The 60948-nt window shown below is 46.7% G+C and overlaps 1 protein-coding gene and 1 long non-coding RNA gene across 3 annotated transcripts; one reads left to right on the forward strand and one right to left on the reverse strand.

Annotated features, from left to right (window-relative positions):
- The first annotated feature begins 21024 nt into the window (after positions 1 to 21024).
- Positions 21025 to 27197, forward strand: LOC116972302. The gene is made up of 3 exons (XR_004411770.1): positions 21025 to 21054; positions 25212 to 25221; positions 27086 to 27197. It is a non-coding gene; the product is annotated as an uncharacterized LOC116972302 (long non-coding RNA).
- On the reverse strand, positions 23925 to 54966 carry tlr2 (toll like receptor 2). Of its 2 annotated transcripts, none has more exons than XM_033019779.1 (2): positions 54895 to 54966; positions 23925 to 26927 (listed from the first exon to the last, which is right to left on the reverse strand). In XM_033019779.1, exon 2 carries the CDS (start codon positions 26905 to 26907, stop codon positions 24532 to 24534), a length of 2376 nt encoding a protein of 791 aa, XP_032875670.1. In that variant the 5' UTR covers positions 26908 to 26927; positions 54895 to 54966; the 3' UTR covers positions 23925 to 24531. The 2 variants fall into 2 exon arrangements, with proteins under 2 accessions (XP_032875670.1, XP_032875679.1); XM_033019788.1 differs by lacking the exon at positions 54895 to 54966 and adding an exon at positions 34843 to 34944.
- Positions 54967 to 60948: the final 5982 nt, after the last annotated feature.

Here is a 60948-nt window from a genome sequence, read left to right on the forward strand (position 1 = left end):
TAATTTTATTTGTGTCCCTCTCTCCCGCCACATTAGTTTAAACTTACACCTGCACCAGCAACACATTCCCTCCCAGCCCACGAGGATGATGGCCATCTTCTAGTTCAAGAGCAATCTGGTCCTCTCACTGAACATCCCCACTGATCTAGCCCATGGTATCTCTTATTTGAGGGGAAAGGAACATCAGCCAAGTGGAATGTTTTAAAAAGCATGCTGACAAAAGCTCAGGATATGCACATCCCTGTTAGAGTGAAGGGCAAGGTAGACAAAAGTGCTGGAGAAACTCAGCGGGTGAGGCAGCATCTATGGAGCGAAGATAATAGGCAACGTTTCGGGCCAAAACCCTTCTTCAGATTCTTCAGCCCGAAACGTTGCCTATTTCCTTCGCTCCATAGATGCTGCCGCACCTGCTGAGTTTCTCCAGCACTTTTGTCTGCCTTTGATTTTCCAGCGTCTGCAGTTCCTTCTTAAACAGAGTGAAGGGCAAGGCAGGCGATCGTAAGGAAGCTTGGCTGATGAGGGAAATTGAGGCATTGGTCAAGAATCGCAAGGATGCATGGGACAGGTATAGGCAGCTGGGATCAAGTGCATCCCTGGAGGAGTTTCATGAATATACTAAAAAAGGAAATCAGAAAGGCAAAAAGGGGCCAGGAGATAGCTCTCGCCGGCAGCATTAAGGACAATCCCAAGAAATTTTATAAATACACTAGACCAAGTGCAGAGGGGCTGCGGCATCAAACTCACATTAACCACCCCCCAAACACACAGGTGGGGGGAGGGGGGGTGAGAAGAGGAGGGAGGGGAGAGGAGGAGGAGGAAACGGGACAGATTTGGGAGGGAAAGGAGAGCGGGGTAGGGGGTGAGAGAGGGGGATGGGGAGAGAGATGTGGGGGAGGTAGGGGAGGAGGGAGGGGGAGAGGGGTGGGGGGAGAGAGGGGAAAGAGTGGGGACGGAGAGTGGAGGGGGAAGGGGGAGAGGTGGAAGAGTGGGGAGGGAGGAGGAGAGGGGTAGGGGGAGTGATGGAAGAGGGAGATAGGGGTAGGAGGAAGGGGGCGGGAGAGAGGGAAGGGGGTTGCGTAGAGAGGGAAGGGGGGTGGGGGAGAGAGGGATGGGTGGGAGAGGGAGAGGGGTGTGGAGAGGGAAACATAGAACCATAGAAATTAAGTGCAGGAGTAGGCCATTCGGCCCTTTGAGCCTGCACCACCATTCAATATGATCGTGGCTGATCATCCAACTCAGTATCCTGTACCTGCCTTCTCTCCATACCCCCTGATCCCTTTAGCCACAAGGGCCACATCTAACTCCCTCTTAAATATAGCCAATGAACTGGCCTCAACTACCTTCTGTGGCAGAGAATTCCAGAGATTCACCACTCTCTGTGTGAAAAATGTTTTTATCATCTCTGTCCTAAAGGATTTCCTCCTTATCTTTGAACTGTGACTCCTTGTTCTGGACTTCCCCAACATCTGGAACAATCTTCCTGCATTTAGCCTGTCCAACCCCTTAAGAATTTTGTACGTTTCTATAAGATCCGCCCTCAATCTTCTAAATTCTAGCGTGTACAAGCCGAGTCTATCCAGTCTTTCTTCATATGAAAGTCCTGACATTCCAGGAATCAGTCTGGTGAACCTTCTCTGTACTCCCTCTATGGCAACAATGTCTTTGAGCATTGGGCATTGTAACATCAAATGATGGAACGTTCATCAGGGGCTGGGTCTCCTGCAAAGGCATATGTAAATGGAACCATTCCGATTGGACAAATGTGAACATTGGGCATTGTGACATCATACGATGGAACGTTCACCATGGGCTGGGGCTGGTTCTATGGGTGAGAAGCCAGTTTATTTTTGAAATATTGGGGGGGGGGGGGAGGAGAAGTATTTGATTAAAAATGTGTACTTAAACACGACGAAATGTAATGAGGAGCAGATATTTAGAAAAAAAAGTGAAATCACTACCGAAATGGAAAAGATGTCGGCGATTCTGCGTCTGGTTTCGGAGTTGCAGGGAATCAAAGGAAGAAAGGCGGCTGGCAGCCGTCCATGTAAATGGATCCATTCTGTGAGATTCAAAATCACAAACGCTTTTGAGACAAATTCAGGCAAAGAAGTGTTTTTATTAAGTTCATATTCTGCAGAATAGGTGCCTCTCCACTGATGTCCCCTAGATGCACACCGAGGATCGGGATGTCTTCTATCTTTATACATTTCTTTTCACTATTTTCACACACATTGAGCTTCTTCCAATCATAACATAAAACCCAGATTCCCACGAGAACGTCGTGGAACGTCCACCCAAACTTCTACTGAAGTATTTCTGTTGCTACTTTTTATCTAGAATTTCTCTCTGTTCTTTATATCGTTACTTTCTATTCTACTAGCAGTCTGGCTTCTGCTGACATCTTATTTCTTTCTAAGTTATATTTTTCTATCCCTAGTCTAAATCAACCATGTCTATTAACTCTTTCCTCACAATCCATCCTTTTCTTTTTGCTACGTACCCTTGATTTACACTATCTCCTCCTTTTCTAATGCTAGCAGCAGATTCTTCACCTCCCTATCCTCCTCTCGTTGGTCATACTGTGTTCTGAAGGCCATCATGGTGGCAGCACTGTTCTTTGTCAGGGCTGTTTCTATCAATCGCTGAGCCAATCCCCGTACGCAGGGAATGATACAACATCCGAACAAACACAGTAACCCCACCATGACTATCACTGATGTTATGGCTGATGTAAAGATGTGCTTCCATTTCCCAAATCAGGAGTCTAGAAACCCGGTCCAGGAGGTGTCTACTCCAGAGTTCTCAGCCAATTCAATAGACAGAGAGGTGAGACCTGCTAGGGCTCTTGACACTGACCCATCCGGAGCAGTGTTGTTGGGGATGAATGTGCAACATTGTTCGCCAAACATTACACACACACACCTCCCTTCTCAACCAGTAGCATGTCCAAGGCCATGCGATTTTGCCACGCCATTTGGCTGGTAGTTGTCAGTTGTTCCGCTAATCCTTCAACTGCATCTCGAGTGTAATTTATAAAGCGTTGTTGATTGTAGTATAAGTAGTTGATCCAGTCCACATTTTTATTAATTGTGGACCACCAGAAGAGTATGGACTCAAAGCCCGCAGCTATCTGATTTCTGGCTTTAAATTCATCGGGTACCCCTCTTGGCACCCCTATCGCATCTATATAGATGTGTGTGTCGAATGATCCTTTCACCTTTCTCTTTTGTCGTCGGCTTCCTTTATTGAGTTCTACAGCATGTTCTACTGCTATGGTGAAGGGCATCATCAGTTGTATGAGGGTGCAGGTTCCCGTTAACCGGGGCCACAGGGTATTCTCCCCGCACCACCACCAGACATCGGCTCTACTGACTATCTGCTTTTTCAGCCAGGAGCTATTGAACAGTGGCCCCTGTTCCTCAGCCGTTATGTTATACGTCTGATTGCAGTTGAGCACCTCCCCCATGTCCTGTCCCTCTGGGTTATTTCTTGTATAGCACTCAAACCCCTCCTCCCCAAAAGGAATGGTAAATGGAGGAGGTCGAGGGTCTTCCCTTCGGCCCTTCGTATTGTTGTTGCTGGTCGGAAATAGGTAATGATAACTCTGGCATATCGCATTTTTTTGATAAGATCGGATTTGTGAATAGCTGTAGTATACATGTCATAGCCCTAGGTGTTCTATCCCAATTCAGGGGAAATGGTACTGGGACCAGCTGAGGCCTAGTTCCGGCGCAGGCGTAACAATTGGTTTGTTGCATACTTCTGGCTGTGTACATCATCCAGGCAAGCCAGGTGTTGGCTCCTTTTCCCCCTGTTGGTATTCCCTTCTCATACAATTGCCTTAATCCTGTTTCTCCTGCTACTATTATTATCTTCAGATCCTTAGACTAATTTTCCCTGATGACATTGCTGACTACTGGTGGTGCTGGTGTTGCCCCGGGATCCCTATTCTGACTGTCATCTATCTTGAACACCTCTCCCCTATCCTCGTATCTTCCCATCTTCCCATCTCACTTTACTTCTATCGCAAACTTCAGACATGCGTCCTTCCCTGTTTTATCTGCACATATCCAATACCTACCACTTTCCTGTATTTGGACACTCTGTATGCTCACATATACGCGTCCTGGCAATTTCTCGTTCGGGTTTTGATATACTCTCCACCTATCAGTTTGATAGGTGGTCCGATGCCACCCATATTTTGATGAAGTAAACACCGCGTGCCAATCTTTACAGGGATGGGTGCATACATACATTCTATAGCCGCACCACCATTTTCCTTTACATACATCAAATGGGATGGTGGTGGACCTTCTATTCTGTGGTATTGTGATTTTTATGCATGTTACATTACTTACAAGTTGGGTAACCACCCAACACACGACCCACCAACACGAAATCTTCATTTTTCCTGCGGGTTTTGGTAAATATTAAAGTCAATGGTTCCTCTCCTTTGCGCACAGTCCACGGGCTGATATCGTCTGGTGGGGCCTCCACAGGACCCTTAACTCGACTTGCGTGTGTCCACACTTTCTCTTTTGTTCGTACTGCTGTCTCCGTGATTAGTAATACCAAGTAGGGTCCAGTCCACTTAGGTTGCAGCTTTTCTTCTTTCCACGTTTTTATTAATACCCAGTCTCCAGCCTTGACTGAGTGAATCGGGAAGTCCAGTGGTGGGCTCTGGGCCAGCAATCCTTTAATTTTTAGTTCTGCAAGAGATTGGGACACTGCCAGTAAATAGTTCCTCAGGAACACATCGTTCCCTTGTATTGTTGGGACTCCTTCTATCTTCCCTAAGTATGGGAGCCCGAATAACATTTCATATGGTGATATTCCTATGTCTTTTCGAGGTGCCGTTCGGATTCTCAACAGGGCTATCGGGAGGCACTTAGTCCAGGGGAGTCTCGTTTCCTCTATCAACTTGGTGATTTGGGTCTTTAAGGTGCCATTCATTCTTTCCACCTTTCCTGAGCTCTGGGGATGCCATGGTGTATGCAATTTCCATTCTATTCCCAGTGCTTCACATATCATTTCATGTGTTTTGGAGGCAAAATGGGTCCCTCTATCTGAGTTATTGTTTCCACAATCCCATATCTGGGTATAATTTGTTCTAATAATATCTTGGCTACCGCCTGTGAGGTGGCAGTTGCCGTGGGGAATGCCTCTACCCATCTGGTGAAATGGTCCACTACCACTAACAGGTACTTCCATGTTTGTACCCGGGGCAGCTCGGTAAAATCTATCTGTATTCTTTGGAAGGGCCTAACTGCTAATGGTTGTCCTCCTCCTGGGACTGCTCTCATGATTTTCTTATTAATTCGCTGACATATTACACAGCCCCTTATGACTTGTTTGGCCATGGTAAACATCCCACAGCAAGCGTAGGTTCTGAGGAGGGTGTCACAGAGGGCTTGTGTTCCCCAATGGCTTTGTCCATGTAATCTCCCTAATAACTCCCTCATTATTTCTTTGTTCAATAGCTGCTTTCCATTTGGTGTCCACCATTTTCCCATTTGAAGTACACTGAGCCCCCATTTCTTTCATGTTTTCCTGTTCTTTCTCACTAAAGATAGGTATCTTTTCCTCTGGTTCCCTTAAAGGTATTAGTGACTTCATTTCTACCATCTGTTCTGTGGCTGCTCTTTTTGCAACCTCATCCACTGCCCTATTTCCTCTGGCCTCCAGGGTGTTACCCTTCTGATGCCCTGCCACATGTGCTATGGCTATTCGTTCTGGTTTTTGCAAGGCTTCCAGTGTCTGTCCTACCAATTGCTCATGTGCTAATTCTTTACCTCGAGTTGTTTTCATTCCTCGCTCTTTCCAGATCTTCCCAAAGGTGTGTACTACTCCAAAAGCGTATTTTGAATCGGTATATACTGTTCCTTCCTTCCCTTCCAATAATTCTAAAGCTCTCATTAATGCATATAATTCACAAGATTGAGCTGACCAACTACCAGGCAGCCTGCCGCGTTCAATTTCCTCCATCGTTTCCCCGTTCACTATACCGTACCCACTATGTCTTTTTCCATCTATGCACCTGGAGGATCCATCTATAAACCACCGGCTGCCCTCAGCCAGAGGTTGCTCTTCTAAGTCTTCTCTACTTTTTGTCTGTAAATCTATTATTTCACTACAGCAGTGTACTGGGCCCTCTTCCTTGTCACCCTGTTTCTCTGCTGGATACAGGAATTGGGACGGGTTAAGGTTCTTATCCGTAATTATCATCAAATCGACTTTTTCCATCAGGATGGCCTCATACTTTAAAAGTCTAGTCTGTTAACCATCTGTTGGATTTCTGAGTGAGTATGGTTCTTACTGTGTGTGTGGTGTAGAAACAACCAGAGTGCCTCCAAAGGTTAATTTCCTACTCTCTTCCACCAATATTGCGGTAGCTGCTACCGCTTGTATGCATCCCGGCCATCCCCTGGAGACTGGATCTAATATTTTCGAGAGGAAGGCCACTGGCTGTCGATTTCCCCCTCTTTTCTGGGTGAGTACCCCTAGTACCACCCCCTTGTCTGAATTTACAAACAGGTGGAAAGGTTGTTCTACTGAGGGCAGAGCCAACACGGGAGCAGTAATCAAACTGTTCTTTAATTTCCCAAATTCCAACTCCTGTTCTGGGGTCCACTGAACTTTGTCTTTTTCTTCTCCCAATTTATCATACAGGAATTTTACTTGTCTGGAGTAATCATCTATCCACAGTCGACAGTATCCTATCAATCCCAGGAATTTTTGGATCTCTTTCTTATTCTTTGGTAGTGGTACTCCCGTGATCCCAGCTATCCTTTCGGGGTTTATTCGTCTCTTTCCTCCACTTATCAGATGTCCCAGATATTTTACTTCTTGTTTCACAAATTGAAGCTTGTTACGAGACACTCTTAACCCCTTCCTTCCCAAGAAGTTTAACAGGCTTATTGTGGCGTCCCTTACTTCCTCTTCTCTCTCTCCTGACAAAAGGAGGTCATCCACATACTGTAATAGTTACGTTTCCCCGTGACCTGGGAAATCCTCCAATACCTGCTCTAAAATTTGGCCGAATAAATTTGGTGATTCTGTAAAACCTTGAGGGAGCACCGCCCACTGGAATTGTTGCTTTCGCCCGGTTTTTAGGTTTTCCCACTCAAAGGCGAATAAGTCTCTACTCTCTGTTGCCAGCGGACAGCTCCAGAAGGCATCCTTTAAATCTACCACACTAAACCATTTGTGGCTTGGGGGTATCCATCCCATGATGGTGTAAGGGTTAGGCACTACCGGGTGTCGGGCTTGGACCACCTTGTTCAGTTCCCTCAAGTCCTGTACGAGTCTAAACGTCCCGTCGGTCTTTCTGACTGGTAGGATCGGAGTATTGTAGAGGGACATACATGGTTCCAATAACCCGTCCTCTAATAAATTCTCAATGATTGGTTGTAAGCCTTTTCGTCCCTCAGTCGAAATGGGGTACTGTCTTACTCGTACTATGTCTGCACCATCTTTTAATGCTATTTGAAGAGGGGGTATTTGCAAACCTCCTCTGTTTCCTTCCTTGGCCCATACTTGATCATTAATTCTTTGCTCATCCACCTCTCTTAGAGCATCCAGCTGAACCACTATTCTTCCTTCTATCGGTGCTGTACCTATTCCCAATTGTATTTGTCCTTCTCCCTCTATTCTGCCATATCCTCTTCTACCTCTACCTCGGGGGTAATTCCCTCTCCATCCTGTACCTACCTGTTCCTTAACATCTACCACTCGCTTTACAGCCTGCATCATAATCAGTGCCTTCCCCTTCTGTTTTATCTCATCTCTCCGCACGTACACTTTCTGGGCCTCTGTAAGCAACTGAGGTAGTGGTTTCTCATTCCAGTCATCCATCTTTTCTAATTTCTTCCTCACATCAGACCAGGATTTGGTCACGAAATTGGCCCTAAGCAATTGTTGTCCTGCCCCTGAGTCCGGGTCTATTCCGGAATACTGTTGCATGTTCTTCCTGAGTCTCTGAAGGAACACTGTCGGGGCCTCATCTTTCTGCTGTCCATTCTCAAATGCTCGTTCGAAATTCTGTCCTTTGGGTACTGCCTCTCTTATCCCTTTTATAATTATATCCCGCAGTTCCTTCATATTCCCTCGTCCTGCTGCTGTTCCCTTGTCCCAATCTGGCTCTTGTACTGGGAATGTATCTGCTGCCGCCGCATTCTGCTGCCCTGGAGGGTTCTCCTGTTCCCACTTTTTCATTGCTGCTGCCCTAATCATTTGCCTCTCCTCTGATGTGAAGGGATTCCCCATAATGGCCATCAACTCCTCCCATGTATAAGTGTTTGGCCCAAGGAATTGATCTAACTGCTCTGCCAGACCTAAAGGATCCCCTAGGAGGCTTTTCATTTCTTTCTTGAAATTCCTCACTTCAGTACTAGTTAAGGGGACATTAACAAACCCCATTCCCCCTTGGGGTCCTCCCATGGGCACCTCTCTTAGGGGTCTAATTTTTACCGATCTTCTTTTGACTCTGTCTGACCTTCTGACTCCCTCTCCTGGTGACGGGAGATTGAATTCATCTACCCCGACGGCCTCCTGTCTCTTTATTCCATTTTCTTTCTCACTCCTGTGGTCCGGTAGGTCACTGTCGGTGTCATCACTGTCAGTAACATCATCATTAAATTCTTGTTTTACCCTGACCTTTCTCTTTACCACCAGAGCGGACCCGGGTGTCACCTCTTCCACTCCCGTCGCCACGAGTGGGGGCGGGGGTTGAATTGACGGCGCTACTTCGGGTAATTGATGTACATAGGGAGGAGCTAGGTTCTCCAGTAAATTCCATGAGGGTGCAGAGGAATTTGACTGTTCAACCTCTTCTTTTAATTTCAACAGATTACATCCCGTTTCCCATACATGGTTTCTTCTATCATTGGATTGGGTTTATTTTTCACATATACATTCAATGCCTGCTGTACCCAATCCTCATCTGACCCATCCTCTGGCCACCAGACCGAAGCTCCTTTTATCGGGTGTTTTGGCCATTCAAAATAACAATACCTTATCATTGTTGTCTTCTCCAACCCTTGGGTATTTCCTGCCCCCCAGCGGTTCAGCATTCGCCCCAATGGACTATTGGGCAGAATGCAGGGATTTGGCTTACGGTCTTTCCCCTCCCTTTCAGGTTTTTCATTTACATTTCCCATTCTCTTGATCGGAATTCCTCTCCGATCTCTTATCAAATTGCCCAGGTAATACTATAATAGTCAAAGTTTCTTACCGGGTGTCGGGCTTGGACCACCTTGTTCAGTCTATGCACAGAATCACTCGATTTTCGCGATCTCCTATCACTCTCACTTCTTTGCCGAGTCTCTATTTGGTCCGGATACTACTGCTCAAACAGCTGACGGCAAGCAAGGAGTCTGAGACCGCTGAACTCAGCAGGGTGCACCTTCCCTTTGTCCGTCTACTCCCGTCAGCTGTCCAGAGTGTTTGATCTCGGAAACCGAGCCCCCAAGTTGTGAGATACAAAATCACAAACGCTTTTGAGACAAATTCAGGCAAAGAAGTGTTTTTATTAAGTTCATATTCTGCAGAATAGGTGCCTCTCCTCTGATGTCCCCTAGAGGCACACCGAGGATCGGGATGTCTTCTATCTTTATACATTTCTTTTCACTATTTTCACACCCATTGAGCTTCTTCCAATCATAACATAAAACCCAGATTCCCACAAGAACGTCGTGGAACGTCCACCCAAACTTCTACTGAAGTATTTCTGTTGCTACTTTTTATCTAGAATTTCTCTCTGTTCTTTATATCGTTACTTTCTATTCTACTAGCAATCTGGCTTCTGCTGACATCTTATTTCTTTCTAAGTTATATTTTTCTATCCCTAGTCTAAATCAAAGATCTTATAGCACCTCTATAATCTTTGGTCTAAATCAACCATGTCTATTAACTCTTTCCTCACAATTCCGATTGGACATCTGAGAGTATTAGGCATTGTGACATCACACGATGGAACGAATCAAAAGGCAGAAAGCCAGCCGGACGGCAGGCGGCAGGCACACAGTTTTAATATATAACTAGACCAGGTGCAGACCCGTTGGGTCTGTTTCCCCAACTGCGTTTGCGGGGGGGGGTGCTGTGGCATCACACTCACATTAACCTCCCCCCAAACACACAGGTGGGGGGAGGGGGGGTGAGAAGAGGGGAGGGACGGGAGAGGAGGAGGAGGAAACGGGACAGATTTTGGAGGGAAAGGAGAGTGGGGTAGGGGGTGAGAGGGGGATTGGGGAGAGAGATGTGGGGGAGGGGGGATGGGGAGGGAGGGGAGGAGGGAGGGAGGGAGAGAGGGGTGGGGGGAGAGAGGGGAAAGAGTGGGGAGGGAGAGTGGAGGGGGAAGGGGGAGAGGTGGAAGAGTGGGGAGGGAGGAGGAGAGGGGTAGGGGGAGTGATGGAAGAGGGACAGAGGGGTAGCAGGAAGGGGGCGGGTGGAGAGAGGGAAGGGGGTGGGGTAGAGAGGGAAGTGGGTGGGGTAGAGAGGGAAGGGGGGTGGGGGAGAGAGGGATGGGTGGGAGAGGGAGAGGGGTGAAGAGAGGGAAACATAGAAACATAGAAATTAAGTGTAGGAGTAGGCCATTCGGCCCTTCGAGCCTGCACCACCATGCAATATGATCGAGGCTGATCATCCAACTCAGTATCCTGTATCTGCCTTCTCTCCATACCCCCTGATCCCTTTAGCCACAAGGGCCACATCTAACTCCATCTTAAATATAGCCAATGAACTGGCCTCAACTAACTTCTGTGCCAGAGAATTCCAGAGATTCACCACTCTCTGTGTGAAAAATGTTTTTCTCATCTCTGTAATAAATGATTTCCCCCTTATCTTTAAACTGTGACCCCTTGTTCTGGACTTCCCCAACATCTGGAACAATCTTCCTGCATTTAGCCTGTCCAACCTCTTAAGAATTTTGTACGTTTCTATAAGATCCGCCCTCAATCTTCTAAATTCTAGCGTGTACAAGCCGAGTCTATCCAGTGTTTCTTCATATGAAAGTCCTGACATACCAGGAATCAGTCTGGTGAACCTTCTCTGTACTCCCTCTATGGCAACAATGTCTTTGAGCATTGGGCATTGTGACATAACACAATGGAACGTTCACCAGGGGCTGGGGCTGTGGCTGCTTCTATGGGTGAGAAGCCAGTTTTTTTTAAATATTGGGGGGGGGGGGGGGGGGGAGAAGGATTTGATTAAAAATGTCTACATAAACACGACGAAATGTAATCAGGAGTTTCTATAAGATCCTCCCTCAATCTTCTAAAATCTAGCGAGTACAAGCCGAGTCTATCCAGTCTTTCTTCATATGAAAGTCCTGACATCCCAGAAATCAGTCTGGTGAACCTTCTCTGTACTCCCTCTATGGCAACAATGTATTTGAGCATTGGGCATTGTGACATCACACGATGGAACGTTCACCAGGGGCTGGTGCTCCTGCAAAGGCATATGTAAATGAATCCATTCCAATTGGACAAATGTGAACATTGGGCATTGTGACATCACACGATGGAACGAATCAAAACGAAGAAAGGCAGCCGGTAGCCGGCCGGACGGAAGGCAGGCGACAGGCACACAGTTTTATATATTAACTAGACCAAGTGCAGGCCCGTTGGGTCTGTTTCCCCAACGGCGTTTGCGGGGGGGGGGGGGGTGGCTGAGGCATCACACTCACATTAACCACCCCCCAAACACACAGGTGGGGGGAGGGGGGGGGGGGAGAAGAGGAGAGGGAGGGGAGAGGAGGAGGAGGAAACGGGACAGATTTGGGAGGGAAAGGAGAGCGGCGTAGGGGGTGAGAGAGGGGGATGGGGAGAGAGATGTGGGTGAGGGGGGGATGGGGAGGGAGGGGAGGAGGGAGGGAAGGGGAGAGGGGTGGGTGGAGAGAGGGGAAAGAGTGGGGAGGGAGAGTGGAGGGGGAAGGGGGGAGAGAAGTGAAGTGGAAGAGAGGGAGGAGAGAGGGATGGGGAGGGGAGAGAGATGTGGGGGGGAGGGATGGGGACGGAGAGGAGGAGGGAGTGGTAAGAGTGTGGAGGGAGGGGGAAGAGTGTGGAGGGAGGGGGAGAGAGGTGGGAGGAGAGGGGGAAAGAGTGGGGAGGGATAGTGGGAGGGGGGAGAGGTGGAAGAGTGGGGAGGGTCAGAGGGGTAGGGGGAAGGGGTGGGGGTGGAGAGGGGAGGGAGGGGGAAGGGAGGGGGAGAGAGAGGGGTGTGGGAAGGAAAGTGGTGATGTGAGGGAGAGAAGTGGAAGAGTGAGGAGGGTGGGGTAGGGGAAGTGGTGGAAGAGGGACAGAGGGGTAGGGGGAAGGGGGCGGGGGGAGAGAGGGAAGGGGATAGGGTAGAGAGTGAAGGGGGGTGGGGGAGAGAGGGATGGGTGGGAGAGGGAGAGGGGTGTGAAGAGGGAAACTTAGAAACATAGAAATCAGGTGCAGGAGTAGGCCATTCGGCCCTTCGAGCCTGCACCTCCAGTCAATATGTTCATGGCTGATCATCCAACTCAGTATCCTGTACCTGCCTTCTCTCCACACCCCGTGATCCCTTTAGCCACAAGGCCCACATCTAACTCCCTCTTAAATATAGCCAATGAACAGGCCTCAACTACCTTCTGTGGCAGTGAATTCCAGAGATTCACCACTCTCTGTGTGTAAAATGTTTTTCTCATCTCGGTCCTAGAAGATTTCCCCCTTATCCTTAAACTGTGACCCCTTGTTCTGGACTTCCCCAACATCGGTTTCTATAAGATCCCCCCTCAATCTTCTAAAATCTAGCGAGTACAAGCCGAGTCTATCCAGTCTTTCTTCATATGAAAATCCTGACATCTCAGGAATCAGTCTGGTGAACCTTCTCTGTACTCCCTCTATGGCAAGAATGTCTTTGAGCATTGGGCATTGTGACATCACACAATGGAACGTTCACCATGGGCTGGGGCTCCTGCAAAGGCATATGTAAATTGATCCATTCCGATTGGACATATATGAACATTGGGCATTGTGACATCACATGATGGAACGAATCAAAACGAAGAAAGGCAGCCGGCAGCCGGACGGACGAATGGCAGGCGACAGGCACACAGTTTTATATATTAACTAGAGGCATCACACTCACATTAACCACCCCCCAAACACACAGGTGGGGTGAGAAGAGGGGAGGGAGGGGAGGGGAGGAGGAGGAAACGGGACAGATTTGGGAGGGAAAGGAGAGCGGGGTAGGGGGTGAGAGAGGGGAATGGGGAGAGAGATGTGGTTGAGGGGGGGGGGGGTGGGGAGGGACGGGAGGAGGGCGGGAAGGGAGAGGGGTGGGTGGAGAGAGGGGAAAGAGTGGGGAGGGAGAGTGGAGGGGAAGGGGGGAGAGAAGTGAAGTGGAAGAGAGAGGGATGGGAGGGGGAGAGAGATGTGGGGGGGAGGGATGGGGACGGAGAGGAGGAGGGAGGGGTAAGAGTGTGGAGGGAGGGGGAAGAGTGTCGAGGGAGGGGGAGAGAGGTGGGGGGAGAGGGGGGAAAGAGTGGGGAGGGATAGTGGGAGGGGGAGAGGTGGAAGAGTGGGGAGGGTCAGAGGGGTAGGGGGAAGGGGTGGGGGTGGAGAGGGGAGGGAGGGGGAAGGGAGGGGGAGAGAGAGGGGTGGTGGAGGGAGAGGGGTGATGTGAGGGAGAGAAGTGGAAGAGTGGGGAGGGAGGGGTAGGGGGAGTGGTGGAAGAGGGACAGAGGGGTAGGGGGAAGGGGGCGGGGGAGAGAGGGAAGGGGATAGGGTAGAGAGTGAAGGGGGGTGGGTGAGAGAGGGATGGGTGGGAGAGGGAGAGGGGTGTGAAGAGTGAAACTTAGAAACATAGAAATCAGGTGCAGGAGTAGGCCATTCGGCCCTTCGAGCCTGCACCTCCAGTCCATATGTTCATGGCTGATCATCCAACTCAGTATCCTGTACCTGCCTTCTCTCCACACCCCCTGATCCCTTTAGCCACAAGGCCCACATCTAACTCCCTCTTAAATATCGCCAATGAACAGGCCTCAACTACCTTCTGTGGCAGTGAATTCCCGAGATTCACCACTCTCTGTGTGTAAAATGTTTTTCTCATCTCGGTCCTAGAAGATTTCCCCTTTATCCTTAAACTGTGACCCCTTGTTCTGGACTTCCCCAACATCGGTTTCTATAAGATCCCCCCTCAATCTTCTAAAATCTAGCGAGTACAAGCCGAGTCTATCCAGTCTTTCTTCATATGAAAGTCCTGACATCTCAGGAATCAGTCTGGTGAACCTTCTCTGTACTCCCTCTATGGCAAGAATGTCTTTGAGCATTGGGCATTGTGACATCACACAATGGAACGTTCACCATAGGCTGGGGCTCCTGCAAAGGCATATGTAAATGGATCCATTCCGATTGGACATATGTGAACATTAGGCATTGTGACATCACACGATGGAACGAATCAAAACGAAGAAAGGCAGCCGCAGCCGGACGGACGAATGGCAGGCGACCGGCACACAGTTTTATATATTAACTAGACCAAGTGCAGACCCGTTGGGTCTGTTTCCCCAAAGGCATCACACTCACATTAACCACCCCCCAAACACACAGGTGGGGGGAGGGGGGGTGAGAAGAGGGGAGGGAGGGGAGAGGAGGAGGAGGAAACAGGACAGATTTGGGAGGGAAAGGAGAGCGGGGTAGGGGGTGAGAAAGGGGGATGGGGAGAGAGATGTGGGTGAGGGGGGGTGGGGATGGGGATGGGGAGGGAGGGGAGGAGGGAGGGAAGGGGAGAGGGGTGGGTGGAGAGAGGGGAAAGAGTGGGGAGGGAGAGTGGAGGGGGAAGGGGGGAGAGAAGTGAAGTGGAAGAGAGGGAGGAGAGAGGGATGGGGAGGGGAGAGAGATGTGGGGGGGAGGGATGGGAACGGAGAGGAGGAGGGAGTGGTAAGAGTGTGGAGGGAGGGTGAAGAGTGTGGAGGGTGGGGGAGAGCGGTGGGGGAGAGGGGGGAAAGAGTGGGGAGGGATAGTGTGAGGGGGGAGAGGTGGAAGAGTGGGGAGGATCAGAGGGGTAGGGGGAATGGGTGGGGGTGGAGAGGGGAGGGAGGGGGAAGGGAGGGGGAGAGAGAGGGGTGGGGGAGGGAAAGGGGTGGGTTGAGGGAGAGAAGTGGTAAAGTGGGGAGGGAGGGGTAGGGGGAGTGGTGGAAGAGGGACAGAAGGGTAGGGGGAAGGGGGCGGGGGAGAGAGGGAAGGGGATAGGTTAGAGAGTGAAGGGGGGTGGGGGAGAGAGGGATGGGTGGGAGAGGGAGAGGGGTGTGAAGAGGGAAACTTAGAAACATAGAAATCAGGTGCAGGAGTAGGCCATTCGGCCCTTCGAGCCTGCACCTCCAGTCAATATGATCATGGCTGATCATCCAACTCAGTATCCTGTACCTGCCTTCTCTCCACACCCCCTGATCCCTTTAGCCACAAGGGCCACATCTAACTCCCTCTTAAATATAGCCAATGAACAGGCCTCAACTACCTTCTGTGGCAGTGAATTCCAGAGATTCACCACTCTCTGTGTGTAAAATGTTTTTCTCATCTCGGTCCCAGAAGATTTCCCCCTTATCCTTAAACTGTGACCCCTTGTTCTGGACTTCCCCAACATCGGTTTCTATAAGATCCCCCCTCAATCTTCTAAAATCTAGCGAGTACAAGCCGAGTCTATCCAGTCTTTCTTCATATGAAAGTCCTGACATCTCAGGAATCAGTCTGGTGAACCTTCTCTGTACTCCCTCTATGGCAAGAATGTCTTTGAGCATTGGGCATTGTGACATCACACAATGGAACGTTCATCAGGTGCTGGGGCTCCTGCAAAGGCATATGTAAATGGATCCATTCCGATTGGACATATGTGAACATTGGGCATTGTGACATCACACAATGGATCGTTCATCAGGGGCTGGGGCTGCTTCTATGGGTGAGAAGCCAGTATTTTTTGAAATATTGGTGGGGGAGGGGGGGGGGGGGGGGGGGGCTGCGGCATAACACTCACATTAACCACCCCCCAAACACACAGGTGGGGGGAGGGGGGGTGAGAAGAGGGGAAGGAGGGGAGAGGAGGTGGAGGAAACGGGACAGATTTGGGAGGGAAAGGAGAGCGGGGTAGGGGGTGAGAGAGGGGAATGGGGAGAGAGATGTGGGGGAGGGGGGGATGGGGAGGGAGGGGAAGAGGGAGGAAGGGGGAGAGGGGTGGGGGGAGAGAGGGGAAAGAGTGGGGAGGGAGAGTGGACGGGGTGGGGGGAGAGAAGTGGAAGAGGGGAGGGAGGAGGAGAGGGGTAGGGGGAGTGATGGAAGACGGACAGAGGGATAGGGGAAGGGGGCGGGGGAGAGAGGGTAGGAGGTGGGGGAGAGAGGGATGGGAGAGGGAGATGGGTGAGGAGAGGGAGGGGGGAGGAGAGAAGGGGGAGAGAAGTGGAAGAGTGGGGAGGGAGGGAGGGAGGGGTAGAGGGGTAGCGGGAGTGGTGGAAGTGGGACGGGGGAGTGGTGGAAGAGGAACAGAGGGGTAGGAGGAAGGGGTGGGGGAGAGAGGGAAAGGGAGGGGAAGAGAGAGGGGTGGAGGAGGGAGAGGGGTGGGATGGGGTAAGGGGAGAGAAGTGGAAGAGTGGGGAGGGAGGGGTAGGGGGAGTGGTGGAAGAGGGACAGAGGGGTAGGGCGAAGGGGGCGGGCGAGAGAGGGAAGGGGGGTGGGGGAGAGAGGGATGGGTGGGAGAGGGAGAGGGGTGAAGAGAGGGAAACATAGAAACATAGAAATTAAGTGCAGGAGTAGGCCATTCGGCCCTTTGAGCCTGCACCACCATTCAATATGATCATGGCTGATCATCCAACTCAGTATCCTGTACCTGCCTTCTCTCCATACCCCCTGATCCCTTTAGCCACAAGGGCCACATCTAACTCCCTCTTAAGTTCCGATTGGACATATGTGAACATTGGGCATTGTGACATCACACAATGGAACGTTCACCATTGGCTGGGGCTCCTGCAAAGGCATATGTAAATGGATCCATTCCGATTGGACATCTGTGAGCATCTGGCATTGTGACATCACACGATGGAACGTTCATCAGGGGCTGGGGCTGGTGCTGCTTTATGGGTGAGAAGCCAGTTTATTTTTGAAATATTGGGGGGGGGGGGGGGAGGATTTGATTAAAAACGTGTACTTAAACACGACGAAATGTAATGAGGAGCGGATACTTAGAAAGAAAAGTGAAATCACTACCGAAATGGAAAATATGTCGGCGATTCTGCGTCTGGTTTCGGAGTTGCAGTGAATCAAATGAAGAAAGGCGGCCAGCAGCCGTCCATGTAAATGGATCCATTCCGATTGGACATCTGCGAGTATTGGGCATTGTGACATCACACGATGGAACGAATCAAAAGGAAGAAAGGCAGGCGGCAGCCGGACGGATGGCAGGCGACAGGCACACAGTTTGATAGATAGATAGATAGATAGATAGATAGATAGATAGATAGATAGATAGATAGATAGATAGATAGATAGATAGATAGATAGATAGATAGATAGATAGATAGATAGATAGATAGATAGATAGATAGATGGGGGAAAGGGTAACTTAGATAGATAGAAGATAGATAGATAGATAGATAGATAGATAGATAGATAGATAGATAGATAGATAGATAGATAGATAGATAGATAGATAGATAGATAGATAGATAGATAGATAGATAGATAGATAGATAAGGGGGGAAAGGGTAACTAGAGAGAAAGTGGAATTCCTCTCAGGAATCAAAGCGGTCACCTCTGTGTGGAGCCACAGGAGATGGGCAAGGTCCTCAATGAGTATTTCTCATCTGTATTTACCGAGGAGAAAGACAGTAGGATAGAGGAACTTGGAGCAGTCACTGGAAGTGTCTTGAGAGCAGTCAGGGTTACCGTTGAGGACGTACTGAAGGTACCATCGTGTATGAAGGTAGACAAATCTCCAGGGCCTGATCAGATATATCCGAGGACTATGCTGGAAACTAGAGAGGAAAATGCGTGAGCCTTGGTTGAAATTTATGAGTCGTCCTTAAATACAGGAGAGGTGTCGGAAGACAGGAGGGTGGCAAATGTTCTGCCTCTTTTCAAGAAGGGCTGCAGGGAAAATGTTGGGAACAATAGGCCAGTGATCTTAGCATCTGTGGTCGGAAAGTTACTAGAGAGTATTCTGAGGGATAGCATATACAGGAATTTAGATGGACAAGAGCTGATTACGGATAGTCAGCATGGTTTTGTATATGGGAGGTCGTGTCTCACAAATCTGATTGAGATTTTTGAAGACGAGACCAAAAAGGACAATGAGGGCAGAGCTGTAGATGTTGTATACATGGACATCAGCAAAGCATTCAACATGGTAGTCTGCTCTGGAAGGTTAGATCGCATGGGATTCAAGGAGAGATAGCTGAATGGACAGAAAATTGGTTTCATGGAAGGAAGCAGAGGGTGATGGTTGAAGGTTGCTTCTCGGACTGGAGGCCTGTGACTAGTGGTGTACCTCAGGGTTTGGTGCTGGGCCCGTTACTGTTTGTCATCTTCATTAATGATTAGCAAGTTTGCCGATGATACAAAAGTGGGTGGTTTTGCAGATAGTGAAGATGGTTGCGTAAAATTGCAGCAGGATCTGGATCGATTGGCCAAGTGGGCTGAGGAATGGCTGATGGAATTTAATACAGAGAAATGTGAGGTGTTGCATTTGGGATGTCTAACATAGGCAGGACCTACACAGTGAATGGTAGGCCTCTGGGTAGTGTTGTAGAGCAGAGGGATCTAGGAGTACAGGTGCATGGTTCCTTGAAGGTCAAGTTGCAGGTGGATAGAGTGGTCAAAATGGCTTTTGGCACTTTGGCCTTCATCGGTCAGATTATTGACTAAAAGGAGGTCATGTTGCAGTTGTATAAAGCATTGGTGAGGCCACATTTATTGTTCAGTTCTGGGCACCATGTTATAGGAAAGATGTTGTCAAACTGGAAAGGGTTCAGAGAAAATTTACGAGGATGTTGCCAGGACTCGAGGGACTGAGCTATAGGGAGAGGTTGAGTAGGCTGGGACACTATTCCTGAGCGCAGGAGGATGAAGGGTGATCTTATAGAGGTGTATAAAATCATGAGAGGTATATGCAAGGGGAAAATATTTAATTGGAATCTGAGAGGTAACTTTTTCACACAAAGGGTGGTGGGTGTATGGTATAAGCTACCAGGGGAGGTAGTTAAGACTGGGACTACCCCAACATTTATGAAACAGTTAGACAGGTACATGAATAGGACAGGTTTGGAAGGATATGGACCAAATGCTGGTAGGTGGGACTATTGTCGCTGGGACATGTTGGCCGATGTGGGCAGGTTGGGCCGAAGGGTCTGTTTCCACATTGTATCACTCTATGACTAACTTTTCCAATTTTACTCACATCTTTTTCTCACCTTCCCCAACCCATCCACCAACATTCCTTCCTCTAGTTTCCCAATTCGCAACGCTTCAATCCTTTTGTCTCACATCTGTTTTTTCATCTCTGGCCATTGTCTAACCATCTGCCTATTTAAAACTCCCCTCATCTGTGTCCTCCTACTCACTTCAGAGCTTTGTCCTTCTCCTCCTCTCTTCCAACTTTCTTTTACCCCTCCACAATCAGTCTGAAGAAGGGTCCCCACCCCAAACGTCACCTGTCCGTGTTCTCCAGGGATGCTATCTGACCCAGATTCTTCCCTACAGCTATTAGTGCTGTCTGACCCAGCTCATTGCGTCTATTTTACCCCTAACATTAGACCCCCTATGTACCTCACCCCCAATTGCAACCTCAAATTTCTGCAGCTGGCCCATGTGATCTTGGCTCTGTTAACACACCCCAGAGGAACATTCACATTGTCCCATTCAAACGTGGATAAATGGTTCGGAACGAGGTGCAAGCTATGGCTTACCCTTGTGATTGAGGCAGTGCAGCATAGGTTCACAAGATTGACCCCTGGGATGGCGAGACTGTCATATGAGGAAAGATTGAAAAGACTAGGCTTGTATTCACTGGAGTTTAGAAGGATGAGGTGTTATTTTATTGAAACATATAAAATTATAAAAGGACTGGTCAAGGTAGATGCAGGAAAAATGTTCCCAATGTTGGGCGAGTCCAGAACCAGGGGCCACAGTCTTAGAATAAGTCTTAGAATAGAATAGTTTAGTTTGGAGCGAGCATGGAGAAGATTAACCCTTTGACCATGCAACGTGTAATGGAGATACGAGGAGTTTTCTAATGTTTAAGTTAATAAGCTGGAGTTCGATGAAGATTGTAATAATGAGTCGGGAGAAGTTTGGATGTATCTGAATGTTTTTCATCAACAATAAAGAACTTGTTCATCAAAATGTGTTTTGGAAGACTTATCTGTGAAGAAGCTCTGAAAGTCTCTGATGTTGAGCTCGCATGCGTACGAAGACATTCCCTTTAACCATGCTGTCCACTTAGCGGCTAGAAGGTTAATTCCTCGAAAGATATAAAAATTGGCCGCTACAGTTGCTGCGGCGAAATCCGCGCTGCACGAGGAGAAGAAGGACGTCTTCGGGCAACCGCCCCAAGGTAGGCCCGCCCTATCGGGTGGCTAGGCCTTAAGCAGCGGTCGGCGGGGTAATGGACGAGCCCGCTCTCTCTCCCCACTCACGAGGCCGTCAGGCGGGAATCGGTGATGATGGGGGTGGAGAGCGGTGACACATGCTGGTGGGGGAGCGATAGCAGACACGGCCTCTCAGCCCCGGTGGGCATCTCCGAGCAGGTCCTGCGGAAGAGGAAGCGAGGGCTGAGGTGCTGCGCCACTGGCTGCTGCAGTGGGCCAGGGATGCAGGTGAGCGACCCTGGCAGCCAACGATCAGCTAGCCCAAGATGGCGTCCGGTTGCCGCGCAGAGTTGATGGCTGTATACATAGCGTTAATTACCGTAGAGCTGGGCTGGGCTGTCGGCTGCAGACATCAGGTCACTACCAATTTGAAGACCAAAATATCCGTTTTGGAACGTCGGGTCACCAATGTAGAGGCACAAACGTCATGAATAAATGGATTCTTTATTCAGCCATTGTAGGTTAGATATACATGCACGTTTATCTAATAGTCATTGTTGTTGCTGAGAGGCTGTTGCCTCGTGGGCTCGGTTGAGCTCCTGCCGAGGTGGCAGGATGCTCTCATGAAGTGAGAGGAAGAGGAGGAGGAAGAGCGAGGGAAGGTCAGTTCTTATATACTAGGGCACACCCCTATATCCCGTGACTTCTTCCCATGACTGCCGAGGATTCGCATAGCAAGAGTGGCCTAACCACTAGGTGCCGCTACAAGGAAAATATACAATTAATGACCCTTAACCACATTCATATACAAAGGGATCTTGGAATCTAAGTCCATAGTTCTCTGAAACTACTTGCAACACAAGTAGATACAATGGCAAAAGCGTTTTATGGCTTGCTTGCCTTCATCAGTCCTTAATCTTGTTGCTGTTTTTTAAAACTGAGGTTAGAAGCATTGGGTATATCGTGTGCAGTTCTGGTTGCCCTATTACAGGAAGAATGTGGAGGCTTCGGAGAGAATGTAAAAGCATTTTACCATAATGACACCTGGATTACAGGGTATTCGCAATAAGCAGAGGTTGAACACACTTGGATTGCCAGACGTTTCAGGGGAGACCTGCGAAAAGTATTCAAAATTATGAGAGGCATCGTTAGGGTAGTCAGTCAGAACTTTATTCCCTGGGTGGAAATGTCAAAGAGCAGAGGGCATAACTTTAAGGTTTAGCTTAGAGATACAGTGCAGAAACAGGCCCTTCGGACCACCGAGTCCGCACCGACCAGCGATCCCCACACATTAACACTGCTCTACACACACTAGGGACATTTATACAAAGCCAATTAACTTACAAAACTGTACGTCTTTGGAGTGTGGGAGGAAACCGAAGATCTCGGAGAAAACCCACGCAGGTCACAGGGGAGAACGTACAAACTCCATACAGACAAAACCTGTAGTCGGGATCGAACCCGGACCTCCGGCGCTGTAAGGCAGCAAATCTACCGCTGCGCCACTGTACCGTCCAAAGTGAGCTAAGAGAAAGTTTAAGGAAGATAGTTGTTTTACTTTATGATATTACTTTATAGTCTTTACTAGACTAAGTAAGACCCGTCGGGTCCCAGCTTCACACAGGAGGGCTGGTCCCCCAAAGCAATATTCCACCTCTCCACCAATTCCAATATTGGTGGCTAGTGGGGGGGGGGGCTATCTGGAGTGATAGTATGGGTGTTGTGGGCTGAAGGGACAAACAGGAAGTGGTCAAGATTAAACTTTTAATTATATAGAAGGCGGCAACTTTAATTGGGCAAGGCAACTTTAATTTGGCACGGCAACTTTAATTAGGCAAGGCAACTTTAATTAGGCAACACAGCTTTAGCATTTCCAAACCAAAGGCAACACAGCTTTAGCATTTCCAAACCATATTTTCAAACCACATTAAGGGCACTGACAGGTCAGTAAAACCACTCACAGTTTAGTATATATGTGTTCAGTGTTATTCACAGCTCAGACTGAGAGACGTGACCCTCTTGCTCCCCCATCTTGCAGAGACATAGAAACATAGAAACATAGAAATAGGTGCAGGAGTAGGCCATTCGGCCCTTCGAGCCTGCACCGCCATTCAATATGATCATGGCTGATCATCCAACTCAGTATCCCGTACCTGCCTTCTCTCCATACTCTCTGATCCCCTTAGCCACAAGGGCCACATCTAACTCCCTCTTAAATATAGCCAATGAACTGGCCTCAACTACCCTCTGTGGCAGAGAGTTCCAGAGATTCACCACTCTCTGTGTGAAAAAAGTTTTTCTCATCTCGGTTTTAAAGGATTTCCCCCTTATCCTTAAGCTGTGACCCCTTGTCCTGGACTTCCCCAACATCGGGAACAATCTTCCTGCATCTAGCCTGTCCAACCCCTTAAGAATTTTGTAAGTTTCTATAAGATCCCCTCTCAATCTCCTAAATTCTAGAGAGTATAAACCAAGTCTATCCAGTCTTTCTTCATAAGACAGTCCTGACATCCCAGGAATCAGTCTGGTGAACCTTCTCTGCACTCCCTCTATGGCTATAATGTCCTTCCTCAGATTTGGAGACCAAAACTGTACGCAATACTCCAGGTGTGGTCTCACCAAGACCCTGTACAACTGCAGTAGAACCTCCCTGCTCCTATACTCAAATCCTTTTGCTATGAAAGCTAACATACCATTCGCTTTCTTCACTGCCTGCTGCACCTGCATGCCTACTTTCAATGACTGGTGTACCATGACACCCAGGTCTCGCTGCATCTCCCCTTTTCCTAATCGGCCACCATTTAGATAATAGTCTGCTTTCCTGTTTTTGCCACCAAAATGGATAACCTCACATTTATCCACATTATACTGCATCTGCCAAACATTTGCCCACTCACCAGCCTATCCAAGTCACCTTGCAGTCTCCTAGCATCCTCCTCACAGCTAACACTGCCCCCCGGCTTAGTGTCATCCGCAAACTTGGAGATATTGCCTTCAATTCCCTCATCCAGATCATTAATATATTAATAAATAGCTGGGGTCCCAGCACTGAGCCTTGCGGTACCCCACTAGTCACTGCCCGCCATTGTGAAAAGGACCCGTTTACTCCTACTCTTTGCTTCCTGTTTGCCAGCCAGTCCTCTATCCACACTGAGACTGAGGCATTCAACACTTCCGGGTTTTATAGTCCCTCCGGAAGGGACGTGGCCTTCAGGAAAGAGAATCTCAACATGTTTTAAACATTAATAACTCTTTTATTTTTCATCGATGGGAAAAATCCTCTTGTCCTGCGCAGAGGAGGGGGACTCTGAGTAAGATGGCCAAAAATCACAGCCGAAAGTGGCAGCGTTTTTTCTAAAATCAATATACAGAACAACAGGAAGTGGTCAAGATCAGACCTTTAGTAATATAGTTTGGCGGTCGCAAGAACAACAGCTGAAATTTCTAACAAATTTTTATTCTGAAAATCACTTCTCAGTTTACAGGTTCTCTTGACACGTCTGGCCACAACAGTGGTCAGTGCTGAACTGCCGCGCGAAAGCAAAACCACGAGAAAACAAGCAGCCCATCCCGAGTCACATGACCGCGGCTTCCGAACGCCGGGTTCGATACCTGCTTGCACCAGCAGGCGCCGCTACAATAGATTATTTAGTGAGGAGTGATGTCTTGGGAGCATAGATAAAGGACTATGCCATTTAGACATTTCACCAGTTTTAACACTATTACTGTGCATCAACTCCATATATTGTTGCCATTTATCACAGTTCAAAATATATTTCCCTTCTGTTAATCTCAGCACCGCCAGTTTTTGTTTTGCCATTTTATTTAATATCTAAAATTGATCTCATGGTTAGTATGTGTGTCAAGTGTTATGGGGAGAAGGCAGGAGAATGGGGTTAGGAGGGAGAGATAGGTCAGCCATGATTGAATGGCGGAGTAGACTTGATGGGCCGAATGGCCTAATTCTGCTCCTATCGCTTGTGACCTCATGAGAATATTCACAAAACAGTTATATTCACATCGCCTTTTAGTGCGACTTTTAAATTGAACCAGAACATTTGCTGTTCTTCCTCATCCTGAGGCCATTCCAAATAGGTCTTCGTATTCATCAATTTCCGAAGCTTGCAGAATCTCCGAGGAATGGTCTCCTTTGGGATAGTCTCCAGCAGAACAAGTATGGCCGCATCATTGTTTTCATCGAACAGACGGAAGTGGGTGTAGTCAAGCTCATATTTGCACCACTCACTCTGCACGAAATGCTGCGATAAAACAAATAAGGTTTTCCTGCTTTTTTCGATGGATTCAATGATGTTGTCAATGATCCACTTGCCTGGAATGAAATCTCGCTTGTGAAGACAGAGTGCCAGTGGCGGTTGAACACTTTCTAACTCCCTCACCAAGAGTGTTTCCACCCAGTCCGAGTCCATCTGACTGTAAGAAACAAATGCATCGTAACAAGTATCATTCGTCCTTACTTTTTTTGGCTTCCTCTTTGCCTGTAGCCATGCCCAGGTCATTTGGAGGTACCAGATCCCGTGGTACTTGTAGCATGTGAACACAGTAATCACTGTTGCTAATGACACACTCGCACAGAGTAAGACTACAGACAATATCATGTTACAATCAAAGAACGAGCGTTTGGCATTTTGCACAACCTGTCCCCTGTGTGTTAGAGGAGAATCACAGATGTAGTTTCCTGGCTGTTCCAGTAGTTGTACCATTTTGGACTGCTTCATGTACAGTAGGAATTTGCACGAACAAATGTAATTATTTTTTCCAGCCTGCAAGGATTCAAGGTTTTTAAATGACTTGATCTCTTCCTCTGTGAGTGAGATGAGCGCATTGTTGCTGATGTTCAGAATCCCCATCTTTGGTAGAGAGCTATCAGTTGGTAACATTTTAAACTTATTATTGGACACATCTAGAATCTTGAGCGAAGGCAGGCTGACGTCAAAACTGCTGAGGACGTTGTTACTTAAATCCAACACCTCAACATTTGGAGGGAGACATTGTGATATACTTTGTATCTTACAGCCTGAAAGATTTAGAAATTGCAGATTTTCCGACCACTTGCATGTTGCACTCTTTTCAGTGAAGCTATTTTGGCTCAAATCTAAATGGGTAAGAGTAGAAAGTGTTGATAATTTGGGACTTATTCTACTGAGAGATTTGAATATATTATTTCTCAGACTAAGGTAACGCACAGATGGCCAAGCATCCGAACAGACCGTTTCTGACATAATTCCATCGGAGAGCAAATTATGTGATAAATCTAGATGCTTCACACATTTTAATTGTCTCGATATATTACAGGGCATCATAACCATATTTAGTCTTGTCATTATAGCTGTTGTAAGGTTTTCAAGAAGTGGACCAATCGGTGAAAGTTCATAAAATTGATAAAAGTTTTTAATGGATATATTATCTAATGTTAGTGACTGACGTTGCCTGTTTTGTACACTGATATTCAATTGGTACCAATAGCCAGTTCCTGAAAGCACACAATCTTTCACCACTAATTCTGATAGTTTTGTGTATGTCAGGGATTTTACAAAGGCAATTACAGTGTGATCAGTAATGGAACAGTTTGTAATGGTGAGTTTTACAAATGACAAATTTCTTGCAACAGGAAATATCTGATTGTTACCTTTGTCAGAAAATGTTAGGTCTCTTATCTCTAAGTGGGTGGTGAATCCAGACAAATCAATGAGAATCTGGTGAGCTTGGTCTGTCTTGTTCAGAAACATGTTCTGTAAACTCAAGGCAATATGGCCGATGCTTTTGAAAGAACTGAATGCTCCTCGTTGATATGAATCTAAATTAGTTGCTGTTAAAATACATTCATCCAGATGTGGGATTCCTACAAAGTCATCTTTCTGTAGACGGGATAGGAAAGGGTTACCAAATTTTAGCCATCGGAGTTGTGAGAGATTGGAGAATAGTCTTCCTGATCCTAGAGTTGTGTACCTATTCCCCAAAAGATTGAGATAGTGTAATTTGGAAAAGTGCTTAAACCAATTCGCTGTCAGTTTAGTCAAAAGATTTTCGGACAAGTCAAGATATTCCATTTCTGTGTTGAGCTGGAATGCTTGATCAGCGATAGATTGGATTTGATTTGACTGCAGAAAAAGACTTCTGAGCTCTCTATAAATGATGAAATCCGTCTCCATAATCTGTGAAATGCTGTTATAGGACAGGTCAAATATCAACGTCTTGGCAGAGACACGAGGAACATTCGCTAACTTCATCGAGGAGCAGTTGGAGTTGCTTTCGGAATCACTTATTTGGCAAGTGTTGTATAGACCATCATCTTCGAAGAAGATTGCACATACAAACATATACGCAAGCAGGAAACACAGAGACTGAGAACTCATCTTCGTTCATTCAGTAGGGTCTGAAATGGAAAAATATTTTTTAAACAGTCAGTAAACTCAAGTCCATTGTTTGACTAAATTATCGCAAATGTCACACATTCATATGAAATATGCAGGTAACGCAAAATGAGAGCACACTGTGGCACGTTATTTGTTTCGTTTTGCTAACCTGAAAGAGGCCCCATAGCAGATATGTCCACGTCGCGGGGCTGGAAACTGGGAAGTATCCTGAGCTAATTCTGCTACCACCATCATCTATTGTGACAAGTGACGGGTCCCACTGATTGTCGCCGGAAGCTTGCGTCCTTTTCTGGACAGACGATGACAGCAATGTCAACATTTGAAACATGGAAGATGGACATGAAAGAAGAAGAAGCTAACCTGAAAAAAGGCCTATTCATACCTTTTCAATTTGGCAACCAACCCTGCTTCTAATTATCCTCCTATCAACCATTACTTCTTTCCAACTGCTGCAGATTCGATTTTTTATCAACCAGCCACTTTCTCCAGGATTCCGTAAGCTTTTAATTTTGACCATTCTTTCATATGTGGCTTTGTCTGATTAAAATCAATCAAGGTTGACCAAGAGCAGAGGAAGATAAGAGTAGGAGGTATGCCATCGGAACTCTGAAGCCTGCACCATCATTTAATATGATCATACTGATCCACGCTGACATCAACTATTCTTCTGTGACAGGAAAGAACTGCAGATGCTGGTTTAAATCGAGGTAAACACAAAATGCTGGAGTAACTCAGCGGGACAGGCAGCATCTCTGGAGAAGGAATGGGTGACGTTTCGGGTTGAGACCCTTCTTCAGTCTGTAGTCACCTATTTCTTCTCTCCAGAGATGCTGCCTGTCACGCTGAGTTACTCTAGCATTTTGCGTCTACCATTCTTCTGTGGCAGTTCCCGAATCCTTCATTCCTCGATATTTCACACATTTGTCCATCTCCATTCTTGCTATTGATGGAGTGCAGCGTAGGTTTACAAGGTTAATTCCCGGGATGGCGGGATTGTCATATGCTGAGAGAATGAAACAGCTGGGCTTGTACACTCTGGAGTTTGGAAGGATGAGAGGGTATCTTATTGAGACATATAAGATTGTTAAGGGTTTGGACACGCTGAAGGCAGGAAACATGTTCCTGATGTTGGGGGAGTCCAGAACCAGGGGCCACAGTTTAAGAATAAGGGGTAAGCCATTTAGAACGGCGACGAGGAAACACTTTTTCTCACAGAGAGTTGTGAGTCTGTGGAATTCTCTGGATGCTTTCAAGAGAGAGCTGGATAGGGCTCTTAAAGATAGCGGAGTCAGGGGATATGGAGAAAAGGCAGGAACGGGGTACTGATTGGGGATGATCAGCCATGATCACATTGAATGGTGGTGCTGGCTCGAAGGGCCGAATGGCCTACTCCTGCACGTATCGTCTATTGTCTATTGTCTATTGTCCACTTTAAATGCAAGGGTGGCATGGTAGCGATAGAGCTGCTGCCTTACAGCACCAGAGACCCGGGTTCGATCCCGACTAAGGGCGCATCCTGTACAAAGTTTGTACGTTCTCCCCGTGACCTGCGTGGGTTTTCTCTGAGATCTTCGGTTTCCTTCCACACTCCAAAGTCGTACAGGTTTGTAGGTTAATTGGCCTGGTTATAAATGTTAAATCGTCCCTAGTGTGTAGGATAGTGTTAATGTGCGGGGATCACTGGTCGGTGCGGACTCGGTGGGCTGATGGGCCTGTTTCACTCTGTATCTCTAAACTAAACTAAAGTAAAATAAAATACATCTAATGTGGCAGAGAATTCCAGCGATTCGCTACCACCTGAAAGAAGACCTTGCTGCTCAACATTTATACATAACCAGACCCTTACTTTGTAGCTATGCCCCCCATATTCCCTCTTTTTGTTCTTGACTCTGGCATCTTGCCAACAACAGATGTTGAATTAACTGGCCTTTCCACCAGTTTGTCTGTTCTTGGCCCAATGAGTTTCTCCAATACTTTATTCATTGTCATAGGGATTTTTATACATTATAGAATTAGGGCAGCACAGTGGCACAGTGGTAGAGCTACTGCCTTACAGTGCCAGAGACCTAGGTTCGATCCTGACTACTGGTGCTGTCTGTACGGAGTTTGTACATTCTCACCACGTGGGTTTTCTCCGGGTGCTCCGGTTTCCACCCTCACTCCAAAAACGTACAGGTTAGTAGGTTAATTGGCTTTGGTAAAATTGTAAATTGTCCCTATTGTGCAGGGTCGTGCTAGTGTACGGGGTGGACGTTGGTCGGCGTGGACTCGGTGGGCCAAAGAGCCTGTTTCCATGCTATATCTCTAAACTCTAAATGATAGTCATAATGCATGGAAACAGGCCCTTCTGCCCAACTCATCCATACCTACCAAGTTGCCCACATATACAAGTATCCCTTAAACCTTCCCTATCTATGTACCTGTCCAAAATGTCCCTTAAAGATTGTTATTGTACTTGCCTCAAGCATATCCTCTGTCAGATCATTCCATCCTCCATGTAAAAAACATATATGTATCCCCTCCTTCATGTTATGTTATATTAGCCCATTTGCTACACGGGGTGAAGACTGATTCAAACATTTTTGCTGACAATTTATTTCTTCCTCCCTCCCTCCCTCCCTCCTTCCTCCCTCCCTCCCTCCCTCCCTCCCTCCCTCCCTCCCTCCCTCCCTCCCTCCCTCCCTTCCTCCCTTCCTCCCTTCCTCCCTTCCTCCCTTCCTTCCTTCCTTCCTTCCTTCCTTCCTTCCTTCTCCAGAGATCCCACAGGTACCTCAGCCACCTTCTTCCAAACTAAATATCCATTGAAACTCTTACTGAGTTTTTTATAATGTTAAAATTTTCTCTCAAAATCTTCCTCCTTAGTTCTTCGCTGCTGGATCCTGGATACTTTCCACTCCTCTGGAATAACACGAAAGCAAAATACTTTGTATGCTACCAGTGTGTAGAAGGGTCCTGACCTGAAACATCACCCATCCTTTTTCCCCAGAGATGCTGCCTGACCCGCTGAGTTACTCCAGCACTCTGTGTCCATGTTCTCCAGAGATGCTGCCTGACCCGCTGAGATACACCAGCACTCTGTGTCTACCTCTGGTATAAAGTAACATCTGCAGTTCCTTTCTACACACTTTGTATATCCAGCTTCTCAATTCAACATATTCCCTGACCTCCTTTGTCGAGTATAGATTGTGCCTTTTACTCATGGAATTCTTTCTTCCACTTGGAATAAATTCCTGAGAGCGCTCTGAACCAACTGTTTGAATATCTGTATTGTTTATTTACTGATCTGTCTCTTAGCTTATTTTTTAAAAAGCACAATGTGCTGGAGAAACTTGGTGTATCAGGCAGCATCTCTGGAGGGCATGTATAAGTGACGTTGTATGTATGAGAACATACATGGCATGGTAAGCAAGTTAGCAGATGATACAAATGTAGATGGTATTGCAGATAGTGAAAAGGAATAGGTGATGTTTCGAGTCGAAAGGGATATGGGATAGTCAGCATCATTTTGTAGGTGGGAGGTCATGTCTCACGAATCTGATTGAGTTTTTTGAAGATGTAACCTAAAAGATGGATGAGGGCAGAGCCGTAGACATTGTCTATATGCATTTAAGCGAACCATTTGATAAGGTGCTCGGGAACGTTAGATCGCATGAAACTCAGGCAGAGCTAGCCGACTGGAGAGAAAAGTGGCTTCATTGAATGAAGTAGAGGGTGATGGAGGAAGGTTGTTTTTCAGACTGGAGGCCTGTGACTAGTGGTGTGCCTCAGGATTCGGTGTTAGGCCCACTGCTGTTTGGTTTATATCAATGATTTGGCTGAGAATGTACAAAGCATGATTAGTAAGTTTGCCGATGACATTAAAGTGTGCAGCAATGTAGATAGTGAAAGATAGAAACATAGAAACATAGAAAATAGGTGCAGGAGTAGACCATTCGACCCTTCGAGTCTGCACCGCCATTCAATATGATCATGGCTGATCATCCAACTCAGTATCCTGTACCTGCCTTCTCTCCATACCCCCTGATCCCTTTAGCCACAAGGGCCACATCTAACTCCGTCTTAAATATAGCCAATGAACTGTCCTCAACTACATTCTGTGGCAGAGAATTCCAAAGAGAGATGGGTATCAAAAATTACAGCTGAATCTTGATCTGTTGGGCAAGTGGACGGAGGAACGGTTAATGGAGTTTAATACAGACAAGTGTGAGATGTTGCATTTTGGGAGGTCAAACTAGGCGAGGACTTACACAGTGAATCATAGGGCTCTAATGAGTCTGGTGGAGCAGATCGGTTCTCGGAATCCAGACACATAGTTCCTTGAAAGTATTGTCATAGGGTGGTCAAGACGGCTTTCAGCACATTGGCCTTCATCGGTCAGGATATTGAGTAGAAGTTAGGATGCTATGTTACAGTTGTACAAAATCCAGGTGAGGCCTGGTTTGAAGTATAGACTTCACATAGTCACCATGCTCTAGGAAAGATGTTAAGCTGAATAAAATGCACAGTGGACAATGGACAATAGACAATAGGTGCAGGAATAGGCCATTCGACCATTCGAGCCATTCACTGTGATCATGGCTGATCATGGTAGATTTATAAGCCATTAGAGGGTGATGGTAGAAAGTTATATATCAGACTGGTGGCCTGTGACCAGTGGGGTGCTGGGCCCATTGCTGTTTGTGGTTTACATCCACGGTTTGGATGAGAATGTACATGACATGTTTGCAGATGACACTAAAGTGGGTGGCGTTGTAGATGGCAAAGATGATGATCAAAAATGACAGCATGGTCTTCATCAGCTGTGAAATGAGCTGAGGAACGGTGTTAGACATACAGCACAGGAACAGGCCATTCAGGCCACTGAGCACGTCAATCATCAGTCAACTAGTTCTAGGTTGTCCCACTTTCCCCATCCACTCCCTATGCGCCGGGGCAATTTACAGAGGACACAGTCCACGCGGTCACACAGAGAACATGCAAACTCCACACAGGCAGCACCCGAGGTTAGGATTGAACCTGGGTCTCTGATGCAATGACGAATACATGGATTCCTTGCAATCCGTGCTTCCTTCTTGGTCTCTAATAATCGAGCGGCAAGAACTAATCTGTGAGCGCTCAACTAGTTACATTCTTTAAGCCTGAAAAATGCAAATTTACTTTGATGCAGTCTGCCACGTGATATCCAGTCTTCAAATCCACATTATGATATTCCACAGTACCAGGTACTGATGGCTTTTGAAGGAGAATTGAATAGGCTTTAAAGAAGGCCTAATCTGCAAAGCTATGGAGAAAAAGTGAGTGAATAGATTCAGCTTGATGGAGCAAATAATATTTATGTGTCCTAATTTGGTGAAAATATAAAGGCAAATATATCTTTGCTTGAGCTTTGAAAGACTCTGGCTCATCAGTCAGAATACTGAGTATAGAATGTTTAAGAAGGAACTGCAGATGCTGGAAAATCGAAGGTACACAAAAATGCTGGAGAAACTCAGCGGGTGCAGCAGCATCTATGGAGCGAAGGAAATAGGCAACGTTTCGGGCTGAAGAAGGGTTTCGGCCCGAAACGTTGCCTATTGTCCTTCGCTCCATAGATGCTGCTGCACCCGCTGAGTTTCTCCAGCATTTTTGTGCACCTATTGAGTATAGAAGTTGAGAGGTCATGTTACAGTTGTATAAGACGTTGTTGAGGTCACATCTAGAGGATTGTGTTCATTTTTGGTCACCAGTGTTATTGGAAAGATGTTGTCATGCCGGACAGGGTGCAGCAAAGATTAACGAGGATGTTGCTTGACTTGAGGGCCTGAGCTATAGGGAGAGGTTGAGCAGGCTAGAAGTTTAATCCTTGCAGCACCGGCTGAGGGGTGATCTAATAGAGGTGTACAAGATCATGAGGGGAATCGAGGGCCGGGATACATAGGTTTAAGGCGAGGGGGGGGGGGGGGGGGGGGGGGGGGGGGGGTAAGATTTAATTGGTACCTGAGGTCTAACTTTTTTACTCAAAGGATGGTGGATATGGATCAAGCTGCCAGTGGATGTGGTTCTACTTCTTGTGTACGGAGTGCACAGCCTAAAGTTGTAGGACAACTTGTTCTATTTGATCTTATTTGATTGTGCACGCCAGGTTGATTGCATTCGTCGAAACAGAGCGGTCCACGTGAAGGTTGCAATCTTCCACCCCTGGATGTGGTTGAGGCAGGTACTATCATAACATTTAAGAGACATTTGGACAGATGCATGGATAGGATATGTTTAAATGATTTGATTTACCCATCCTCCCATGTGCAACAGACGTCTCATATCAACATGACAGTATTTGCATACGGGGCTACATGCTGCGGTAATATCATAACCAATGCCGATAAGGGACTATCCGCTTCTATTAATAGGCTAATGCAGTCATGCTTAGATTCATAACATCAAAAAATACTGTTGACAACAGGTAAATATATCATCTTAATGTATTGGTGAATTGCAAGAGATAGTCACAACAGGTGTGGGGAAAAAGGAAGAGAAAGTGGATTGAGCCAAGCGAAAACAGCAATACTGCTGATACTGTGTAACACAATGCTAAAAGGACTTTAAATATGTTTATGAAAGAACTGCAGATGCTGGAAAAATCAAAGGTAGACAAAATTGCTGGAGAAACTCAGCGGGTGAGGCAGCATCTATGGAGCGAAGGAATATCCTTTGCTCCAGAGATGCTGCCTCACCCGCTGAATTCCTCCAGCATTTTTGTCTACCTTTAATTATTAGGCATATCATTACATTTATTGGAGCATTAGTGTAAAGTCTGTGATCCACAATATTTGGACCTCCGAATGCATTCACTCTAATTCATCTTTCCAATCCTTACTGTTAATTTTTCAACCCCGTAATCACATCCATTAAAGATTCAGATCATTTATTATCCTATAAAGGTCTCAGTCATCCTGTTGCCACCACTGTGCTGTTATCCGATGCAATTCCAAAACTTTGTGAGAAAAGTCTGAACACTCATGAAAAAGTGTGTCGAAATACTCGTGAAAAAAAAATCAAAAGTTGTCAAAAATTGCAGCAGGATCTGGATCGGTTGGCCAGGTGGGCTGAGGAATGGTTGATGGAATTTAACACAGAGAAATGTGAGGTGTTGCATTTTGGAAAGTCTAACGTGGGCAGGGCCTACTCAGTGAATGGTAGGGCTCTGGAGAGTGTTGTGGAGCAGTGGGATCTAGGAGTACAGGTACCTAATTCCTTGAAGGTGGAGTCGCAGGTAGATAAGGTGGTCAAAAAGGCTTTTGGCACATTGGCCTTCATCAGTCAGAGTATTGTGTATAACCATTGAGAGGTCATTTTGCAGTTATATAAGATGTTGGTGAGGCCACATTTATTATTATGTTCAGTTCTGGGCACCATGTTATAGAAAATATATTGTTAAGTTGGAAAGGGTGCAGAGAAGGTTTATAAGGTTGGTGCCAGGTTGAGGAGGCTGGGACTCTATTTTCTGGAGTGCAGGAGGATGAGGAGTGATCTAATATCATGAGAAGTAAAGATCGGGTGGACGCGCAGAGTCTCTTGCCCAGAGTGGCGTATCAAAAACCAGAGAGCATAGGTCTAAGGTGAAGCAGGAAAGATTTTACAGGAATCTGAGGGGCAACTTTTTCACAGTGTTGGGTGTATGGAAAAAGTTGCCAGAGGAGGTAGCTGAGGCAGGGACTATATTAAAGTTTAAGAAGCAATTAGGCAGGAACATGGATAGGACAGGTTTAGCAGGATATGGTACAATCGCAGGCAAGTGGGACTAGTGTAGATTAGGCATGTTGGTCGGTGTGGGCAGGTGGGGCTGAAGGGCCTGTTTCCCCACTGCAAGACTCTATGACCACTAAATCCTCCACTTCACCAAAATCGATTCCATCATTATGAGCTGAAGTAACAAACCTGTTTGAAGGGAGAAAATATTGCAACAAACATTGATGTGACGAAGGATCTCGACCGAAAACTTCACCTATCTATGTTCTCCAGAGATGCTGCCTGACCCGCTGAGTTACTCCAGCACTCTGTGTCTATGTTCTCCAGAGATGCTGCCTGACCCACTGAGTTACTCCTGCATTTTGTGACATTTTGTTGGTAAAGCAAGTTGAATTGTTGTTTTAAGGATGTTGGTTTTGAAATTATATCTTTAAAAATAAGAGAGAGATTAGCTGTAGGATTAATAGGGTAATAACAATGGGAGATTTCACCTTCCCTAACATTGACCCGGTCTCCCATAGTGTAAAGGGCTTGGACAGGGACTTGGAATTTGTTGAATATGCATATGAATGCTTCCTTAATCGATATATAGAGAACCTTACTGGAGAGGGTGCAACATTGGACGTCCTCTTGGGGAATAAAGTAGGCTGGCCAAGTGATCAAAGTCACAAAACGCTGGAGTAACTCAATGTACGCTGGAGTAACTCAAATCCAGATCCTGCTGCATGTATGTCTGGAGAACATGGATAAGTGATGTTTCAGGTTAGGATCCTTCTTCAGACTGATTGTGGAGAAAGCTTGTAAGAGAGGTGCGAGCGGGACACATAGTCAGGCGAGTGATAGGTGGATACAGCTGAGGCAGGATTTAGTTTGGCAGATGGATGGACAAAGGACAGAGATGGGAAGAAGAGCTGTGAGATGCATAGTGATGAACCACCAAATGTGAAGCCAGAGAAAGGGTCGGGGAAAAGGGGGAAATGGGTGGGATTGTGTGAGAAATGGGTGTGTATCAAGGTGGGCACAAGGATGACACACAAAAATGGGGGATGGTGCTGTTAGATACTTACCTAAACTTTGCAAATTCAATGTTGATATGTTGGTCGCATAGGGTTGTAAGCTATCCAAGTGGAATATTTGAGGCTATTCTTTAGCTACAAATGACCTCAGGCAGGGTGGTGCCCTGGTGCGCCCCTTGTTGCCCTGGGAAAGTGTGATCTCAAGAGGGATACAATGTGGAGAACTGTGGACCTGGTTAAATAGCAGGAAGGAGGAATGGGACAAGGGGGAGGGAGGGGAGTGTAGGTAGAAGTTACCTAAAATTATAGAATTCAACGTTCATAGTGCCGGGTTGTAAGTTGCCCAAGCGGAATATGAGGTGCTGTTCCTCCAATGTGCGTGTGATCTCACTCTGGCAATGGAGGAGGCCCAGGACAGAAAGGTGGGTATGGGAATGATAAGGGTTGATTAAATGGTTAGCAACTGGGATAACCAAGAGGCCTTGATGGACCGTCTGCAAGTGTTCGGCATAATCAGTCTTAGAGCGATACAACGTGGAATCCAGCCCTTCGGCCCAACATGCCCATGCTGACCAACATGCCCATCTGCACTAGTCCCACCTGCCTGCTTTTGGCCCATTATAGTCACATCGTCTTCGCTCAATGTAAAGGAGGCCGCATTGGGAGCAATTAATGTGGTAGATAAGGTTAGAGAAGGTGCATGTGAACACCTGGTAGGTCTCCTGGAGTCCCTGGATGAATGTGGAGGATATATTGGGACAGATATTATATAATCCTGTGTTTGTTCAGAAACGAACCTGGAGTGGGGATGGTTTGGGTGGGAAGGGATGAGTGAACTAAGGAGTTACAGAGGGAGCAGTTTTTTTCAGAAATCGGAAAGGGGTTGGGATTAGGAAGGTGTAACTGGTGGTGGGATCAGATTGAAGATGGCAGAAAGGTCGGAGCATGATCCGTCGGATGCGGAGACTGGTGGGGTGAACGGCAAGGACCAGGGAAACTCTATCCTTGTTTCATCTAGGAGGAGGGGGGAGTGAGAGCAGAAACACGGGAGGCAGAGGGGAAGCAGGTGTGGGATCCACCAAGGACAGCACGGGAAGACCATGTTTACTCATGAATGAGGACATCTCAGATGGTATCATCTTGGGAGCAATGTGGCGGAGATGAAGGAATTGAGAGTAGTGCATGCTGCCTGCGCAAGAGGCAAGGGGGAGGTGGTGTAGTCTAGATAAAGCTAGGATTCCACTTGGGTAGCGTACAACCCAGAGCTGTTCCTCTACTGCCAGAGCAAGTCCACATGCAAATTAGCATAACAGCACTTCACATACAACCCAATGGTATGAACATTGAATTCTCCAGCTTAGTTAATTTTTCACCAACATTCACCCCTCTCTGCCACCTTTTCCCCCTCTTCCCTGTGCCCCACCTGGATGCGCACCATTTATCTACCATCCCGTCCTGCTTTCCCCTCCCCCCAACTCTTCCACCTATATCCCTTCCTCCTTCTTTTCATTTTGCACTTCTTAACTCACAGACTTTTGTCGTCTTCCCATCTTTCGACTTTAGAGATAGAGTGCGGGAACAGGCCCTTCGGCCCACCGAGTCCGTGTCGACCCCGTACACTCGCACTATTCTACACACTAGGGACAATTCACAATATTACCGAAGCCAACTATCCCTCAAACCTGTGTGTCTTTGAAGTGTGGGAGGAAACCGGAGCACCCGGAGAAAACCCACGCGGTCACAGGGAGAATGTACTAACTCTGTGCAGGCAGCCCCCGTGGCCAGGATCAAATCTGGGTCTCTGCCGCTGTGAGGTGGCAACTCCACCGCTGCGCTACTGGCCTTTGTCCAACCCTCTGCCAATCAAATCGCCCCCTCACTTGTATCCACCTGTCACTTGCCTGTCTTTGTCCCTCCCACCTCTCTTCCCATTTTCCATCTGCTGCGAGAATAAGTCTGAAGAAGGATCCAGACCTGAAACATCATTTATCCAAGTTTTCCAGAGATAGTGCCTGAGCCTCAGCCGCTGCGTTACTCCAGCACTTTGTGTCTTTTCTTGCAAATCAGTATTTGCTCTTCCTTGTGTCTACAAGTGACTGAGGTGTCAACGAGGGAGCACGTTGGGACCATAATTCTGTCCATTCTATGGTCGTTGTGGGAAGGAGTGGATTGGGAGGATTAGAGATACAGTGCGGAAACAGGCCGACCAGCGACCCCCACACATTAACACTAGCCTACACGCACGAGGGACAATGTTTACATACACCAAGCCAATTTACCTACAAACCTGTATGGGAGGAATATATAGAGAGCTATAATGTGGAAGGAAACCGAAGATCTCAGAGAAAACCCACGCAGGTCACGGAGAGAACGTACAAACTCCATACAGACAGCACCCGTAATCGGGATCGAACCTAGGTCTCCGGCGCTGCATTCGCTGTAAGGCAGCAACTCTACCGCTGCGCCACTGTGACCGCTATATGGGGCATATGACATTAAAACACTCTTGACTCTTGACATCCTCGTAAATCTCCTCTGCATTCTTTCCAACTTAACATCTTTCCTATAGCAGACTGAACACAATATTCCGAATGTGGCCTCACCAATATCTTGTATAACTTTAACATAACAAGGTTTATGAAGGCAAAGTTACAGACATTGTCGATATGGACTTCAGTTAGGCCTTTGATAAGGTTCCTCATGATAGGCTGCTCTAGAATGTTACAATGCACGGGATCCAAGGAGAGCTAGATAACTGGATGTGGAATTGGCTCCATGGAGGGAAGCAAAGGGATGGTGGCGGAAGGTTATTTGTAGGACCAGAGACTTGCTTCATGCTTCATTGTTGTCATAGAATCATTGAGTCATACAGTGTGGAAACAGGCCCTTCAGCCCAACTTGCCCATACTGACCAACATGCCTCATCTACACTAGCCCCACCCACAAGCGTTTGGTCCATATCCCTCTACGCGTATCATATCCATGTACCTGTCTAAATGTTTCTTAAACATTGCGATAGTACCTGCCACAACTACTTCCTCTGGCAGCTTGATCCACACTCCCACCACCCCTTGTTGAAAAAGGTTACACCTCAGATTCTTATTAAATCTTTTCCCCCTCACCATAAATCTACAGTATATCCTCTGATTCTTGATTCCCCGACTGCACAAAAGACTCTGTGCATTTACCCAATCTATTCCTCTCATGATTTTATAATTCTCTATAAGACCACCCCCTCATCCTCCTGCACTCCCACAGAATAAATTACTAGACATTCCTATGTTGTTTGTGGTTGGATGAGAATGTACAAGGCATAAGTTTGCAAACGACAGTAAAGCAGGTGATATCGTAAGAAGTGAAGAAGGTTTCAATCATATCTTGATCAGCTAGGCAAGTTGCTGAGAATGGCTAATGGAATTTAATGCGGTTAGGTGCGTGGCGTTGCATTTTGCGAAGTGGTTATGGGGAGAAGGCAGGAGAATGGGGTTAGGAGGGAGAGATAGGTCAGCCATGATTGAATGGTGGAGTAGGTCTGATGGGCCGAATGGCCTAATTCTACTCCTATTCCTCATGACTTATGACCTTATGTTAGTCCCTGCCTCAACTACCTCCTCTGGCAGCTTGTTCCACCCACCATCCTTTGTGTGAAAACGTAACCCCTCAGATTCCTATTAAATCTTTTCCCCTTCACCTTAAACCTATATCCTCTGGTCCTCAATTGACCTCCTCAGAGCAAGAGACACTGTGCATTGACCCGATCTATTCCTCTCATTATCCCATATATGCTTGCACATTGTGTATTCCTGAGCTCTGCTCATTTGACCCACTGGATGAGCCCACCCAGATGATTATTTTCACGTGTACTTGGGGTGGCGAGATTCTTTGTTTGCATACAGTACAAGTATGCAAGAATCGTCACGTAAAGGATGCTGATAACTTGCAAAAGCAGTCAATATAGTGCGTCTTTCTTCTCATCTTACCTTGCCATTTATATAATTTATTCATTATATTTATTCATAGACCTCGCTCGAATGTGGATTATCAGAATCAAAAAGACGATGAAAATGTAATAGGAGTTTAAATTTTTCAAATTACTTCATTTCCCCATTAATGTGTTCAAAAGAAACATACAAGAGTTATTCTTACCTCGACTGCTTTGCCTATTGCATTTTCCAATTTATAATCCGTCAATTCAGTGCTCCAGCAGTAGGAACTAATGTCTCCTTTTGATGTTGTTTTCAGCAAAAAATACTCGTGCTGTAGCAAATTCACTAACTGCGATTGACAATCTGCGACATGTGGGTGAGGAAGTGAACTGTGGTATGTAAAACAGGTAGGAAATAGAAAAGCTATGTAGAAACAAGGAAATGCAGATGCTGGTTTACACAAAAAGAGATACAAAGTGCTGGAGGAACAGTGAGCATCTCTGGAGGACATGGATGGGTGATGTTTGTGGTTGGGACCCTTCTTCGGACTGAATGTGGGGCGGGGAGGGATAGAAAGCTGGGATAGAGGAGAGGCGGGACAAAGTGTGACAGAGGCAGGGGGGGGGGAGGGGGTTTATATTAGCAGGTTTAGTTTAGTTTAGTTTAGAGATACAGCACAGAAACAGGTCTACCTAGTGGTGGAAATGGGAATGGGAATATGTGGTCTAAATATCTCGATCACATGCAAGAAATTATCAACTACCATCTACTATAAACCTACCAACTCACACAGTTATAAGACCATAATGTTATAACTGATAGTAGTAGAATTAGGCCATTCAGCACACACTCCACCATCAATCATGGCTGATCTATCTCTCTCCTAACTCCATTCTCCTGCCCTCTCCCCTTAATCTCTGACACATGTACTAATCAAAAATCAATCTATCTCTACCATAAAATATCCACTGACTATAGCCTTCTGTGGCAAAGAATTCCACAGATTCACCACCATCTGATTAAATGTATTTCTCCTCATCTCCTTCCTAAAAGAACGTCCATTAATTCTATGGCCCCTAGACCTAGACTCTCCCACTAATGGAAACATCCTCTCCACATCCACTCTATCCAAACCTTTCACTATTCTGTATGTTTCAATGAGGTCCCCCCCCCCCCCCTCATTCTTCTCCAGCGAGTACAGGCCCAGTGCCGACAAACCATATAACATACAGTATAACCCTATAACAATTACAGCACGGAAACAGGCCATCTCGGCCCTTCTAGTCCGTGCCGAACACTTATTCTCCCTATTCCCATTTACCTGCACTCAGACCATAACCCTTCATATACCTATCCAATTTATTTTTAAATAACAAAATCGAACCTGCCTCCACCACTTCCACTGGAAGCTCATTCCACACAGCTACCACTCTCTAAAGAAGTTCCCCCTCATGTTACCCCTAAACATCTGTCCCTTAATTCTCAAATCACAAACGCTCAATATAGGTTAACCTACTCATTCCTGGGATCATTCTTGTAAACCTCCTCTGGACCCTCTCCAGAGTCAGTACATCCTTCCTCAGATATAGTGCCCAAAATTGCTCAAAATATTCCAAATGCGGCCTTACCAGCGCCTAACAGAGCCTCAGCGTTACATCCCTGTCTTTGTATGCAAGCCCTCGTGAAATAAATGCTAGCATTGAGTTTGCTTTCTTTACTATCGATTTGACTTGCAGATGAACCTTTTGGGAATCCTGCACCAGCACTCCCAAGTCCCTTTGCTCCTCCGATTTCTGGATTCCCTCCCCATATAAAAAATAGTCTATGCCTTTATTCCTACTACCAAAATTCATGACTCCACACTTTGCTACACTATATTCCATCTGCCACTTCTCTGCCCACTATCCCAACCTGTCCAAGTCCTTCTGCAGAGTCCCTGCTTTCTTTACACTACCTGCCCTTCCACCTATTTCCGTATCATCTGCAAACTTGGCCACAAAGCCTTCAATCCCCTCGTCCAAATCATTAACATACAACGTGAAGAGTAGGGGTCCCAGCACCGAGCCCTGTGGAACTCCGCTAGTCACCAGTTGCAGTATCTGCACTACACTTCCTTCCACCCTGCCTCTTGAAAAGACGATAATACCTTCTCTCAATTCCTCCGTGTCCACCGCATCTACTCCCAAGATGCGGCTTTCCATTCTAGGATATCTACGATGACCTATTTCTTTAGTAAATGTGGTTTCCCCCTTCTATCACAGATGGATCCCTCACCCGCATCTCCTCTGTCTCTCGTGGTTCTGCTCTCGCTCCCTCTCCTGCCAGATGGTGTTCGGCATGGACTAGAAGGGCCAAGAATGGCCTGTTTCCGTGCTGTAATTGTTATATGGTTATATGGTAATATGGAACAAGGATAGAGTTCCCCTGGTCCTCACTTTTCACTGAACCAGCCTCCGCATCCAACACAACATCCTCCGACATTTCCGTCACCTCCAACATGACCCCACCAGTAGTCACCAGCCTCCCACCTTCTGCAGAGACTGCTCCCTCCGCACCCTCCTCTATTAGAGTCATAGAGTGAATATGAAGAGATTGGAGGGATATGGAACACGTACAAGCAAAAGGTACTTCATTTAATTCAGCATCACGTTCGACAAAGACAACATGTACCAATGGACCTGTTCCTCTGGTGCAGAATGGAAACAGGCCCTTAACACAACTCATCCAGGTGAATGAAATGCTCCATCTAAGCCAGTCCTATTTGACCACGTGTGACCCACAAGCTGCTAAACCTTTCCCATTCATGTACTTGTCCAAATGTCTTCTAATTGTTGCGATTGTGCCTGCCTCAACTACTGCACCCGGCAGCTTGTTCTATATATCCTCCAGGCACTAGATAAAAAAGTTGTCCCTCAGGTTTCTGCTAATCCTATCACTTCTCTCCTTAAACCTATGACCTCCAGTTCTAGAGTCTCCTGGGAAAAGGACTCTTTGCTTTCACCCTATTCCCATCATAATTTTCTAAAGGGCCTGTCCCACTGTACGAGGTAACTCAAGAGTTCTCCCGTGTTTCCCCTGATTCGAACTCGGAGAATTACGGTAATAGCCGTAGGTACTCGGGGCTCTCGTGGACACTCTCCGCACTGTTGAAAAAACTTCACGAGCTTACCGCGTTTCCCGAGTACCTGCCGTTAGCGTTACGAGCAGCTAAGAGACGTCCCGAGCTCTGACCCGCTACGTACATTCTACGTACTTACCACAAGTTGGAATTTTTTTAACTCGGGAGAGCTCTTGGGAAAACTCGTATAGTGGGACAGGCCCTTAAACCTCTACAAGACCACCCCTCAGCCTCCTGCGCTCCAAGGCATGAAGGCCTTGGCTGTCCAACCTCTCTCTGCACCTCAGGTCCTTGAATCTTGAAACATCTGCATTAATCTTCCCTGCACTCTTTCTAGGATAATGGCATCTAACCAAAACTGAACAAAGTGTGGCCTCACCACATCCTGTACATAGTAACATAATGCATCAACTCCTAGGCTCAATTCCCAAAACCTTCTTCACACCCTTTCTACTTGCAATAGACACAAAAAGCTGGAGGAACTCAGTGGGTCAGACTGAAGAAGGGTGTTGACCTGAAACTTCACCTATTCCTTTCCTCCAGAGATGCTGCCTGTTCCGCTGAGTTACTCCAGTTTTCGTGTCTGCCTTCGGTTTAAACCAACATTTGCAGTTCCGTCTGCTCCACTGTGATATCTCCTCAAGGTATGTCTACATTGAAGAAGTTCTTCTCCTCTCTCCGGTGCAAGTTCTGCTCTCGCTGCTCCCCCTCTGTGATTCCTCATGCTCTCCGTCTCTACGCTCGACTCCCTCTCCCCTGACTCTCAGTCTGAAGAAGGGTCTTGAACCGAGACGTCACCTATTCCTTCTCTCATAGAAACATAGAAAATAGGTGCAGGAGTAGGCCATTCGGCCCTTCGAGCCTGCACCGCCATTCAATATGATCATGGCTGATCATCCAACTCAGTATCCTGTACCTGCCTTCTCTCCATACCCCCTGATCCCTTTAGCCACAAGGGCCACATCTAACTCCCTCTTAAATATAGCCAATGAACTGGCCTCAACTACCTTCTGCGGGAGAGAATTCCACAGATTCACCACTCTCTGTGTGAAAAAAGTTTTCTTCATCTCGGTCCTAAAAGATTTCCCCTTTATCCTTAAACTGTGACCCCTTGTTCTGGACTTCCCCAACATCGGGAACAATCTTCCTGCATCTAGCCTGTCCAACCAACCCCTTAAGAATTTTGTACATTTCTATAAGATCCCCCCTCAATCTTCTAAATTCTAGCGAGTACACACCGAGTCTATCCAGTCTTTCTTCATATGAAAGTCCTGACATCCCAGGAATCACTGGTGAACCTTCTCTGTACTCCCTCTATGACAAGAATGTCTTTCCTCAGATTAGGAGACCAAAACTGTACGCAATACTCCAGGTGTGGTCTCACCAAGACCCTGTACAACTGCAGTAGAACCTCCCTGCTCCTATACTCAAATCCTTTTGCTATGAATGCTAACATACCATTCGCCTTCTTCACTGCCTGCTGCACCTGCATGCCTACCTTTAATGACTGGTGTACCATGACACCCAGGTCTTGTTGCATCTCCCCCTTTCCTAATCGGCCACCATTCAGATAATAATCTACTTTCCTGTTTTTGCCACCAAAGTGGATAACCTCACATTTCTCCACATTATACTGCATCTGCCATGCATTTGCCCACTCACCCAGCCTATCCAAGTCACCTTGCAGCCTCCTAGCATCCTCCTCACAGCTAACACTGCCCCCCAGCTTCGTGTCATCTGCAAACTTGGAGATGTTGCATTCAATTCCCTCGTCCAAATCATTAATATATATCGTAAATAGCTGGGGTCCCAGAACTGAGCCTTGTGGTACCCCACTAGTCACTGCCTGAAATTGTGAAAAGGACCCGTTTACTCCTACTCTTTGCTTCCTGTCTGCCAGCCAGTTCTCTATCCACATCAATACTGAACCCCCAATACCGTATGCTTTAAGTTTGTATACTAATCTCTTATGTGGGACCTTGTCGAAAGCCTTCTGAAAGTCCAGATATAACACATCCACTGGTTCTCCCTTATCCACTCTACTAGTTACATCCTCGAAAAATTCTATAAGATTCGTCAGACATGATTTACCCTTCATAAATCCATGCTGACTGTCCAATGATTTCACCACTTTCCAAATGTGCTGCTATCCCATCTTTAATAACTGATTCTAGCAGTTTCCCCACTACCGACGTTAGACTAACTGATCTGTAATTCCCCGTTTTCTCTCTCCCTCCCTTTTTAAAAAGTGGTGTTACATTAGCTACCCTCCAATCCTCAGGAACTACTCCAGAATCTAAAGAGTTTTGAAAAATTATCACTAATGCATCCACTATTTCTGGGGCTACTTCCTTACGTACTCTAGGATGCAGCCTATCTGGCCCTGGGGATTTATCGGCCTTTAATCCATTCAATTTACCTAACACCACTTCCCGGCTAGCCTGGATTTCACTCAGTTCCTCCATCTCATTTGACCCCCGGTCCCCTGCTATTTCCGGCAGATTATTTATGTCTTCCTTAGTGAAGACAGAACCAAAGTAGTTATTCAATTGGTCTGCCATGTCCTTGTTCCCCATGATCAATTCACCCGTTTCTGACTGCAAGGGACCCACATTTGTTTTAACTAATCTTTTTCTCTTCACATATCTATAAAAGCTTTTGCAGTCAGTTTTTATGTTCCCTGCCAGTTTTCTTTCATAATCTATTTTTCCTTTCCTAATTAAGCCCTTTGTCCTCCTCTGCTGGTCTCTGAATTTCTCCCAGTCCTCTGGTAGACTGCTTTTTCTGGCTAATTTGTATGCTTCATCTTTTGTTTTGATACTATCCCTGATTTCCCTTGTTATCCACGGATGCACTACCTTCCCTGATTTATTTTTTTGCCAAACTGGGATGAATAATTGTTGTAGTTCATCCATGCAGTCTTTAAATGCCTTCCATTGCATATCCACTGTCAACCCATTAAGAATCAATCGCCAGTCTATCTTGGCCAATTCACGTCTCATACCCTCAAAGTTACCTTTCTTTAAGTTCAGGACCCTTGTTTCTGAATTAACGATGTCACTCTCCATCCTAATGAAGAACTCAACCATATTATGGTCACTCTTGCCCAAGGGGCCACGCACAACAAGACTGCTAACTAACCCTTCCTCATTACTCAATACCCAGTCTAGAATAGCCTGCTCTCTCGTTGGTTCCTCTACATGTTGGTTTAGAAAACTATCCCACATACATTCCAAGAAATCCTCTTCCTCAGCACCCTTGCCAATTTGATTCACCCAACCTATATGTAGATTGAAGTCACCCATTATAACTGTTTTACCTTTGTTGCACGCATTTCTAATTTCCTGTTTGATGCCATCCCCAACTCCACTACTACTGTTAGGTGGCCTGTACACAACTCCCACTAGCGTTTTCTGCCCCTTAGTGTTTCGCAGCTCTACCCATATCGATTCCACATCCTCAAAGCTAATGTCCTTCCTTTCTATTGCGTTAATCTGCTCTCTAACCAGCAACGCTACCCCACCTCCTTTCCCTTTCTGTCTATCCCTCCTGAATATTGAATATCCCTGGATGTTGAGCTCCCAGCCTTGGTCACCCTGGAGCCATGTCTCCGTGATCCCAACTATATCATAGTCGTTAATAGCTATCTGCACATTCAACTCATCCACCTTATTACGAATGCTCCTTGCATTGAGACACAAAGCCTTCAGGCTTGTTTTTACAACACTCTTACCCCTTATACTATTATGCTGAAAAGTGGCCCTTTTTGATTTTTGCCCTGGATTTGCCAGCCTGCCACTTTTACTTTTCACCTTGCTACCTATTGCTTCTACCCTCATTTTACACCCCTCTGTCTCCACGCTCACACATTTAAGAAACCCTTTCCCTTTAACTCCATCCTCCACTATCCCATTCGACACCCCACCCCCCTTATTCAGTTTAAAACCACCCGTGTAGCAGTGGCAAACCTGCCTGCCAGAATGCTGGTCCCACACCTGTTAAGATGCAATCCTCTCCAGAGATGCTGTCTGACCCGCTGAGTTACTCAATCTTTTTGCGTCTATCTTCGGTTTAAACCAGCATCTGTAGTTCCTTCCTCCACTATCTACCTGCATTCCTACTCTCCGAGAACAACTGTATGTACTTGTCCTCCGAGCTCCTCCTGCTCTCCTCTGGGCCCTATCTTTTACATTGAAGGTCCAGCCCTGGATTGACCTCACACTTATCAGAATTAAACTCCATTAGCCAAAGCTTGGCCCATTTGCCCGGCTGATCAGGATCCCGCTGCTATTTTTTGATAACCATCTTCACTGCCTATGATACCATCTATTTTAGTATTATCTGCAAATTTACAAATTATGCATTGTGTATTAATGATAAAAACCAATAGCCCAGCACTGATCCCTGAGCCACACCACTAGAAATAGGGCTCCAATCCAATAGGGCTGCCTGGGCCGACTGGAGCCCAGATGGCAGCGGTGAAGCCTCAGCGGCGGCGATGGGGCCTCGGCGGTGGTGAAGCCTCGCGGCGGCGGCAGAGCCTCGTGGGTTGACCCGCAGTCGGTGGCCAATAAGGGTGTGGAGGGACCGCCATAAAGGGGGGGGGGGGGTGAACAATGGTGGACCCGGCATGGGGAGACCACTGTGGGGAGAGGAAGAACATAGGAGGAGCCGGCGTACATTGTAACTTTGTCAGTGCCGTATGTGGCCACTATTCACATACCTTGGGTATGCAAGCAACGAATCTCACTGTGCCTTGTCACATAGGACAATCAATTATTCAATTCCATTCTGAAAAGGAACCTTCCACCAACAACGTCCGTTTCCGACCAAGAATCCAATTTTGTATCCAGTTAGCTAACTATCTCTGGATCTAAGATAATATATGCAACCCGAGGAGCTCACCATGAGAACCTATCTGAACCATCTGAAAAAGGGTCTCGACTCGAAATGTCACCCATTCCTTCTCCCCAGAGATTCTGCCTGTCCAGCATTTTGTGTCGACCTTTGGTTTAAATCGGCATCTGCAGTTCCTTCCGACACATAAGAATCTTTTTGATGGACTTGCGGAAGTCCACCTATGTCCAGGCCCTCATCAATTTTCTTGGTTGCTTCTCCAAAAAACTCAGTCAAATATGTGAGACAAGATCTCCCAGGTACAAATTCATGTTGACTATCCGTATTCAAGCCCCGTCTTTCCAAATGCATGTCCATCTCATCACTTTGAATCCTCCCCAGTAATTTTGCTACCACAGATGTTAAGCTTACTAGTTAAGCTTCTTCTGTATTTCTTTGCATTAGTCGTTAAAAAGAGGCCCAACGTTAGCCATCTCCAGTGTTCCGGCATCTCACTTGTGTCCATGGATGATTCAAATATCTCAGCCAGGACTCCTGCAATTTCTTCTCCAGCTTCCAGCAGTGTCCCTGGATGCTGGATATGACATCGTGATACAACATCGTGAAGCCACGGTCTCCGGTAAGAAAGTGGCCGATTCGGGATTTCCAAGAGTGTGTGTGTTCCGTCCGTTCCGACGTCAGAGTTTCGATCATCCCAGCGAGGAGGCTCGTACATCGGGCCGCCCGTAGCGACGACTGCGGAGGGTTCATGGTCCCGACCACGGGTGAACAAGGGAGGAAGATGACTGAACTTTATTGCCTTCCATCACAGTGAAGAATGTTGATTCCACTGTGGTGGATGTTCATGTTAAATTCTATTGTATTGTGCTCTTTTTGATTGTGTGGCTGCGTGGTAAATCAAATTCCACTGAACCTCAATTGGTGCATGTGGCAATAAATGTGAACTTGAACTTGAACAACTCTGATCCGGCTCGAGAGATCAATCTAACTTGTTATACGTACGTTAAAAATTATAGGGTGACCAGGGAGAAGGTGGGACCACTCAAAGATAAAGGAGGGAATCTATGCTTGGAGTCGGTGGATGTAAGTGATGTACTCAACGAATACTTTGCATTTGTTACCAGCGAGGAGAAGGACTTGGAGCAAAGTCAGTATGGAGAACACAGAGACGCTAGCACAGTTTGTGATCGCGAAGGAGGTGGTGCTGAGGCTCTTGAAGAACATTAAGGTGGATATGTCCCCAGGGCCTGATGGGATCTAATCCAGGTTATTGAGGAAGGCAAGGGAGGAGATTGGCGGGGGGCTTGATGTGGATCTTTGTTTCCTCTCTAGACACACGCAAGGTCCCAGAGGACTGGAGAGTGGCCAATGTTGATCCTTTGTTTAAAAAAGGAAGTAGAGAGAATCCAGGGAACTATAGACCCACGTGCCTCAGGGAGGGAAAGTATTGGAGAGAATTCTTTGATAGGATTTACTCCCATTCGGAAGAGAATGACCTAATTAGCAATGGCCAGCGTAGCTTTGCATATGGCAGGTCATGTCTCACTAACTTGATTCAGATTTTTGAGAAGGTGACAAAGGAGATTGATGAAGGTAGGGTGGGGGACGTTGTTTACATGCGTTTTAGCAAGGCTGTTGTTAAGGTCCATCATGGTAGGCTGATTCAGGAGATGTGCAGGATTCACAATGACTGGGATGTAATGGATACAGAACTGACTTATTCATCGAAGATAAAGGGTTGTGGTGGAAGGTAGACATTCTGGCTGGAGATCTGTGACCAGTGGAGTTCGGCAGTGATCTGTGCTGGGGCCTCTACTGTTTGTGATATATATAAATGACCTGCATGTAAATATAAATGGGTTGGTGAATAAGTTCGCCCACAACACCAAAATTGGATGAGTTGCAGATAGTGAGGAAGACTGTCAGAAGATCAGAGGGATATAGGTTCAGTTGCAGAAGCGGGTAGAGAAATGGCAGATGGAATTAAATCCAAGCAAGTGGGAGGTGTTGCACTTTGGCAGGTTAAATGTAAGGCGAGAGTGTACAGTTAATGTCAAGACCCTTAACAGCATTGATGTGCAGAGGGATCTTAGAGTGCAAGTTCACAGCTGACTGAATGTGGCAACACAAGTAGATAGGGTGGTACGCTCACCTTCATTGCCAGGGGCATTGCCAGGGACATAAGGATCAGGAAGCCAGAAAGGATGTGGAGGCTTTGGAGAGAGTGCAGAGGAGGTTTACCGGAATGCTGCCCGGATTAGAGGGCTTCGGCCGCAAGGAGAGGTTGGCTAATGGGAGACAGTCCACCACTAGAGGGCATAGTCATAAGATTAGAGGGTGAAAGTTTAATGGAGATGTGCGGGACGAGTTTCTTACACAGAGGGTGGTGGGTGCCTGGGACATATTGCCAAGGGTGGTGGTGGAGGCAGATACGACAGTGGCATTTAAGAGGGTTTTAGATAGGCACATGGAAATGCAAGAAATAGAGGGATATTTAACATGCCAGTTTAACCTGGCATCATGTTTGGCACAAACATTGTGGGCCAAAGTGCCCGTTCCTGTTCTATGTTCTATATTGGTTAGTTATAACTTCTATATTGGATAGTTCTTAGTTTATACTAGTTTAGTTTAGTTTAGTTTAGAGATAGAGCATGGAAACAGGCCCTTCGGCCCACCGAGTCCGTGCCGACCAGCGATCCCCCGACACTAACACTATCCTACACACTAGGATAGCCAATTTACAATTATACCAAAGTCAATTAATCTACAAACCTGGACGTCTTAGGAGGAGATCCCGGAGAAACCCTATGCAGGTCACTGGGGGAACGTACAAACTCCATGTAGACAAGCACCTGTAGTCAGGATCGAACCTGGGTCTCTGACGCTGTAACTAGCAACTCTACCGCTGCGCCACCGTGCCACCCCAATTCCCTTTATCTATTTGTGGGCCGACAGTACACTCCCAACACGGTGATCAGCCCCTTTTTATTTCTCAGCTCCGTGAGTCTAACCTCACTGATAATTCTTCAGTCATGTCATTTCGGACTACGGTCATGATATCTTCTTTAATCGATAAAGTAACTCTACCTCCTCTTTAACCCCACCTCTATCTCGCCCATAGCACCTGTACCCTGCAACATTAAGTTGCCATTCCCGTCCCTACCTCAGCCAAATTTTTTTGTAATGGCAATAATATCCTTGTCGCAACTACCTATCCATGCCCTGTATTCAGCTGTCTTACCTGTCAGGCCTCTGGCGTTGAGATAAATGCAATTTAATCCAACCGTCTTTCCACACCTAACCTAGTGTCTTTGACTTCGGTGGGCCGATTTCCCGCCTTGCCTGCCTCACTACTGTACTGCATCCCCCTGCCAATCTAGTTTGACCCCTCCTGAGTAGCACTGTCGCCAAGATATTGGTTTCCCTGCAGTTCAGGTGCCACCTTCCCCTCTTGTACAGGTCACCTCGGCCCCAGAGGAGATACCAATGGACCAAAACATCTGAATTCCTGCCCCCTGATCCAACTCCTCAGCCATGCATTCTACCTTCCTATTCTTAGCCTTACTAGAATGTGACACCAGACTAATCTGGAGAATACTATCCTTGAGGTCCTGCTTTTTAAGCTTTTGACTCCTAGTTATATTCACTCAATAGTTCACTATATAATTGATGCCACTGTGCACCATGAGTTCCGTCTGCTGACTCTTCCCTTGAGAATGTACTGCAGCTGCTCCATGACATACTATAATGTTCCATGTACTATTCTCTAATAAAATTAGACACCTTGTTTGCCTTCTACACCTTCCACCTACCTGTGGTGCCACTTTCAAGGATCTTTGGACTTTTTCCATCAAAATTCCTGTTTTTCAATACTCTCTACAGCCTTAAGGGCCTGTCCCACTTGGCGATTTATTTTGGCGACTGCCGGCATCATTGACTGACGTATCAGGTCACCGAAAAATTCACGGCGGTGACACGACGTGATGACGTATTGGCGCGCGATGTTTTTTGAAGTGTCGCAACATTTTTTTGTCGCCGCTGGATTTTGAAATGTTCAAAATCTTTTGGTGACACTGATATGACGCTGGCAGTCGCCAAAAAAAATCGCCAAGTGGGACAGGCCCTTAACGTTCATGATATCTGAACGATCCTTGTCTTGGACAAACCACATTGAAGCTCTTGGCAAGAAAGCACACCAATGCTTCTACCTTTTTAGTTTAGTTTAGAGATACAGCGCGGAAACAGGCCCTTCGGCCCACTGAGTCCGCGCCGACCAGCAATTCCCGCACATTGACACTATCCTGCACACACCAGGAACAATTCACACTTATACCAAGCCAATTAACCTACAAACCTATACGTCTTTGGCAAGAAACCGAAGATCTTGGAGAAAACCCACGCAGGTCAAGGGGAGAATATACAAACTCCGTACAGACAGCACCCGGGTCTCTGGCGCTGCAAGAGCTGTAAAGGGGCTGTCCCACTGCGGCAACCTAATCTGCAAGTTTAGAAGGGTTTGCCCTCGACTCAAACTCGCAGCATGGTCGACACGTGGTCCTAGGAGGTCCTATGAGGTCACTGGAACTCTCCTTCATGCTCGAGGGAAGTTCCCGCATACTCGCGGCCACAGTTAGTTCTCGGAAAATATTTCAGCATGTTGAAAAATTTTCCACGAGTAAAATTTGGTCGGCATGGTTCTTTTTGACTCGTAGTGCAGTGTAGTGGGGTCGCTATGTAGTCACAGGCAGTCGAGGGCAGCCGTAGGCAATTTCCTCGCTGACTGAGCATTTTAATTGCCTTATTGGAGTTTACAGGACCAAGGAAAACTGACCGGCAATGATAAATGGCCGCTAAACTTTATTATAAGTTGTCTGGCTTCTTAAAAGTGGCTCCACTCCTTCTCCCCCCCTTCTCCCCCCTTCTCCCCCCTTCTCTCCCCCTCTCTCCCCTTCTCCCCCCTTCTCTCCCGCTCTCTGCCCCCCTCCCGCGCTCTCTAAAGGATTTAAGGGCCTGTCCCACTTGCATGCAATTGCATGCATTTGGCGCGACCAAACGGAAGCGGAGTTCATGCGAAGTTCGCGCTAAGTACGCGCTAAGTTCGCGCGTGACGTAATTTGCGTCATGCTTACCAATCAGCTGGGCAGGAGGCGGGCCGACTGAATTTGGGTGTCGCACGGCATCGGGCGGTGACATCATCGTGCAACGCCATGCGCTAGGCGTATGCCGTCAAGACGCTGCGTACGCTGTCAAGACGCTGTGTGCGTCAAGACGTTGCGTATGACCGCAAGGCGCCTGCGGGCTGACAGGCCGTTGGCGTGCGAAGAATTTGGCCACTGCCAGAATTTCGGAGCCCCGCGCGATGTCGGGACCAGCCCCACACAACTCCGCGCTTCTAAGTGGGACCGCCCCGCGCGGCCATACGGTTCCCGTACGCCTCAAGCGACCACGAGGTTGGGTAATTTGCGAGCCAAGGTCGCGTATGTGGGACAGGCCCTTTACCGTACACTGTCCAGCCATCTTTTACCTTCCTCTTCATCGCGGATGTAAATCTCAGATAGTGCTCCCCCGCTTTCCCTGGCCCCGCCTTTGCGATATGTGTGTGTGTGTGTGTGTGGGTGTGTGAGAGAGTGTGTGTGTGTGTGTGCGTGTGTGCGTGCGTGCGTGTGCGTGTGTGTGTGTGTGTGTGTGTGTGTGTGTGTGTGTGTGTGTGTGTGTGTGTGTGTGTGTGTGTGTGTGTGTGTGTGTGTGTGTGTGTGTGCGCGCGTGTGTGCGTGTGTGTGTGTGTGTGTGTGTGTTTGTGTGTGTGTGTGTGTGTGTGTGTGTGTGTGGTCAGTCGATCCAGCTCGCGGTTTCATCGCTGACGGTGGATCCAGCTCGAGGTTTTCCAGGCGAGTGCCCTCGAGCTTGAAGGTCGAAGACAGTCGCTGAAAGGTCACGTCAGTGGGACACGCCCTTAAGGCAGCAACTCTACCGCTGCGCCACCATGCTGCCTACTTACTCAGAAGAATACGTAAGTTTGGCATGTCTGCAACAACTCTTACTATTTCTGATGCACCGTAGAAAGCTTTCTATCAGATGCATCGGAGAATGATTTGTCAAGCCTTAGACCACATACAATTTCAGAGAGTTGTGTATGTTCGACAACCCCTCACACAAACCAGCCGCCCCTAAACCTTCCCGTAGCCTGCCCCCCCTCCCACCTCACCCCTCTCCCATGCCATCTGAAGAAAGGTCTCGCCCGAAACGTCATCCATTCCTTCTCTCCAGAGATGCTGCCTGTCCCGCTGAGTTACTCCAGCTTTGTGTGTCTGTCCAATTAAGTATCTGATTTAGCAACTTGCTTTGGATCCCGTGGACACTTTAGCACCGGTACATGTACCTCATCAACGTTGGACTGCATGTAAACCCACATCAGTAGTACTGTCTTCCACAATATATTTAATGACCTCATCAAAAGAACTGTATATAAGTTAGAAATGATATCCAACAAATCCATGCTAACTTTCCCTGATCAATCCCTGCTGTTCCTAACATGTAAACGTCACTAAGATTGGTCTTAACTACTTTACACGGTTGTTTCTGCCAGGATGGAATAACTTGCCCTTCATTCCGTTAGGTTTTGTAAATAATTTAACCACATTGCTCCAACCAGATGTTCAGCCAGTTGTAACATTTTCCTATGCTCTTCCTATCCTCCCTCTTTCATATCATCCACACACACAATGGTTAGCCATATGGTGACCACTCAGAGCCGATCTAATTTATGAAGTACATTTTATGTGATTCATATAATATCTCTAAACTTTCAAGAATATCTGCTCCCTCTTTGATTTACAGCAATCTACCCAAATTATTTTTTGATGATATCTTTCACATTATGCATACATTTAGACAATCGCTACGATTAAGAAATCCCAGATCTGATTATCCACATTCATAACCCAACAACTTATTGAAAGTACAGCAGACAGGCTTTGTTCTACAAATAATGAAACCTACAGCATCTGCGATTAACAAAACAGTAGGTTCAAACCACAGTTTTATATTTTACCGGACTCGGACTTCAACAAAGACAGTATGGAAGAGTTTTGTTGTTGAGATTGATCCTGAGAAGGGGGTCAAGGAAAGTGCGTTCAGGTCATGGCCCTGTTTCCACTAATCTTTCCACCACCCCGCACAAGAAGCACAAGCACAAGCACAAGACAGACACCATCGTATGCAGATGCCGAGAAGTGTGTTCAGCTCTGGCTAAACAACTTCTAATCTTGTGCGTGGACTCGATAAGAAGAAGAAGATCCTGAGAAAACAATGTTTTATCACTTACCAACACCAATCCTTGAGAAACAGGAGCATTAAAATCCAGTTCACAGGATCAGTAAAACTTTAATCTAGAATCTGGAAAGACAGTGCTGGAAAATAAGGAAGTTACATCATCATTTGCAGGAATTGCAAGCATTGCACCAGCGTCTGGAAAGTGTACAAGTAGTTGTTGTAGCAAAATGCTTATGCACTACAAAATATACACTGGAAAATATTTTGCTTTCAAAATATAAGATGATTTTAAATGATGAAATGCTATAAACGGTATTTTTTCAGCAGAGGGTTTTGCAGGAAAAAGCAGAACATATTTGTCCCATTTAGTTATTAAAAGGTATTCTGCATAATTATTGAGATCTTGATTGTGATGCAGTTAGTTAGTGTTTTTTTTGATCAGTTTTAATGAACTTCCTCAATGTGGTTAATTGTGAACTGTGGACGAAAGTCTGTGCTGATAGTTCACTGCCAATAATGTCATCTTTCAAACGAAACATGAGCCACATGTTTAAGAAGGAATTTAAAAATAAATTGGATAGGCATATGGATGAGAAGGGAATGGAGGGTTATGGTATGAGTGCAGGCAGGTGGGACTAAGGGAAAAAAGTTGTTCGGCACGGACTTGTAGGGCCGAGATGGCCTGTTTCCGTGCTGTAATTGTTATATGGTTATATGGTAACTGCAGATGTTGGAAAAATCGAAGGTAGATAAAAATGCTGGAGAAACTCAGCGGGTGAGGCAGCATCTATGGAGCGAAGGAAAAGGTGATGTTTCGGGTTGAGACCCTTCTTCAGGCCACACGTTCCCTTTTTCACTGTTTGTTCATGTGGATTTCTAAGACCGAGTCGCCATTTCATTGCCTTTTCCTTCTTGCTCCTAAGAAGGTGTTGGTGAGCTTCCTTCTGAACCACAGCAGGGGGAGACCCAGCAATGGTGAAGATACAGTGATGTATTTCCAAGTCAGAGCGGTAGAGGCATGGAAGGCAACTTTCACGTGGTATGCTTTTTCTGCCCTTGCCTTCCTAGCTGGTAGAGATCATGGGATCAGAAGGCGCTGTCTCAGGAGTCGTGATGAGTTACGGCAGTAGATGGTACAAACTACTGTTAATTTGTGGTGCAGTTATTGAATAATTATGGATGGGATGCCAACCAAACAGTCCTGTGTGGATATATGACGTAAGTTGGGGAAATAGGAGGTTTTATTTTATAGGTTTTAGTTTTAGAGATACAGTGTGGAAACAGGCCCTTCGGCCTACCGAGTCCGTGCCGAACAGCGATCCCCACACATTAACACTATCCTACGCACATGAGGAACAACTTATATTTATACCAAGCCAATTAAACTACAAACCTACACGTCTTTAGAGTGTGGGAGGAAACTGAAGATCTCGGACAAAACTCAAGCGGTCATGGGTAGAACGTGCAAACTCCGTACAGACAGCACCCGTCGTCGGGGTCGAAAAGTAAGCACGGTCAGGCAGCAACTCCACCACTGCGCCACCATGCCACCCCAGGTGAGTTACCTTCTGCAGGGTACCTAGCCTCTGATCTGTTCTTGTAGCCACAGTGTATATGTGGCAGCTCTGGTCTCTGGTAAACGGTAAACCCCTGCTTGCTTTTTAATGGAGGATTCGGTGATCTTACTACTAATGAATGTCAGGGGCTGAATGTTGGGTCAAGTGTTGTTTGATATCAATATTGTCTGCCACTTGAGTGTCCTGAATGTCATAGTCATACAGCACAGAAGCAGACCCTTCAGCCCAGCTCTCCCATGCCGACCATGGTGCCCCATCTACACTAGTCTTAATTGCTCACCCTGGCCCATCCCTCTAAACCTGTCCTTCCTAGTCCATGTCCAAATGTATTTTAAATGCTGCTATAGTTTCTGACTTAAATATCTTCTCTGGCATATACCCACCCTCTGTGTGGAAAAAGCTGCCCCTCAGAATTCTATTAAATCTTTCCCTTCTCACATATGTCCTCTGGTTCTTGATTCCCCAACTCTGGGGAAAAGTCTCTGTGCATCTGCCATGTTCCCCTCCGGATTTCATACACCTCTGTAAGATCATCGCTCATTCTCCTGCACTTCAAGGGATGCAACCCTCGCCTGCCCAACCTCTCCCTAGAGCTCAGGCCCTTATGGGGCTTTTTCACGGGGCGAGTTGATGCAAGATGTCGCCAGAGTGAAGTGGTCGTGGTCCAGCACGGGTTTCGCACGATATAACGGGGGGTAGATAAAGAGTTCCCACGGTACTCGGCATTTCTGTTATTTGTGCGAGTGACTTGTCCGTCTCCCGAGCTTTCCCGTTAATCTTGAATGAACATCGTGAACTGTAGTGTTGTTAATCACGTGGCACAAATGATGTTACTTTGTTTTCACACACTATATTGGGTTTTTTCACACACTATATTCCTCCCTTGGTTGAATTGGCTCATTTGGAGACATGCCTATACTAACTATGTGCATCAAGAACGCTTGCGTGAAGGCAGAAGGGTGAGATTAATTAAAAAGAGAATTAAGAGGAAGTCTCACTGGGTGAAGCCCATCTTTCAACGGAGACCTCAATTTGGACAATATGATCAGCTGCTTAATGTGCTGTGCGAAGAGGATAAAAGTGCATTCACAAACTTTGTCAGAATTTCACCCGAGCTCTTTAATGAGCTGAAGAATAATCTGTTTTTTTTAGACAAATGTTGTTTGGTGTGATGCATCTTCTCTCAATATGTGCAAGAAGTCGTCTTTTTATTTTGTCAAATAGGAATAAAGACTTTGTCTCACATTGACCGTGATGGTTGTCTTATTTTATTATCTACTGAGAGGTGAAACTTTCAAACGTTTAACCAGTCAGTAGACTAGACAATAAATAGTAACAATCGAGCCATAAATGGTGTATACATGGTGAAGGGAACAACGCTGTGTGCAAGATAATGTTTAAAATCATGCGAGGAATCGATCGGGTAGATGCACAGTCTCTTGCCCAGAGTAGGCGAATCGAGGACCAGATTACATAGGTTTAAGGTGAAGGGGAAATGCTTTAATATGGATCTGATTAAATACTGTCAGTAGTAAACCCGATCAAAAACAACATCAGGACGTCTATTAAACACCAGAGATCCCAGTAAACACCCAGCCGAGACTTATTACAGGTCTAGTGGAAAGACACAAAGCGCTGGAGCAACTCAGCGGGTCAGGCAGCATCGCTAGACAACATGGATAGATGATGTTTCGGGTCGGGACTCTTCTTCAGCGCTGAGTTACTCCCGCATATTGTGTCTTTCCAATGCAGATTAGCGTCTGCGATTCTTTGCTCCTGCATTACGGGGTCTATCTCGATTCCCGATAAAGTCTAAAACCCATCCTCCAGAATTCTCAGCCCAGGGCGCCCATAAACAAGCCCTTAACTCCACACTGGGGACAGAGGCTGAGAGGTGTACAAAACCATGAGACGAACAGGCAGGGAAATAGACAGAGTCCAGGGTAATATATGTCCTTTGCCCACAGAGGGGATTCGAGGACCAGAGGGCATAGGTTCAAGGTGAGGGGGGAAGATCTAATAGGAATCTGAGTGAGGGGTAACATTTTCGCACAAAGGGTGGTGGGTGTATGGAACAAGCTGCCAGAGGAGGTAGTTGAGGCTGGGTCCATCCATACATTTAAGAAACATTTAGACAGGTACATGGATAAGACAGGTTGGGATGGATATGGACCAGACGCAGGCAGATGGGACTAGTTTCGATGGGACATTTTGGCCGGTATGGGCAAGTTGAGCCGAAGGGCCGGTTTCCACACTGTAACTCGATAACGCCAGTGAGTATACGATCTAAGATAGTCCGAGGGTCTCGAATGAGGTAGGTAGTAGTTCAGGAATGGTCTGTGGTTGGTGGTAGGATGGTTCAGTTACATAAGTGCTCAAATGTAGGCACCGTTTTCGCAGTGGAAGCTCCGAGACTGCAGCGGGCGATTGTCGCGTTGGCTGGGACTCCTGTTATCCATGCAGGGGATTGACCTCAGTCTGAAGAAGGCTCTCGACCCGAAACGCCACCAGTTCCTTCTCTCCAGAGTTGCTGCCTGTCCGGCTGAGTTGCTCCAAGCAACTGGTGTCTATCTTCAAAGGACTGACCACCGGGCTGGACGTCGGGGTTGGCGTGTTGCGTTTCACAGACCGAACTGTCCAATTAATGGTAACAGATGGGCACTGAGGGAAGTCCCCCCCCCTCTCTGTTTATCTGCCCTTTCTTTAACTTTTGTGCCTCTATGCAAGTATCTCGCGAGCCATCCCAGACTGCCCATTTCTGCTCCCCCTCGTCTTTAATAACTACATTTCCCTAACAATTACTATCTTTGTTAGTTATAGGAGCAAAATTAGGCCATTCGGTCCATTAACTCCACTCCGCCATTCAATCGCGGCTGATCTATCTCTCCCTCTCAACCACATTCTCTTGCCTTCTCCCCATAACCTCCTGACAGCCGCACTAATCAGGAATGTATCTATCTCTGCCCCTATTCTTCACCCTTTTGACAGTAGTTTTGTTTTATTGGAGACGCGGGAGACAGCGGATGCTGGAATACTGAACAAAACACGAAATGTTGGAGGAACTCGGTGCATTTGTGTTTAAGAAGGAACTGCAGATGCTGGAAAATCGAAGGTACACAATAATGCTGGAGAAACTCAGCGGGTGCAGCAGCATCTATGGAGCGAAGGAAGTAGGCAACGTTGCCTATTTCCTTCGTTCCATATATGCTGCTGCACCCGCTGAGTTTCTCCCGCTGAGGTTGGGCAGGCGAGGATTATGTTACTTGGAGTGCAGGAGGCTGAAGGGTGATCTAATGGAGGTGTATAACCGAGGGGAAATGCACAGACTTTTACTCAGGATCGGGGCATCAAAAAGTAGAGAACACGGGTTTAAGGTGAGAGGGCAAGATTTAATAGAAAGCTGAGGAGCAGCTTCTTTACACAGAAGGTAGTAGGCAACGTTGCCTATTTCCTTCGTTCCATAGATGCTGCTGCACCCGCTGAGTTTCTCCAGTATTTGTGTGTGTGGGTGGGAGTAGGGGGGAGGGGGTGGGGGGGGAGAGAGATAAGGCAGCCTGAAGAAAGGGTCGCCTGTCCATTTCCCTCCGTAGATGCTGCCTGGCCCGCGGAGTTCCTACAGTCTTAGAAACTGCTTTAGACAAAAAGAGACACAAACTGCTGGAGTAAAATAGCTCAGCAAGTGAGGTACCTGAACACTCAAAAATGAAAAAGAATGAAAATGTGATTATTTCACCTCCCTTCAACTATTTTGTGTTTCAGCATGAGAGGGATTATAACATTAGAAACATTCATCTTGTAGTGATGTGTTAATGAAGAATTGCAGACATCAATCTGATAGTAAAAAATATATTTATTTAACAATGAGGTAAAACAAGCACTGACAATCAAACTGCTCAGTTACTCACCGTTCGCAGGAGTTCCCACGGTACCCGCAAGAGTTATTACGGATATCGCACGGATATCGCACTGGCCAATTGTTCATACAATGTTGCAATGCTCAACCACAAGTGTACAAGTCACTCTTGGAGAAATTCAAACTTTCTTGAATTTTCTCCCGAGTGACCAACTTACACGATTACCTGCCGTTAGCGCCACGGTGGTCCACGGTGGTCCACGAATGCCGTACTGTTATCGCACGAGGTTCCCACGATGTTAAACTCTGGTTCACTCTTGCGTCAAGTCGCCCCGTGAAAAAGCCACTTTACTCTTTTCAGCAAAACACCATCTTTGCTGTAGCAGGGTGACCACAATTGAACACAATTCTCCAACTGTGGCCCACTAGGGAAAAAAGCAATGTGTAGCGAGGAACTGCAGATGCTGGTTTAAGCCCAAAATAGACACAAAATGCTGGAGTAACTCAGCGGGGCAGGCAGCATCTCTGGAAAACGTCACCCATTCCTTCTCTCCAGAGATGCTGCCTGTCCCGCTGAGTTACTCCAGCATTTTGTGTCTATCTTAGGGAGAGGGGGTACCTTGGTGTAGAGATTCTTTGTTTGGTACATCAATGAATGATCTATAAAGATAACGGA

Source organism: Amblyraja radiata, chromosome 1 (genome assembly GCF_010909765.2).
Source record: "Amblyraja radiata isolate CabotCenter1 chromosome 1, sAmbRad1.1.pri, whole genome shotgun sequence".
Classification (NCBI taxonomy): domain Eukaryota; kingdom Metazoa; phylum Chordata; class Chondrichthyes; order Rajiformes; family Rajidae; genus Amblyraja; species Amblyraja radiata.

Bases quoted from the DNA above. Each gene is read 5' to 3' on its own strand.
- tlr2 (XM_033019779.1), bottom strand. From the start codon at position 26,907: ATGAGTTCTCAGTCTCTGTGTTTCCTGCTTGCGTATATGTTTGTATGT.